The sequence below is a fragment of the Talpa europaea genome (assembly GCF_964194135.1).
Source record: "Talpa europaea genome assembly, chromosome: 12".
NCBI lineage: Eukaryota > Metazoa > Chordata > Mammalia > Eulipotyphla > Talpidae > Talpa > Talpa europaea.
The window spans coordinates 38,508,216-38,571,887 of NC_140079.1; the positions used below are offsets into that span (position 1 = coordinate 38,508,216).

Below are 63,672 nucleotides of genomic sequence, written 5' to 3' on the forward strand. Positions count from 1 at the left end.
GGGGTGAATGAGAACTCCTTCTGAGGTGACACAGATGTGGAACTAAAAAGAGCTGATAATTGTAAAACACTGTGAATGTACACAAGACCAATGAAAAAGTTAACTCATATATTTTACCTCAAAAAAAAGCACACGGCACATGTGTAAGTCTAAATATGAAGAAAACATGACAGAAATGGTGAAATAACAAGAAAGATGGACCACAACAATTTTGGCTGTGTGAGGAGTCTGGTAGCAATATGGTATCAAGATGTATGTAGCTCAATAATCTGCAAAACTAAGGCTAACAGTAAACAAAATAGATGAAGAATCAGGAAAAAAGGATAGGAAGGTATTGTGAAGAGAGCTATTGACAAGCAATCAAATTTTGGAATAAGCCAGACAGATGATTTTGAGAGAACAAAGAAAGTTTCTGAGGAAACTCAGAAATCAAATGGCCTCAGCCTTCTCAGGAAAAAAGCATGCCTTTAATAGTTTTCAAATGCCCTTTCCCAGGCTAGCACTGCTCTTCATAAAACCACATCTTGTTTGTGAACTCACGCTGCAGAACTCTTTTTGTTGGATGGAGCACTTCAGCTCCATCCAGTCCAGCACTGACATTGGGTTTGCATGATTCATACTCTGCTCCAGGGAAAAATACATCAAGAGAACCTTGCAAAACATGAAAAACATGTCCTTGAATCAAGAATCAATACTCCAGCCTGCAGGATTTCTGTAGACAATGAAGTCTAAATTTCTAAACAAGCATGCAAATTTTTAAATAAATGCAATAAAAATACAGAAAAGAAACAAAAATCCATCTACATCTCTTAGCTTCTCTGCGCTCTCAAGTAACTGGAGAGCTCTAGGAATCTCTGGGACCTACAAGCCACATACAATCTCATGCAGGTTTAAAGCCGTAAGTTAAAAATTTCAGGGCTTAAAAAATCCCTAAAGAAATTAAGTCACTTATTTACAGAGATCTTCCTTTTCATAGGGGAATCCCCCAGAGTATGTCCCATGAAGGTAGGGATTAAGTCTGTCTTCTACACATTATTCCCATCTGACAACAAAGATACTTAAAAATTCATTTTGTAAAGGGCTCAGTTAAGAAATGATGCGAACATGACCTAATACAATGAGATTCTGGTAGTTCGCCAACATCAGATCTCTGTAGAGATCTCTCTGTGTTTGATTCAATAAAGTCCGCTCCTCCTGGGTAAACTCGACAGCCACATCCTCAAGTGCATCCACTAAGTGCTAGACCATAAAACCTGCTGGCCTCAGCTGAATACCATCTTCTTTGATAGCCTCAGAAAGACTCATGAAGGAATGAGGAAGGCAGAGGAGATGGCAGAGGAGGACTCTTGGGCCCAGGCCTCTCTCCATCTAGGGATGCTGGTGATTGCATCCCATCACAGGGACTGGCCAGCACTGTCGTGTGACTGAACTTAACTTACCACTACTCTACTGTGAGCTCCTCTTGCTTTCTTCATTCTCTACTTATAGATTAAAGGTAGCACTGAACATGATACATTACTCTGTAAAATCTAACAGTAAATGAGTTATTTCCACAGTGACACACAAAAGCCTTGAGATTAGATATTTTCATTTCCTTCCTTAAGATATGTCATAACACTCAACAAAACACTAACTCAACAAACATGATTGAGGAGCAAAAAGAATATTAAGGTAAAAGAATCACATCTAGCACATATCCTGAGATGGTGTTCTGCAACCATCCCAGCTGGGTAGGTTAACCGTTGGCTCAGTAGCTTAAAAGAGAACCTTGGGGCCCTTAGCATCATCCCCAAGGTTTTTCATAGTACACAGGGAAAACAAGTGTAGGGGCAGGACAGGCCACAGTGCAGGTTTCCTATGACCCAAGCAGACGGGGTAAAGGAGGAAACAGTCCTGGAGCCCTCAGTGGCTTTTGCAGGCTTTTATTGGGATTTACCAGGTACACAGCAGGCAAGGCCTGCCAGCCTCCCAGCCCCCCAGCAAGTCTTCATTCTTTCTGGGCTCTCCGGCGTTCTCTGGTGTTCTCTCTGCTTCTGCTGGTGTCCCAGTGACGCAACCCTTAAAAGCCCAGTCTTAGACTAGGTGAATCCCATCTACCTATGCCCACACCCTATTTCAGGTGCCTGCCCTCAGACATGCATTCAGGACCACAGGGTTCCATTGTCTAACCTAATGGAGGGAGACAGAAAAGACTTATACCTTTTACGTTACCCTACAACAAGCAGCAGGAGACAGCAACTTGGGCCCCACTGCAAATCTCTATATACTCTGTCCTCTGGGTGTCCTCTCATAACCATTCTCTGCTGCCACAGTTCACCTATCTGCGTGACACCACCCTTATAGCTCAGCCTCCAGGCTCAGGTGTGCTCACTTATGCATGCCCACACAATACTCCAGGTGTCCCCCATCAGGCATGCATGCCCTGAGCCCACGCTCCCAAACACCTTCTGCATTCAAGGTCGCAGCAGCATAAAAGCCTGACCTATCTGACCTATCTTCATTTACCTGATAGCATGGATCCTGAAGAAATTCACTGGGACTCCTTCCCTAAGCAGAGGTATTTGTTTGTTGCCTTAAGAAGCCTGGGGACTTTACGAGGTGACAAGTTTACCTGGTAGAAGTAAGCTTGTCATTTTGAAGAAAGGTCAACTTTCCACTCGCCTAAGAATCCAGCAGTAACCCAGCCACTATCCTTGCCTCCTCGACTTTCCTTTCATGAAGACAAAAAGGATCCAAAGAAAGATGACCTCAGAGAAAACAGAATGGTATGAACTTTGAAATTGATCCAATTCTGACAATCACAAGCCTGTAAGCTGTTCCATACTTGGCATATAATACGCCAAAAGTACTATTTCTGTACTATTTCTTTTTCTTTTTTTTTAAAGGTTTATTTATATATACATCCAAGAGCTGAGGTACAGGCCAGATATGCAGTAGGTGAGAGGATTCACCAGATACAGAGTGGGGAGCAGAACAGGCAGATGTACTGAAATACACTGCTGAGGGGAGAAGCAGGCGAAACAGGAGAGGTCTGTTGCGCCATGTGAGTCACCTCCCTGGCCTGGTTGGGGATGGAACTTGTGCTGCAGTAGCTGTGGATAGCTTCATAGTAACCCCTTGAGCCACCAGGAAGGCCCCAAAACAAAGCACCTTGAATTGCCTAGAGCAAGAAAATTGTTTCTGGATTTTTTTTTTTTTTAAGCTGTAAGGTTTTCATTCATAAATCATTCTACTACTGAAAAAAAGCACTGGAATGTAACCACACCTCAGTATACTGTTCCAGTAAAAATTAATGTATTTTATCAGATAAAACAGATTTCAAACTCAAAAAGATAAAAAGAGACCACAATGGTCACTACATTATGATCAAGGGGACAATATTCAAGAACAAATAACACTCATTAACATATATTCACCAAACAAAGGAGCACCAAAATATATCAGACAACTATTGTCATGTCTGAAAACAGACATCAGAGAAAACACATACGTAGTGGGAGACTTCAACACACCACTATCAACAAGGGATAGATCAATGAGACAAAAAATAAGTAAAGACAATAAAGCTCTAAATAAGGACCTAGAATGCTTGGGCTTAACAGACATCTATAGAACACTAAACCCATTTGGGGGGTGGGGGGTGGGAGGGGAGGGATTGGGGTCAAAATGGGGGGGTTGCAATTGTATGGGGAATATAAAAATAAAATTTATTATTAAAAAAAACGGAGTACACATTTTTCTCAAGCGCACATGGATCATTCTCCAGGATTGATCACATACTAGGGCACAAGACAAACATCAACAGATACACCAAGACTGAAATCATACCAACCATCTTTTCTGTCCATGAAGGCATCAAACTAGAAATAAACCATAAAAAGAAGGCAAGGAACTCTTCTACCTCATGGAGACTGAAAACCACACTACTGGAAGACCACTGGACTAATGAGATCAAAGAAGAAATCAAAAAATTCTTTGAATTGAATGACAAGGAGGACACCAATTTCTTAAATGTATGGGATGCAGCAAAAGCAGTAATAAGAGGAAAATATATAGCAATAGAGGCTCACATCAAGAAACAAGAAAGAACTCAAAGAAACAACCTAATCTCAAAGCTCAAAGATCTAGAAAAAGAACAACAAAATACCCCAAAACAAGTAGAAGAAAAGAAATAATAAAAACCAAAGCAGAAATAAATGAAATTGAAACTAAAAAAACAATCCAAAAGATCAATGAAACCAAGAGCTAATTCTTCGAAAAAATCAATAAAATAACAAACCCCTAGCCAGGCTCACAGAGGAAAAAAGGGAGAAAGCACAAATAAACAGGATCATAAATGAAAGAGGAGAAATCTCAACGGACACAGCAGAAATCAAAAGAATAATCAGTAACTACCATGAACAGTTATATGGAAACAAGTTCAACAATCTAGAGGAGATGGACAAATTCCTACAACTCTACAATCACCCAAAGCTAGATAAAGAAGAAATAGAACACCTAAACAGACCAATTACAAGCAGCAAAATTGAAATGGTAATCAAAAACCTCCCCAAAACAAAAGCCCAGGACCTACCTGATGGATTTACAAATGAATTCTACCAAACATTCAGAGACGAATTAGTGCCTATCCTTCACAAACTCTTCCAAAAAATTGAGAAGGAAGGGACAATACCAAACACGGTCTATGAAGCCAACATTACACTAATACCAAAACCGAACAAGGACAACACAAAAAAGGAAAACTACAGGCCAATCTCCCTAATGAACACTGATACAAAAATCCTCAATAAAATTTTAGCTATCAGAATCCAACAATGTATCCATAAGATAATTCACCACGACCAAGTAGGATTCATGCCAGTGACACAAAAATGGTTCAACATCCGAAAATCAATCAACGTTATCCAACACATCAACAAAAAGAAATATAAAAACCATATGATAATATCAATAGATGCTGAGAAAGCTTTCGACAAAGTGCAACAACCATTCATGATAAAAGCCCTTGAAATTCTTGGGCTACAAGGAACATACCTCAACATCATAAAGGCCATATATGACAAGCCAACAGCCAGTATCATTCTCAATGGTGAAAAGCTGAAAGCAATTCCATTAAGATCTGGAACAAGACAAGGATGTCCACTCTCACCACTGCTTTTCAATATAATACTGGAAGTCCTAGCCAGAGCAATAAGACAAGAGAAAGACATCCAAGGAATCCAAATAGGAAAAGAAGAAGTCAAACTATCACTATTTGCAGATGATATGATAATATACGTAGAGAACCCCAAAAACTCCACAGAAAAACTAATTCAACTCATCAATCAATTCAGTAAAGTGGCAGGATACAAAATCAACACGCAAAAGTCAGTAGCCTTCCTATACACAAACAATAAATCTGAAGAAGAAGAAATCAAAAAAAATCCCTTTTATTATTGAAACAAAAAAAAAATCAAATATTTGGGAATAGATCTAACAAAAGAGGTAAAGGACCTATACAAAGAAAACTATAAAACACTGTTAAAAGAAATAGAAGAAGACACAAAGAAATGGAAAGACATCCCCTGCTCATGGATTGGAAGAATAAACATTATTAAAATGGCCATCCTACCAAAAGCAATATACAGATTCAATGCTATTCCAGTAAAAATTTCAATGTCATTCTTCAAAGAAATAGAACAATTATTGATGAAATTCATATGGAATCACCAAAAACCCCGAATAGCCAAAGCTCTCCTGAAAAAAAAAAAAAGAAGGGAATGGAGGCATCACACTCCCAGACTTCAAACTATTCAAACTATACTACACAGCCATAATCATCAAAACTGCATGTTATTGTGGCCTCCCCGGTGGTGCAGTGGTTGGGCGCTGGGTTGCGAAGCTGCCCACAGCCTCTGCAGCGCCGGTTGGATCCCCAGCTGCTCCCCAGCCACCGAAGGAGGGTCCCACAGGGCGCGCAGACCTCTCCTGCCCAACGCTGCTCCCCTCAGCAGTGTACCTCGGTCCTTCTGCCTGCTCTGCTCCCCGCTCTGGCTCTGGTGAATTCTCTCACCCTCCCGCACTTCTGACTGTACCCAGTGCTTGTATAAATAAATAAATAAATAAATAAATAAATAAATAAATAAATTTTTAAAAAAAAACTGCATGGTATTGGAACAAGAACAGACACACGGACCAATGGAATAGAATAGAAAATCCAGAAATAAACCCACAGATTTATGGTCAACTAATCTTTGACAAAGGAGCAAAGACTATGCATTGGAGCAAGGAAAGTTTGTTCAATAAATGGTGCTGGGAAAACTGGGTCGCTACATGCAAAAGAATGAAGCTTGACCACTACCTCACACCATACACAAAAATCAACTCAAAATGGATTAAAGAACTAGACATAAGACATAGAAGGAAATATAGGCGAAACACTCCATGATATGCACCTCAAAGACATCTTTACAGACACATCACCCAAAGCAGTGATAGTGAAGGCAAAGATAAACAGCTGGGACTACATCAAATTAAAGAGCTTCTGCACAGCAAAAGAGACAATAACAAAAACAAAGAAAAACCCCACCAACTGGGAGAACATTTTTGCACACAACACTAATGATAAAGGACTGATGACAAAAATCTGCAAAGACCTGATGAGACTCAACAACAGCAAAGAAAATAATCCAGTCAAAAAATAGTCAGAAGAGCTAAAAAGAAACTTCTCTGAAGAGGAAATGCAAATGGCCAACAGGCATATGAAAAAATGTTCAACATCACTTGTAATCAGGGAAATGCAAATCAAAACTACCATGAGATACCTTCTTACACCAGTGAGAATGGCACATATTAAAAAAACTAGCAACAACAAATGTTGGCGAGGGTGTGGAGAAAAAGGAACTCTTCTGCACTGTTGGTGGGAGTGCAAACTGGTCCAACCACTATGGAGAGCTGTGTGGAGATTTCTGGACCTACTAAACATAGAGCTTCCATATGATCCAGCAATTCCACTCCTAGGTATTTATCCAAAGGACACAGAAACATCAATTCCAAAGAGCACCTGCACCCCTATGTTTATAGCAGCACTATTTACGATAGCTAAGCTTTGAAAACAACCCAAATGCCCAAAAATAGATGACTGGATCAAGAAGATGTGGTACATATATACCATGGAATATTACTCAGCATTCAAAAAAGATAAACACATGCAATTTGCAGCAACATGGATGGCGCTGGAAGGGATCATGCTCAGCGAAATAAGCCAGAAAGAAAAAGAAAAATACCGGATGGTCTCACTCATAGCAGGAATCTAGAAAACTTAAATAAGGGACCAGGAAAATGAATAACTATAAGAAAGTGAAAATCAAAATCAACAAAAAACTATGAACCAGAGACACTCTATGGGGGGTAGGGGGCGGGGAGGGGAGGGATTGGGGTCAAAATAAGGGGGTTGCAATTGTATGGGGAATATAAAAATAAAATTTATTTTTAAAAAATTAATGTACTTTAATTAATTTAATTGATTGAGAAGCAAAATTAATGCATGTCATTGGAATATTACTCAGCATTCAAAAAAGATAAACACATGCAATTTGCAGCAACATGGATGGCGCTGGAAGGGATCATGCTCAGCGAAATAAGCCAAAAAGAAAAAGAAAAATACCGGATGGTCTCACTCATAGCAGGAATCTAGAAAACTTAAATAAGGGACCAGGAAAATGAATATAAGAAAGTGAAAATCAAAATCAACAAAAAACTATGAACCAGAGACACTTTTAGGGGGGCGGGGGCGGGGGCGGGAGGGGAGGGATTGGGGTCAGAATGGGGGGGCTGCAATTGTATGGGGAATATAACAATAAAATTTATAAAAAAAAAATTAATGCATGTCAGAACAATTAACAAATCCAAGCAATTCTGTTGCATCAATTAACACATTTATTATAGGCTGGCAATGTTCCAAATTGCAGACCTTCTTCTGGCCTTTCAATTCCTTCATCTTCTGATGGCAGACTTTGATGGCAGAAGTGGTATTGTAGGTCCAGGCACCACCAGCAACTGTTTTCATGCAGGAACCACAGTGCCAGATCCCCACGGCTTGCCTCTTCATTCTGGTTTTGCTACAAATGGAGCGAGTGTACTTGGCATCCTGGCTGATTTCAATTTTCTTCAACTTTTCAATTTTCTTCAACTGCTTCTGAGCTGCCTGGCTTTCTCTAACCATAGATTGTCTCCTTTCTCTCCATAAGGGGCCAATTTGCATCATTACATAGACCTAATTCTGGGGGAGACGTGGAGGGGAGACTGGAACCCAGAGGCAAAGAGAGAAGGTGCCGGGATGTCCTCGTGCCTGAGGACCACATTAGGTTGCACGGGATTCCCCATGCAGGTGATGAAGGAGAATGTCACAGTGTAAGTGGAAGTCCAGAGCTCGGGCCACCTGTCACCACCAAGTGCCAATAAAGTAGAGACAGGAACTGAATCTTTAAGGTGCACTTTAATCAGACAGCAAGCAACTGGAAGATAGGGGAATAACACCCTAAAGAAACCACCTTAAGGGCCTCCCTGGTGGCACAGGCAGTTGAAGGCAGTGCTGTGAAGCTGTCCGCAGCCTCTGCAGTGCTGATTCTATCCCAGCCGGTCCGGGAGATACCCATATGGCGTGGCAGACCTCTCCTGTTGGGCCCGCTGCTCTCCTCAGCAGTGAATTTCGGTCAGTCTGCCTGTTCTATTCCCTGCTCTATCTCTGGTGGATCCTCTCACCCTCCCACACATCTGGCTCAGGCTCTTGTATATATAAATGGATAAATCTTAAAAAAAAAAAGAAAGAAAGAAAGAAAAGAAACCACCTTAATGCCTCACTGGTGGCACAAGAGTTAAGTCTCAGCACTGTCAAGCTATTGGCAGCCACTGGTGCATGAGTTCAATCCCTAGCCAGAGAGCTGACTCACATGGCACACCTGACTTCTCCTGTCTTGCCTGCTGCTCCCCTCAGCAGTGTATTTCAGTAGATCCACACATTTCATTTCCAGCTGTCTTTTTATAATGAGTTGAACAAAAACAGTTGTACATCAGTAAGCTGGCCTTTACCACTGCCAGGAGCTTGTGATGTCCAGACCCCAGAGCTCCTTATCGCTTATCTGAACACCTGGCTTCAAGCACATCCAAGTGTGCTGAGTCTGGTCTTCTGATGGCACCAGCTGTCCACACTCCTCTGGTGTGTCCGTGGGCTGAAAAATTAACTCAGAGTAGACAGACCATCAACAATGCATGTGGGAAGATTTCTTTTTAAACAGTGCATAGTGTCCTACCACCCCTTCCTAGTCCCTATCAACCAGTCCATTTAGCTGGGACCTCCTCCAGTGCAGGAGTGGGAGGTGGCAGGGTAGGAGCACCTCCCCTGGCTGGTGGGGTGTTCAGGAGAGACCCTGGTGTGCCTGCAAAATGACCCAGCAACCATCTGGCTCTTTGTTTATAAACACACACATTAATGACAACAATGATAAATTTCCATGGAGGAATTTTCATGGGGAACTTAATTTTTGTAGCTCAGCCACTAAGCCTCTTTAATCTCTGGTTTTCTATACAGTGCAATTACAACAGTTGTAATTTTTCATTGTCCTCCCCTGCCCTCATTTTGATTTAATCTACATCAATTCATGGGCAGCAATTCCTTTCCTGTGAATACTTCATTTTCCCACAGCTGGCTCCCTGAAAGGGCTATTAGCTGGGGCAGCAGACAGATTCAGACATTCACATCTCCCAGACTCATTGAGACAGTCTCTGCCACCTTCGCTTCAGATCTTTGAGACCATCGATTCCTGCCTTCAATTCTCTGACTCACCACTTCGAATCATAGATTGCTGTTGCCTGAACTCTGGCACCACCACCTGACCACTCAATTGCCTGACCACTGCTCCTGCCACCAGCTCTGCTTCCACATCACCTGTTGATACCACTGGCCTGTGGCTATATATTGAAAGAGCTGCATATTGGTGCCTGGTCCTCCGGAAGATATATTAATATATACCGGTGTCTGATCCTCCAGCACCACCTCAAAGAGCTGTCCAATATTGTTTAATTCTCATCACTACATGCTGACCAGCACTGACTGGCACTGCTGGCCTCTAATGGTCAGATGCCTGGCTATCTCTTAGCAGCCCACGGCTTCTGATCCTCCAGCACAGCTGGTACCACCTCTTGTTTTTGTTGCCTCTGGCGCAGCCCACCCAGCCCATGGATAGGTGGGGCTGGCTGATGCAGCGCCTCCCATGATTACTTCCCGCTGCCTCCAAGAACTGGACAATGTAGACACCTTTGAGGTAGAATACACAGCCATTTGTGGCCTTAGGAATTCTTTCCTTTCTCCCAATTTCCTTATCGGTCTCACTCCTTGGTAAATAAACCCTGCTGTTGCACTCTGAGTCTGAGTCATGTCTTGCATTGTAAGCACATGGATGAGGAACCACATTTCCCCAGGTTTTGCATAGTTTCAGTTTCAAGCCCCCTGGAGTTCCAGCCTCCCCTAGGAATGTATTCCTAGCTTTTCGGTATGAACTTTTCTGACCAGCACCCCACAGAAAAATGGATAATCTTCTACGACCCTTTTTTCCATTCCCCATAGGTATGTTACTGAAGTCTGAAATAATTCCCTCTTCCCTCTTTCCACTGCGGGCTGAAAGAAAATTTCTACTGCATGTGAGTGATGTCTCCCCTCTAAGAAACTGCTAAGCTGGCAGTTGAAGAGGCTTAAAGTGAGAAAGAAAAAAAAAAAAAATGCTGCGAAAATGCCATGTAGCCAGGTCACACACTAAGGCCACCATCCCTCCCTTTGTCACGGTAGAAGGAACCACAGATAAACTGCACAGCCTAGGCTTCACATCTGCAGAAGCACTCTAGAAAGATATCTTTATAAACCTTGGTTCTTGTGCTATTCCCACAAACCGAGTAAGATCTGACTTTACAGAATGAGGTCACTTTTGATATTATTATATATAACATCCCCCCTTTTTCATTAACCAAGAATGTAACTGAATGTCTCCTTTATCTCTGCCATAGAATTTTGTATCTCCTTCTGTGCATACAGATCTGTACAAACTGTACCACTGAGACCAAACCATCTGAAGGGTGGGGCCAGCGCTCAGAGAAATCTGATGCTGCCTACTCAGTTTTAAGTCCTCAGTTTGTTCTGAATAATCTCATTAATAACTTTTGCTTTGAATTGCTTCAAAGCAGTGATTATTTCAGTCACCCCTGCCTGTGAAAACATTTTGTACAGCTTTCTAGAGCACCTTTCTAGTTGCTAATGGGATGCTGCCTGATTCATAAATCATTTAATGAGTCCTTTAATATATGATTCATGAATTAATGAGTTAAATTTAAAATTAACTCAGCTGGATTTTTGTTACTTAACAGCACTGTTGAGTTTATTTAAATCTTTCCATTTTAATCGGATGGTTTCACTTATAGCAGGAATATAGGGGAACCAAATAAGACAGTGTAAAAAAAATAACAGTACAAAACACAACAAAGCAAAAATAGACAACTATAAATCAGAGACATCCTGCAGGGGAGGAGGAGGGAGAGGGATCAGAGGGAGGGAGGGAGAAGCACAGGAGACTTAGGTGATGGTGCACAGGTGCATTGGTGAAGGAAACTCTATGGGGACTCAATCTGAGGGGGTGGGGGGAAGCAAATATTGTTTAAAAATTAACAATGATGTAAAAAAGAGGAAAAGAAATCTTTCCATTTTAATGTGGTAAATAGTAAAGGGTGTTTAGATTTTCTTTATGCATATACATGTATAGGTCCTTTATATATTATAATTTGTTGGCTTTAGTTCTACGTGCTTATCCTTTCATTATTTTTCCTAATGCACTCAACAAATATTCAAGTCATGCCTTCAGAGAACTTTTATTTCAACTGGGGAGGGGACACATGGTTAAAAAAAAAATGCTGTATGTCAATGTCACATCAGAATATTTTTAGTACTTTTTCACCTAATTGTTAAATCCTAATACTATACTTTAATTTTGCCTGTTTGTGAGTTTTATAGAATTTAAAACTTACAGAATTTTTTTATTTAATTTCTTTTATATAGCACTATGAGACTCATGCACATTATTGTATATACCTAAGTTTATTTGAGGTTATTAATGTATGGTATTCTTTTGTATGAATACACCAGTTTACCCATTTTAATGATGGTAGACTTTAAATTTTTCTAGCTTAGGACTATTTCAAATAATGCTTGTTGAATATTCTTACACAAATATCATGATGTCCATGTGCAAACCTTACCGTTGTATACATGTCAAAATGTGGAATTATAAGGTCATTGGCCATTCATATCTTCTAGCGTAATCTGCTTCTCAAATGGATTGCACTCATTTTCTATGCTGCATAACAAATATGGTAAAACTTAGTGGTTTACAACAACACACATTATCTTGGTTTTGATGGTTTAGCTGGCTTCCCTGGTTTAGGGTTTCACAAGGCTGCCATTTGGGTGTCATCCAAGGGTGGGTACTCATCAGAGACTCGACTTGGGGAGGGTCTGCTTCTAAAATTCATCAGGTTGTTGGCAGAATATCCTTTGGCTGTGCTATTCATGAGAGTTTGCTTTTACTTCTTCAACACCAGCAACAGATTCTAGCAAAACCCCAATAGCAAGTTTTATATAATGCAATATAATCACAGGAGTGACATGTATCACCCCTACCATATTCTATTACTTAAGAGGAATATGATTGTACAAATTAACACTCTCATGTGGTGTTCCTCTTTGGGAAAATTTAACTAAAACTGGAATTAGGAAAGCCTATAGAAGGAGCTCTCACACGTTATTACTCACCATCATTTTCACACACTTTGTCCCCAGTGCACATCAACGACAGGAAGTAGGCCACCTTATACTTTCAGAGATCTGTCCTGCCCAGAAGCAACAGCTTCACCAAGAAGTAGCAATAAGGAGCCACCAGCACCTTGACCCAGAAGCCTTCACAGAGGTGGGCAAAACCAGGACCTATACTTAAGGGATTCCTCCCTCAGTTGCCCTCCTGCAGACTTTCTGCCTTATGAGCAGGGAGGGGGCAGGGCTGCAGAGTGAAGGAGAGAAAGGAGGAGAATAAAGAAGCCAGAGGGACCAGCAGAATTCTAATATCAGTCCAGCCTGGAGATGAGACCAGAATAAATGGACAGGACCAGAGATGGGAACAGTGTCTGGAGAACTTGGCCAATGTGCCAACCAATGTTAGAAGGCAGGGATGGGAGGAGACCCCAGGTCCAGTAAGCAGGGCTAAAGCGAGTTGCAGGCTAGGTGGGCAGAGCCTGGCTTCCAATGATCAGTCCTCAGGATACCTGATAAAAACTTCATTGCTCCTTTTTGCTACTGTTAGGAAGCCCCATGCAACAGAACGCCAGGCTTGCAAACATATTTGCCAGCCCAGAGAGTAAATCAGCATTCAGTACCTTCTTTAGACTGTTAAAAGAGTTTTAAATTGTCTTCATCGCTATCTTTCAGGTAGGTTAACTCCTAGACACTACATATACCTGCATTTAATTTTTCACTTTTTTCCAGCTAATTATTACAGGGAACTTCTGTCAGATAAGGAATATGTTCTGACTTAAACCAAAACTGGAACCCCATGGCACGAGGCACCAAGGAAGACCAGGGGCAGTAGCCATCTCCGCAGCAGCTGCAGCAGTTTCCTGTTCTGCTGCCCCAAAGGCCAGTGAGGGCCACTAAAAATAACAGTAGCAGTGATGGTTTCCCATCCACCTGCTCCACTGCCTGCAGCTCCCTTCCCTTCTACATTGTTACACCCAGCCCCACTGAAGTGCTACCAGGTTCAGAGTGCCTCCAGTAGCACTCCTCAAAGTCTACCATCCCATGAACCTGCCCTGAGATCAGGCAATTTCAGTCTGTACAGGCATCAAGTTCCCTTCTATATTTGGTGCCTGGATTGTAGAATGGACCAATCAGATGCAAGCTATGAGCTGGTTAGTGCTAAATGGGCCAACCAGACACTTAGAATTGAAAAGGTCCAATCAGGCTTTTCTGGGGTACAGGGAGCAGAAAAAGGTGGATCCTGAAAGAGAATATAAGGCAGGGCAGAGATGAGCTTGAAAAGATTCTGTTCCTGGCCTCTGAAGAAGAAAGACACATTCAGTGGTTGACCTCCAAAAAATGAAGAGAAGTCAAAGACCTTTGCCACCACACTGCCTACAGTCCTGCCTCTGATGTTGCCTGAAAGGAGCACCAAAGGTCCTGGGCCTGGTGTCTCAAAGAATTGTTTGTTGTTGGTGTAGTCCAGCAACTCACAAAGAGTTGTGAGCACTGGTATCTTTGATACCATCTCCTGTTGACCAGTGGTGACCAGCACTACCAGCCAGTGCTGTCCAACTTGACAGGTGACTGGTACTCTGCTTACTTCTGAGCATTGTGGACACTATCTGGATTGAGATAGCTGGCCACTTGTTGCTTTAGAAACTCTTTGTTTCCCTAATTTGTGAAATAAACCCCATTGTTATTGTTCCCTGAGCCTGAGGTATCCTGCAATTGTGCCCAGATGAGAACCCATAGATAATGAAACTATCTTGACACTATCCTTCATCATGCTATAGCCCCAACCCCTGGGCTTAGCTTTGTTTCAAAACCACAGTTGTAATGTGGAGTGTCCAACAGTACACTTTCCCCTTATCAAGGATGGAAAGGTATAAAAATGTTAGCAACTTCTTGTAGTGGAGAGAAATATCAGGTGAGGCCAGAGGCATGGCGATGAAAGAATTCATCAGAGACAGAGGAGAACAGAAAAGTCAGATTTATTGGAATGCACTGCTAAGAGCAGCAGTGGGCAAGACTGGAGAGTTCTGTGCATGAAGGAGGATTTGAGGTTCTCTTTTGTACTGTTTTCACAGGCTTTCTAACTTGGGACTCCAGTTTGCACCAGTTATCTCCTGGGATGTCTATCTTGGGTGCTGACCTTTGACATAGAAACATGACCTGGCCACTGCTTCTGCATTCCTGGAGCTGGCCTTGTCCCCAAGGCAACCTTGTCAATTCCTTTATCCATTCAAAACTCCCAAATCTGCCTTCTAAGCAAGGATTGGGAGCTTAATTTTTTACCTTATAAATTGAACCCCTACACCTCTCTAAATGCCTGTGTTATGAAGCTTTTTACTTTACATGACAAATCAGGTAATGTATTGCCATCTGCTGGGGCTCAAGGGCATTACATGTCATCTTAAATAGCCGCTCATGAAGCCAAACCATAAAGCCTTCCTTCCATATAAATGTATATATATATGGAATATGTGTGTGTGTGTGTGTGTGTGTGTGTGTGTATATGTATTCCTGATGGGACTTGGATGTGTGATTCCAGAAGCAGAAACATCATGGATCAGGTAATACAGTTTGATAAACCCAGTCAGCAGTTTGTGAAGGACACATCTGGACAGTTTAAAAAATGCGCCAAAGCTGTTAGAAAAGAATTCGCAAAGATTACAAAGGCAACAGCAATAGGATTTGCTATACTATGACTCATTTGTAAAATTCATCCATATTCCTAATAATAATATCATTGTTGGTGACTGAGTACCTTTTCAGAAAAGTGTTTAAGTCTAGGGGGTTGGTGAACAAGTGGGGATTTGAGAACACATGGAGTAAAAAATTGCCTATATATTTTATGTTTTCCTTTCTTTTTATTTCTTCCAAATTAAAATAATTTCAAAATAGCAAAAAATGTCCTGTTCCATTATACCTTGTGCTATATAACATCTGCCCGATGGTTGGGAGTGGGGAAGTGACAGCTTGACATAGATGAGAAAACTGAGATGCAGAGTCATCTGGACACAATGTTTCCACTTCCTCACCAGCAATTTAGCTGAAGGAATTTAGGGAATTTCAGAGTTTCTGTGGGAAGAGTGAACAGCAAGTGCAAAGGTCCTGAGTCAGAAAAGTGTTTGACAACTCTTTAAAAAATGAAATCCATTTGAGTAATTTGAAGTTCTAACTGACTTTATCAGATGATTCATGAGTTAGGCAAAATCCCATTTAGAAAGTAAGAAGTCTCCAAAAATTCTTGTAGGCAGAAGGAGGGTGAGAGAGGGAAATCTAAAGATTGGATTATTTCAGTCAAGCTTACTTTCCTGTAGGGGAAGACAACCATTCTATCAGGCCGATTTTCTCACCAGAGTTAATTGGGGAAACTCCAGGCTGATTGGTTTAAAATCCCACTCTTGAGAAGCAGAAACTGCAATTGGGATGGGTTGTAAGTCTTGGTTTGGAGTTTAGGACAAGTGACTCTATTTTGGCCTATTGTCTCTCCTATTACTTCTTTCGCCAACAGCAGATGCCCAGGGCCTGAAATGGTTGAACTGAGTTGGGCTGGGAGGAAACTAACAGGAAGTGAAACAGAAGTAACGGATTATACTGTGTCACCTGGACAACTGTAAGAACTGGGGGTTTTTTGAGTGCAATGTGGAGACATTGAAGAGTTTGGAGCTACAGGAGTAAACTTATCTGATACATATATATTTGTTGTTGTTTGTAAGAGCTTTTTGTCTTTTGTGTGATTCCAGGGTGGTGAGGAGAATCAGGGAAGAGAATTCAAAGTTAAGATAATAATCCTGATTACAGATGGAGATGGCTGCATGAAGGTGGTGGGGCAGGGGGGAGGAAGAAGTGAGATGATAAAATTAAGGCAGAGCCAATGACTATATGCTGATAAATTTTCTGTTAAACAATATTTGCTTCCCCCCACCCCCTCAGATTGAGTCCCCATAGAATTTCCTTCCCCAAGGCACCCATGCACCATCACCACAGTCCCCTGTGCTCCTCCCTCCCGCCCTCCCTCTGCTCCCTCTCCCTCCTCCTCCCCTGCAGGATGTCTCTGATTTATAATTGTCTGTTTTTGCTTTGTTGTGTAGTTTTTGCTTTGTTTTTGCTTTAATGTGTAGTTTGGGGGTAAAGATTCAAGAGCGACTCCAAAGATTTTTGTTTGGTGCCGTCAAAAATAATTCTGAGATTGGTAAAGGGAGACTTTATTCACAAGGATTATTACAAAAAGGATAAAAAGGTCTGTTATAATGCAAACAGTCCGACCATAGGATGTATTGTACAAACATCTCAATGGTTGGGGGGAAAACTCTTGTAGGGATGAATAAGTGAAATTCAGGAATGTCTTTTTGTTTAAGGAGGTGTAGTATAAGTGCCTTTCAGAGACATCTGTCTCAAAAAAAAAATGTTGTGTCTCTGAGTCCTAGGGCAAGTTAGGGTTAATTAGGCAGCTTCAGGGACAGTGCAGGCAGGGACTTCCAGGGGAGTTAAAAAGGCAGCTGAGATAAGAGCAATAAAAGGAATAGGGGAAGCTCCAGAGATAAGGGCAACAAATTCCAAAGGGGGGTAATCAAACACCCCAGGACTAGGGATAGTGGATGTTCCTGGACAAATCTCTAAGATAAGGGCTGGGCCACAGAGACTGAATTCTGGGCACAGAGACATTAGGGCAGTGAGTGAGACCTCCGAGAACTAACCAATCACAGAGAGACTGGTAGGGCTTTAGAATAATTAGGGAAAGAAGGTCTATATTCCCTCAGGCCCAACTCCACTTCAGCTTCCTTGCCCCTCCCTGGCCTGGCCTCATTTTATTTCTGTTCCTTTTCTCTTCAATAAACTTTTTCTTTCTCTAAACAAATCTGCCTCTTTTCACTTGCTTGCCTGAGCGCATCAGCAAAGTTCCTGCTGTGGCTTCCTAAGACACCAACCCGTGGTGGGTAGTGGCTAAGATTCATTGCTGCCACAGCAGCCTGGCCATTCCTGGCTGGGAGACTAGGCCTGAAATGGTATCCTCTCTCCTGCCAAAGCAAACAAAAAATTTGAATTGCTGCATGACACAGTTATCGGCTAAAAAAACAGAGAGAAATCAGGCTACCCCATCCATGAAGGCCCCCTTTTGGAAAGTCCTGTGTAACCTATGTTTAAAAAATAAAATTCAGGGCCTCCCTGGTGGCACAGCGGTTGAGCGCTGGGCTGCGAAACTGCCCGCAGCCTCTCTAGCGCCAGTTCGATCCCTGGCCACCGGGCAAGGGTCCTACATGGCGCGCAGACCTCTCCTGCCGCCCGCTGCTCCCCTCAGCAGTGTACTTCATCAGTCTGCCTGTTCTGTTCCCTGCTCTGGCTCTGGTGAATTCTCTCACCCTCCTGTGCTTCTGACTGTACCCAGTGCTTGTACAAATAAATAAATCTTCAGAAAAATAAATAAATAAATATAAAATAAAATTCAAAAAAAAATAAATGAAATTCACAAATTTACAGAAAAAAATGGCTTCATGAAATGATTCATGAACCTGTCAGCATTATATATAGGTACTGCAAGGGATAACTCAAAATGGAGGTTATTTGTAGATACAGAAGTTGGGATAACGGCATTAGACTCCATTTTGAGCCTATTCTATTTTTTTTTTTTTTTTTTTTTAGTATCTATGAGACAGCATAGATAAAAGAAATTGCGGGCCTCCCCGGTGGCGCAGTGGTTGAGCGCTGGGTTGCGAAGCTGCCTGCAGCCTCTGCAGCGCCAGTTCGATCCCTGGCGAGGGTCCCACATGGCACGCAGACCTCTCCTGCCACCCGCTGCTCCCCTCAGCAGTGTATTTCATCACTCTGCCTGATCTGTTCCCCACTCTGGCTCTGGTGAATTCTCTCACCCTCCCGCGTTTCTGACTGTACCCAGTGCTTGTATGAATAAATAAATCAATCTTTAAAAAAAAAATAAAAGAAAAGAAAAGAAATTGCAAGCCAGGAGGATGAGTTCCCAAAGTCCTCTTTGAACAGATGGACTAAATTATGGACGAGCAAGTCCTGTCCAAGCAATTTGACCCACTACGCTGACCATGAGGCTCCATGATTCATGAAAAAACATAACATTCTGACTAATGATTATGTCAGTTTCCTGGAGGGAGAAAGCTGAGAGGCCACAAGTGCTGCTGGAATGCAACACATCTGCGCACAGCCCAGCCCAGAACAGGCTGTGAGGCTGCCCTTCCCCTCCCTGCCTTGTGGACTTACCCTTTAAATACCTCCTCCTAACTTTCTGTGGGGGCCACGTTATATTCTCCTTTCCCAAACTGGCTTCCTCCTGCATGTGTCTTTCTAATAAACCCTTGCCTGTTTCAGCTACACCTAATGCTTTCTGGTGAATTTTTTCCCTAGAGGTCAAAGTGTAACAGGGTGGTCCCCAGGAAAAGGGAGGTTCCAGGTTCCTTGTCTCATCCAGGGAAGGGTGGAGCTGGGCAGGAAGGAAAGGAAAAACTGGAGAGGAAACTGAAGGAGGAAAGAAGCAGGATGGAGAGCAAAAAGGAGACCTGGAGGAGGCACGGGGAGCAGAGAGACATGTGAAGAGGTTGCACTTGCTTCTTGGTCTTGAACTGATTGAAACGGATGTGGGTGAGAGACCCACGGGGAGGTTAACAATGGCAGCTTTTATCTTGATTTTGCTCCTTGTGTCCCAGACATGTGGGGCCACTTCTGCCTCTTTCCTATGGTGTAGGGTAAGGAAAAATATCAGGCTTTTCTGCCCTCCTGCCATCAGGATAGATGATGGATCCTTGTCCTGAATGCATGCCTGATGGCGGGCACCTGAAATAGGGTGTGGGCATAGGTAGATGTGAGTCACCTGGGCTAAGACTGGGCTTTTGAGGGTGGCGTCACGGGGACGCCAGCAGCAGCAGTAGAAGCAGCAGTAGAAGCAGCAGTAGAAGCCGAAGCCGAAGCCGAAGCTGAAAGAGAAGCCGAGAAGCAGCAGAACGAACTCCAGAGAGCTCAGATAGAGTGAAGACTTGCTGGGGGCTGGGAGGCCTGCCAGTCTCCCAGCCCCCCAGCCAGCACCCCTGCCTGCCATATGCCTGATGAACCCCAATAAAAAACCTGCAAAACCACTGAGGACTTTGACTCCTCCTTTACCCGGTCTGCATGGGAATCAGAAAACCTGCACTGTGCCCATGTCCTGCCTTTACATATGGGCCACCACCAGAAGATGTTTTAGACCTGTGGCAGGCTTTTGGGCCTTGCACTGGGCCAATCCTGTTCAGCTGGGCATTTAACCATGAGGGGATGGGTAATTTCCAATGCTTGATTTGGAAACTCTATTCTTTGTCTTTTCTGTATTGCACACTAACTGCATTAAAGTTCCTTTCTCTAAAAAAAGGACCCAATCTTTGGGGGTAGAAGCCCTGTAACACCTAGGTAAATTAATCACATGAATGATCTCACGTTTCCCATGTACTAATTCCTGCTCTTTTGTTTTAAATTTATCCCAGTTGTTGGCCTCCCTGGCAGACTGTGCCTGAGTCTCAGTGCCTGAGTTTGATCCCCAGCCAGGGAGCTGACCCACATGTCGCAGCAGACTTCTCCTGTCTTGTCCACTGCTCCCCTCAGTAGTGTATTTCAGTCAATCTGCCTGTTCTGTTCCTTACTCTGTCTCTGGTGAATTTCTCTCACTCCCTATACCTCTGGCCTACACCCCACCTTTTCTATGCAAAAAAAATAAAATAAAATAAAATAAATTTACCCCAAAAAAGAAAAGTGAGCCACCAAACCCTATACATTCCAATAATGACTGAGCACCCAGGTCCTCCCTGCCCACCCATGACCTCACTGCATGGCCCCAGATGTGCTCTGTATCCTCCAGGACAGAGTAGTAAATCTTGTATTTTAAAGTACCAAGGTGGTTGTTGCTGACTGAGGTGCATCTTGCAGTCGTAACAAGAACCAAAGTGCTGTCTGACCAAAACATTGACTCAGGTGAGGAAAATGTGGGTGGAAACTTGCCACAGTTTTGGTCCAGATAAGTGCCCCCAGACATTTCTAGATGATAACCATCATGAGGATAAAATGGAGCATGAAACAAGCATGCATCCCTCTCAGTCTGAGTCAGGGAAGAGACTAATCCTCTGGCTTCCAAGTGTGGGGCATTCCCACTGCAGTGACCATCTTTACCACTCTGCGAATACTCACTCACACCTTATCTGACAAGTGCATTTGGGGGAAGGAACTGAACTTCAGCCTTTTCCCCCTCTGTGTGAGGCTAGCCAGACCCCAGAGAAGGCGCTGTGGTCAACCTGGGCTGTGCAGCCAGCATCCAGGGGAGATCTGTGAGGAGGCCTGCTGTGTCATGCCTGAACAGGTTTGGCAAATTCAAGTGTGAAATATCAGAAAGTCCACTGGGGTTACAGGGCAAAGCCAAGTTTTGTGAGTTGTGAAACTGATATTTTTATGGCTGATATCTGTGACCAGTCTCATACTCAAATGGGAAGTTAAGAATGCCAGTGATTTTTCTCCATAGTCCCAATGGTGGACAAACTCCATATGCCAAACTTCTCACAGTGATTCCCACTTGGGAATCACTCTTTACAAATGAAACTCTTTACAAATGTTTTATTTTCAACACCAGGAAAAACTGTTAACAAAAAAATCATGTTTAAACAAATAGGCATGGGTAGGCTAGTGGGTAACAGATTATGCTAAAACTTGTAGAACCTGCTTTGAGTCAAACAGACTCCATTGCCTCTAACTGCCTTGTTGAGATTTCTAGTAAAAATCCTGGGGCCTCCCTGGTGGCGCAGAGGTTGAGCGCTGGGTTGCGAAGCTGCCCACGGCCTCTGCAGCGCCAGTTCGATCCCTGGCTGCTCCCCGGCCACTGCAGGAGGGTCCCACATGGCACGCAGACCTCCCCTGCCGCCCGCTGCTCCCCTCAGCAGTGTACTTCGGTCCTTCTGCCTGTTCTGCTCCCCGCTCTGGCTCTGGTGAATTCTCTCACCCTCCCGCGCTTCTGACTGTACCCAGTGCATGTATAAACAAACAAATAAATAAAACATGCCTCTATTAAAAAAAAAAAAGTAAAAATCCTGACTCGTTATTCAGTGACTCCAAAAAAAACAAGTGATCATCTGCTGATAGTGACAACAGACTCCCACACCGAAGCCTTCTAGCTGAAGACTTTTGCCCCAAACCAGAGACAAAGGGCTTAAGAACTGCAAGCGGTGAAACTAAGTCACACACACACAGAAAGTCAAATTCTGAACCACAAGATTATCTTTATGCAGTTGATTATACATAGCAGCCACCAAGGGATAGGCGCCAAAGAGACACCAGCTCCCCAGAAGGTGGGAGTGCTGGGGTTCCATTAGGGGAGAAGGAACATGAGGAGAGTGCAGGGCTTCACATGTCCAGGTCCAAGGAGGTGCGGGGCAGTCTAGGAGACATGAGTCAGGGTGTTTGACTGTCCCAGGTGCTCTCTCAGCAACCAGAGGTGTTTTTTTCTGATGCCACTACTGACCCCCGAGAAGCAGAGATTTTTTTATTAAGGATGCAACGTGACCAGCTTTCCAGGTTCCCAGAAATGTAGTTGAAGCAAGTTAATGGTTAATCACAAGAAGGGGTAGAGACAAAGGGTGGTTAGAGTATAATTCCACTTGTCCCCAATTGTTAGTCTAAGGGAGTTTTTATTGCAAAATGGAAGGGCTCTGGCTACAGAACCAATTCAAAAAGCTTTACCACAAATTACCTAACCCCAGACCATCTGCCTGCCTGATCCTTTAAAACTCCCCTTCATCCTGACCCTGATGAACCAGACCTTGGGACTGCCGCTTAGTTGTGGATCCAAATCATGAACCCTATGCTTGAATAAACACCTTCAGGGGGCACCTCCTGGTGGCGCAAGGGTTAAATCTCAGTGATATCAAACTATTGCCAGCCACTGTGGCAGGAGTTCAATCCCCAGCCAGGGAGCTAACTCACATGGCGCAGCAGACCTCTCCTGTCTCACCCGCTACTCCTCTCAGCAGTGTATTTCAGTGGATCCGCCTGTTCTGCTTCGCACTCTGTCTCTGGTAGATCCTCTCACACACACACACCCCTCCAGCCTAGACCCCAGTTCTTGTATGCATAAATAAAATAAATCGTTTCTAAAATAAAAAAAAAAAAAAACACCTTTTGGCGGCATTACAGCTATACAATGAATACTACTCAGGAATAAACTACTGAGTCCTGCAACAACCCAGATCATTCTTAAAATCATTATGCTGATTTGTATTTGAATTGGGAGAACTACAGTAAGTACATGCTGTATGGTTCCATTTACCAAAAAATTCTAAGCAAAGCAAATCTATAAGGACAGAAAGGAGATCAATGGTTGCCTGGAGTTAGGGGTGGAGAGAGTGAGCAGGCTATCAGGGGAAACTTTTGGGGGTGATGGAAATGTTCATTATCTTGATTATGTGATGTCACAAGTGTATGTCAAAACGCATCAAATTGTACACTTCTATTGTACACTTATATATGTGCCATCTGTTTATGTTAACTATACAGTACCTCAATAAAGGTGTAAAACAAAATTATATGTGTTGTCTTTGTCCTAAGAGAGAGCAATTATTGGGTGATTCTTCCAGACATTAAATGTGTACAAGGGAGCTTTGTGTAACAGTTATGATTGTGGAATAAGATTACTCAGGTTCAACAGTTGTGTGACTTTGGGCAACTTAACTTCCCTGTGCCTTTGTTTCCTCCTCTGTAGCTGCTGGTAGGAGTTACCCAGGAAGGACTATGCACAGAGTACAACAGGTAATAAACAGTCAACAAATGTCAGCCATTGTGATTATTTTTACTTTCGTGGAAGAGGTAGTAGTCATTTCTATTTTTTATATTTTATGATACTTTGACATCTTAGGTTTTGCAAACCTGGGGAAGGAGCAGCCTTCCCATGGTTAGCTAATTTCTAGTGACAATACACCACAGGAACTGCCAAATGCTACAAATCAGGGTTTTCCCACCACCACCCACTATCACTGCCTGTTTTAACACTTATGTGCATACCACTGCCTCTAGCTTCATGCCGCTGCTCCATCACCAAAAGGCAGGCAGGAGAAGGATGCTTTCTCCCCCAGAGATGTTCCAGGTGCGAATTCCACAGCCCTGTTCCAGAGCCCAGCACAGTATGATCCCTCCCTCATACTCCCAGGGGACCCCTGATCTCCAGACACCCTCAACCAGCAGACCTCACTACCTGCTGCAAGACTGTTTCAGTCCCCATAACCCAGTTCCCCAGGGGGCCTGGACTGGCGCTGCCAGGTTTAGGCACAGTGCAGAAGCAAAGCCCACCCATGGCTACTGAAGCATCACAGCTTTCATGGCCAGATGGAGAAGGAATTTCCACTCCACCCTCTAGTGAGAAAGGCATGGAAGAAACATACAAGGCCTTCTCCTTAGGGAGAGCTTGGAAGAAATCATGGGGACCCAGCTTAGCCCCTTTTCTCTCTCCTGGCTCTGCCCACCAGAGCAGGGAAGCTGGGCTGGTGCCGCTCCTATCTAACTCAGCTCAGAAAAACCTCATCTCTCCGGTTAGCACCCATGACCACCTTCAGTTTGCCACCTGCATCTTTTAAGTGGTTCAAAAGGCAGGAAAAGGAGTTGCTACTTTTTGAATCCTAAACCCTGAGCCACCTGTGAGGCCCCATCCAACCTCACCCCGTCGTCTCTCACTTCCTATTACTCACCCCTCATTCATTCAGCCATACAAACCATCTTCTCATGCCTAGGAACTGCCAAATTCATTTATGCTTCAGGTCTTTGGACCTTGCTGCCTTCCTCAGCTCTTCCCGAGGCTGGTTTCTCCTCACCTCAGGAACCCGCCAGGTCCACTCTACCCAACAAGTGTATCTTCATCTCATGACCTTGGCTTACTATCTCAGTCTCTCAAGTCATTTATCATCCTGCCTTCTCCTCAGGTCTTACCTGTGGCCCCAGCACCTACAAAACCAGGAGTCAAAAAACATTTGGTGAATGAATAAACCAATTATTTTTCTTTAATAGCAAAATAATATATATTGTAAAAAATGTGGAAAATACAGAGTGCAAAATACAGAGAATACAACTTGGAACCCTTAGTAACATTTTAATTGTCAAAGCACCATTACTGCTTGCCCTTCCACTCCATTTTTCACCCATGTGTGCAGGTGCCTCGATGGTGTGTAGGCAGGTGGGGTAATGCACAGACAGTCCTTCCAGGCCTCCTATGGGCTCTCAAGTCCCTCAGGTCCCCTTCTTCCTATCCTTGTCCTCCAACATCGGCCTGGTTTCTGAGAATGACCCTCCTTGGGACCCAAGGCTGGTAAAGATATGGCTTTGTAACATCACCATGAGGTAGGTTTGCTCTATCCCATTTCCAGATGCGAGGAGCAGGCCTCTGAGGCACATTGAAGTCAGAGGCTGCACAGCTGGTAAACAACAATTACAACCACCTGGAAGCCTCTAGGCCCTGGTTCCACCTGTGGCCTTTAGAGTTTCCAGCCTGATGACCTGCCTCCTACAAGGCACCGCTCAGAGGGTCTAGGGTTCATTAGTGAAAGTTGAGGTTGGTCCCCCAGACAAATGGTGCAGTCACATCCACCAGTCCATAGACTCTTTGAGGCAGGCTCTGACAATGACCACACAGTGGGGCAGCCCTTTACACAGGATCCTCTCAGCCTCTTGACCCTCCCACCCTAACCCCTGTAGCTCAAGGACCCTAAGCTTGGGCATGGCGAGGCAGGAAGAGACAATCTCAGAGGCAGAAGGCATTTCAGGGGTGATGAGGGGACCCAGCAGGCACAGACTCTCCAGGGCAGGCATTCCCTCTATGAGAGACAGGCCAGAAGCCGACAGGCCCCTCACAGTCAGCCGGATCTTCCGGATGTCTCGAAGGTGGCGACTAATAGCCAACAGGGTGCTGTCAGCTGAAAGGGTGCAGCCCAGCACCTCCAGCCTCTGCAGGTAGCTCAGCTCCTGCAGGCCTGCATCTAGCCCAGTCTCAGTCACACGATAGGTGCCACCCAGCACTAGTGAGCGCAGGGCACGGAAGCGCGTCAAGCCCTGCAGGTGCTCATCACGGAAGGCAGGCACACGATCCAACACAATGCACTCAAGCAGGGGTAGCACAGTGGGGTCTTGCTCCTTGAGGAGCCAGGCCATGGAGATCTCACAGCTGTGCAGCTCCAGGGTCCTCAGGGTGCAGGGTAAGCTGGTGATGGGCATCATGCTCAGATCAGCCACGTGCAGGCAGAGACGTTTCAGGTTAGGGCACTTCTGGCCCAGAGCCTTCATCAGGGCAGGGGACAGGTGTGGGGCCTGGGAGCCTGAGAACAGGTAGCCGCCCATCCGCAGGGAATGGAGCCGGGATGCCATGTACCGGCGAAGGAGGTGCCACATGACTTTAGGCTGCATCTGTAAGAGCCAGAGACGGGGAAGAACAGGTGAGAGGTAGGGAAGTTCTTCCAAGGGTCTGCCTGTCTGGAGACAGACAAGCCTCGGACAAGCTGGGGTTCAGGTGCTCCCCTGGAATTGTGCCATTCCCCCACCAGCCTCACTTGGCCAGACACCCGCACAGGAGGAAAAAAACAATTTAACCCCACCATCCTGACTTCCAAGTTTAAACAAAAGCAATGGAGGAAAGAGAAGATAATAATAGAGCTCAGTAACAGATCTCAGAGTGCAACAGAATGGATTCTCATTATAATTTGGAGTAAGAAAGCAGAGCAACCCACAAGTATTTTTATCTCTATCTTTTATCCCCACCCCTGACAGATATAAACAGCACAAAATGAAACTTAAAATGGCTAAAACTGCCTAGGGCAAATTAAATCTAGGTTGGGAAAAAAAAAAAATCTCACCCTTATAATAATAAAAGCTGCGAAGTGAACCCTGGAAAGTTAGACTTGGTAGAAAATAAACATAAATAATTGGGAGCTCAGTGTACTTCATTCATTGTATGCATATTTTATCTACTAAAAAAAAAAACAGAAAGGAAAAAAACTGCATAGCATAAAATTTGTCCACTATTCTTGACCAATACTGGCCAAGAAAAGGTAACTCACAAGGGCAGAAGCCATGGGTGAGAAAATTTTAAATGGACACAAAACGAATGGATAAATCAACTTTTACTTGCAAAATGACAAGTTTCATTTTGATGTAGAGTTGACCCTTGAACAACCTGGGTTGGAATTCCCTGGTCCACCTCTATGCCAATACCCCCTACCCCACCCCACCCAGGTTCCGCATTCACAGATTCAACTTCCCAAGGATATTAGTTGGTTGAATCTTCCCACGTGGAACCCACAGAGGAAGATGCTATAAGGGACTTGAGCATCCAGGGATTTTGGTATGAAAGGAGTTGAGAAGGGGTGAGGCAATCCTGAAACCAAAGAACCACTGTAATTAAGTTTTGGGAGCGTGAAAAGATTTTCAGCTGGTGGCGGGAGGGGACAGTGTCAGTGCCCCCAACCTCCACAAGAGTCAACGGTAATTCATAATATCAAATATTGGACAGGATATGGAGAACCAGATCTGGAGCCCTGTTGGCAGGAATTGGTCTGGTTACTTTGCAAAGCAATCTGGTGGTTTCTACTGAAATGTAAAATGTGGATACCCACTACCATTTGTTTTTTGAAAGTATAAATCTCTGTGCTTTTGCATGCAGAGAATATCTCTAGGAGGATACACAAGAAAATGGGAACATTTGCTGCCTCTAGAGGAGAGGACAGGTGACTTGGGTAACAGAAGAGGAAAGACCTTACTCTCACCTTTTGCATATTTTGAACATATTATTTTAATGAATTATTTATTATTTTTTAATGAATTATTTAGCTTGTTTAAATGCACTCACTGACCTAGACAATACCCCTTATTTTGTTAATTTGCCCTAGAGGAACACTGGTTTCTGATAACATTGTTTTAAGAGCAGAAACTAGAGGGGAAAACATAAATATCCACTGACATAATAACAGTCACATATGTTGAGGTGTCATTAATAAGGTTAAAAACTAAGCCTGGCAGGCAGGTTTGGGAGGCTTGAATAGAAGAGGGAATGGATAAGACTGCTATGGGAACAGGGCCATAAGATGGACCACCAGGACCAGAAAAACCAGCCCAGCTCTAGGAAGGCAGGGCCAGGACACATTCTGTGTCAAAGGCCATCACCCTACACCAGATACCCCAGGTGCAAACTGATGCTCCAAGTAAGAAAGCCCTCAAAAACAGAGTATGAAAGAGCCTCAAATCCTTCTTCCTGCGCAGGCCACTCCACCTGGCCCCTTGCTCCCTTACTAGTATTTCAATAAATCCACCTTTTTGATCTCCACTGTTTCTGGTGAATTCTTTCATCCCCATGCCTCTGGCCTCACCCCAATATTACACTACTGCAACATAGGTAGCAACTAAGAACAAAGTACATCTAAAGATGGGTAATTCCCCAAGATGGGGAGAAAAATGGCAAAATGATACTTGTAAGTACAACGAAAAAGAAAACAATACTATATATTTTATATGGGCACAATCATTCTGATAATAAAGGCAAACATTTATTGAGTACCTATTTGCAAGGTGCAATGTTGAGCATTGAACTAGAAAATCCATATACTACCTGGTCATGTGGCAGGTGCCCCCAGAAAAATATTTTGTTGTTGTAAGAGGTAGAGCTAAAATTCAACGCCGCCTGACTCCAAAAGCTAGTCTTGCTCTTATAGACATTGCTCTTCCCCCCACTACACCAAGTCAAGAGAGCCAATGCATAGAAGGTAGGCTGGAGGGAAATGAAGTCCTCACTTAACATCGGTGATAAATTCTTGGAAACTGCAAATTTAAGCAAAACAACATATAAGGAAAGCAGGGCCTCACATAATATCATTTAGTTCAGCATCAGTCAGGATTGTTTTCTTCTCACCAACGTCATAATAAAGGACATAGAAGGACAATTATCAAGGATGTGTTGTATTCCACATCGATAACAGTGACAACAGTGGTTACTCTGGGGACAGCTGAGGACACAAGGGGACAACTGTCTTAGCTTCATCTGTGGCAATATTTCAATTTTTGGTTTTTGCTAGTCTTTCTTCACTGTTTTCTTTTATTGAAGTAACATCCATTGCTTTATGACATGATACAAGTTTCAGATGAGCATCATTGGTTACTTCAATGTTTTTATAGGAATTATTCAGGACTTGTGTGGTTTTTTTGTCTGTTTGTTTGTTTGTTTGTTTGTTTGTTTTTGTGTGGGACCCTCGCCGTGGCTGGGGAACGAACCAGCGCTGCAGAGGCAGTGCTCAACCGCTGCGCCACCAGAGGAGGCCCACTTGTGTGATTTTTTTAATTAACTTTCAGTAATATATAAATTATACCTCAAAAAGCATTGTAAAACAAATGTTATAGTTAATCTCTATTATATGTGCTAAGGTGTTTAGGGATGAAGTGAACTCAAGTCTCCAACTTACTGTAAGATGTATTTAAAAAATAAAATGGGTTGATGGATGGATACCACTGGTGGGTATCCTGTTTTCTCTATACTATTCTTTCAACTTTTATCTGTTTGAAATTTTTCATAAAATAGTGGAAAAATAATAAGCCAGTACACTGAATCAGAACCTGCATATTAACAAGATCACCACATATGATTAAAGGATAGTAAGGTTTGAGACAATGTCTTATAACACTGATTGTAAAGTAAAAAGGTGATAATAACATAAACATTATTTAACAGGAAAACAAACAAACTGTGGCATATTCATTTAACAGTAGTTAAAAGGAATGAACCAGGGCCTCCCTGGTGGCGCAGCAGTTGTGCACTGGGCTGCAAAACTGTCCACCTCTGCAGCACCCGTTCAATCCCCGGCTTCCAGCTAGGGTCCCACATGGTGCACAGACCTCTCCTGCCGCCTGCTGTTCCCCTCAGCAGTGTACTTCGTCAGCCTGTCTGTTCTGTTCCCTGCTCTGGCTCTGGTGAATTCTCTCACTCTTCCACACTTCTGACTGTACCCACTGCTTGAATAAATTAATAAATCTTTAAAAATAAATAAATAAAAAGGAATGAACTAGACTTACACATGCCATTTAGAACAAATCTCTAAAAAAGCAAAGTTGTGTGAATAAAGCTAGTTGTAAGTAACATAAGTAAAAAAGCATTTAGTATCTAAACTGTACAAGTGCATTGTTTTAACTTTAGAAATACATTAACAATACTGTGTATTGCTTCTGGGCACACACATAGGAAGTAAATAAAAACATGAAAGGACGGCTAAAAATTCACATTATAATTCAGGTTACCACTGAAGAAGGTTTCAAAAAGTGTGACATATATGTGTGCGTGTGTGTGTGGTGTGTGCGCGCGCGCGCGTGTTTATGTATATATGTATAAACATTTATGTGTATTTCACACTACCTGCAGCCAAAAGCGTAAAGTTAAAAACAGGTTAAATATAGGCGGTGTGCACATGATTTTTTTCAGATATTATATACATTTCTGTATATTTGAAACAACTCTTAATAAAAAGAAGAAAAAAATGAATAAAATGCAAATGGAAGAAAGTGGAAATGGTTCGGTTATACTACTGGAAATTGACTCTGAAAGTGATTTCTCGAAGAAGACTCATCAATAATACCTAATGCAGTCATCAATTAGCATTTATCGTATGTCGACTGAACTCTAGACCCTTAACGATTCTCGGTTATTCCTACTGATGGGGAAACTGAAGCCCAGAGGTCGCCAAAGAATAGGAAAGAGTAGTGGCGGGGCCCGGGGCTCCCTGGCTGGAAATCCAGGGTGGAAGGCACGGTCCTCGCGATCCAGCAACCCTAAGCCTGTGCGGCCAACCCCGCGTACCGTGTAGAGTGTCAGGTCGACGTGTCGCCACAGCCAGCGGTCGTCCACCAGCCTCTTCCACCGGTGACAGACCCTAGAGGAGGGGACCCGCCATTAGAACGACCCCGGCCGCGCCCGCACCGGACCCGCATCTCCGAACGCCGCCCCCAGGCCCAACCGCCCCTCTCCGGGAGGCCGGGTCTCACCTGGAGATGCGGATCCGGTCCCGGACCGGCAGGTAGGCGAAGATCTCCAACAGGACCGAGTCCGGCAGGTCGACAAAGGTCGACATGATCCAGACGACACGTACTTCCGCTTCCGGCTAAAGGACGCGGGACTCGCCCTGGAGAGGCGCGGATGGGGCGCGGGGTGCCGGCGGGGCGCGGGGTGCCGGCGGGGCGCGGCCGTTGGCTCGGGTAGCCGGCGAAGAGATTCAGCCGTCTGGCTTCTCGCGGCCGCCTATTTAGCCCCGGGACAAGCCAACCCCGATCCCCACACGTCGAGGGAGGGCGGGGCTAGGCCACAACCCAACCCCCAAGGCGTGGCTTGGGCCGTGACAGCCCTGGGAGCGGGCGTTGGGGGCGGGGACTGTGCTCGGGGCCGGGCAAAACTCGCGGCCCGCTGGGCGTTGGGGTCCGAGCGAGTCTGGAAGGCGCGCCTGGGGCTGTGATGAAGCCGGAGGCTGCACTGACCAGAAGGAAGATCCAGTCTGAAGGCCTGCGGGGCGCGGGGATGAGCGCCGAAGACTGCGGGAGGACGCGCGCAGGCGTCCGGGTTCTGAGTTGAGGTAGTCGTGGAGTGATGTCTTCCTTTTTACTTAATGCTTTTTGATGCACATGCATGAGTAGAACTTTGTAGACGTGAAATAGTTTGTTCAGAAGTCATGTTGAAATTTTCGTTTTGATATCGTCAAATTGTTTCCGAAGTTGTCTGAATTGACATTCCCCCCTAATACAGAATTGCTTTTTAAAATAATTTATAGGGCCTCCTGGTGGCGCGAGAGGTTAAGCCACAGCACTATGGAATGTCCGCAGGCACTGCAGCACGAGTTCGATCCACGGCCAGGGAGCTACCCACATGGCGCAGCAGACATCTCCTGACTCCCCCGCTGCTCCCCTCAGCAGTGTATTTCAGGCAATCAGCCTGTTCTGTTTCCCAATCTGTCTCTGGTGAATCTTTCCACACCCTGCACCTCTGGCCTGTACCCCAGTTCTTGAATGCATTAATAAATCTTTAGGGCCTCCCTGATGGTGCAGCGGGTTGAGCGCAGTGCTGTGAAACTGTCCTCAGCCTCTGCAGTGCGGGTTGGATTCCCGGCCTGCCAGGGAGATACCCACATGGCGCAGCAGAACTCTCCTGCCTCGCCTGCTGCTCCCCTCAGCAGTGTCTTTAGTCCGTCTGCTTGTTCTGCAACCCACTCTGTCTCTGATGAATCCTCTCACCGTCCTGTGCCTCTGACCTATACCCCAGTTCTTGTATAAGTAAATCTTCTTTAAAAAAAATTTATGAGTACTGAAACTTTATTCACACATCCCTGTATTGATAAGGTTGTTTCCATGCTTGTTACTACAAATGTTGCAGCTAAGCATTCTTTAAAATACACAGGTAGGGCTTCCCTCATGGCGCAGGAGTAAAAGCGCTATCAAGTTATTGCCATCCAGTGCAACACTAGTTCGATCCCCAGGCAGGGAGAAACCCACATGACGCAGCAGACCCCTCCTGCCTCACCTGCTGCTCCCCTCAGCAGCGTATTTCAGTGCATCTGCCTGTCCTACTCCCCATTCTCTCTAGTGAATCCTCTCACCCCGCCCTGCATCTCTGGCCTGTACCCCAGTTCTTGTATACATATATAAATAAATCTTAAATAAATAAATAAAACACATGTAGTTTAAGTTAAAATAGCTAGGTCAATCACGTTATGTTTTCATTTCTATAGGATAACCAGAAGACAGTCTGATGTGTCAAAGGAAAGGTGAGGTTTAATTTTTAATAAGTTTTGCTAACTCACTCTCCTAAGAGCCATTAATGGAAATAGAGTGTTTTAATACATACACACAAGGAGGAATTGGAGATATTGAGAACTATCTTAAAAAAAAAGAATATCCACATTCACACTTACCCATAAATAAAAATTTAAACACTGGCTTTTACACCTATCACATTAAGAAGGCTGCATACTAGCCTTGGTGTAAGGAAACAGACCCTCTTAGCCACTGCAGCTGGGGCAGAATTGATGAAAACTCTTCAAAGATGATTTGGCAATATCAGATTACTGTTGCAGTAGTACTACTTACAGGTAGTATAACTACTAGGATTTTAAACTGTCAAAAAAAATGAAGTAGTAGAACAGGGGCAGACAGGGCAACAGGGCAGGAGGCCGGATGGTGGATGGAATGGCCACCCACCTGCTGGGGCTCTGAGATGAGAGCCACCAAAAACACCCAAAAGGCCAAAAACCAAAAGCAAGGATTATAGTAATACAACACCCACACAAGAGGGGCCTATGGGCTATAGCCAAACAAAGGACAGTGCCTGATAGAGGACAGATCAACTGTCTGTGGGTTCTCACCCAGCCCACAAAATTGCAAGAGAACTCAGGCTCCAGGAACAACAACCGTGGGGGTTTTTTTACAAATGGGAAACAAAGAACTTACTGTATCCACAAGTGGCAGCTACCTCACCCGGGTAGCATCAGTGGTGGTCACCACCAGTCACCAGGAGTACTGGACAGCACTGGTCAGTAGTGATGGCTACCACTGGTCACTCAGAGGTGGTATGAGAGACACCCAGTGTTAACAGCTCTTTATGAGTTAGTTGGGTTATGCCAACAACAAATAGCTCTTTCAGACACCAAGCCCGGAGCCTTTGGTGCTCCCTTCAGGCAATGTCAGAGACAGTCTCTGACAAAGTCTTCAGCTTCTCTTCCCTCCTCAGCTGCTGGATGCTTCCTTTCTTCTTTCTTCGGAGGCCAAAACGGAGTCTTCTCCTTTTTCCTTCAGATGCTGGAATCATCTGTCCTCTTTGGGGGCTGGCATCATCTCTCCTGTTGGAGGACTGGCATAGTCTCTCTCTCTGAGCCCTCCAACCCTGCCTTATATCCTCTTTCAGGGACAAGTCTGATTGGACCAATTTTCAATCCTGTGGCTGATTGGACCATTTAGCACCAACCAGCTCATAACTTGTACATGATTGGTCCATTCCACCATCCAGGAAGTTCACTGTTACATAAAAGGGCTCTCAGGAGCAACTGCCACAACCGCCTTGTGGTGGAGCAGCAGGGTGAGAGAAAACCACTGCTCCTGCCAGCTCCCACCACTAAGGCAGCTGGGTTCTGGTAACAATTTGTCCTTCTGTGCTGTTTGGTACTGAAACTATGCAAACTAGAGGAGGTCATGGTTTTTATGAGTCCTCTCAAGTATGCTTACAATTGCAAGACACCACTCAGGCTCAGGATGCAACAACAACAATGGGGCTTATTAACAAAGGGAGAAAGGGCCACAATGGCCACAAAGAGCCAGCTGTCTTACCTCAATGTCCACAGTATTCAGGAGTCCAAAACAAAGGCTGCTCATGCAAGATGGTGCTCTCTCCTCAACAAGACCCTAGAGGCTAGTAGCACACCAATAAGTGGTGGTCAAAGATTCAACTCATGGTGGCAGTTGGAGGTAGTCACAAGTGGCACCACTAAGGCAGCACCACAGCAATGCAGCAGAAATTCAGAAGCCAGGCTGGACAGTGCCAGATGCAACAGCACCAGGCAGTGATATCAGACATGCTAGAGGCAAGGGTGGCAGTCAGGGCAGTGTTGCAAGAGGATTAAAAGCATGGACAGCTCTTAAAGGTGACTGGGCACAGATAAGCAGTGCCCAATCACCTCTTTAGAGGCACAAAGCACAGGCCTGTGGTGCACAGGTCTTAGAGATGCTTGGCACAAGCCAATAGCAAACAGCTCTTTCAGAGGCAGTGCTAGAGAACCAGGCACCAGTACCCAACACTTTCAGAGGCACCAGGCATAGGCCAGCAGCACCCGTCAGCAGGTGATGGGAAAGAAGAGCCAGAGCAGCAGCCAGGCAGCAGTTCCAACCAGAGATCAGATGCAAAGTTCTCTCAATAAATGAGGTTCTGTTACAGGGCAGGGAGAGGGGCACCCCAGACCCCCGCAAACCTGCCTGCTCTAAATAGGTTCTGCCATCTGCCACATCAATACAAAATATATGAGACTTTAATGAAAAGGAACTTTAATACAATCAGTAAACAATAAAGGAAAGGCAAAGAATATAGTTTCTAAATCAAGCACCCAAAGCTACCTGTCCCCTCATGAGGAAAAGTCCACTCAAGCAGGACTGGCCCAGAGCCAGGCCCCAAAGCCTGCCACAAATCTAAAGCATCTACCAGTGGGGATCCACAGAAAAGGATTAGAAACAACAGGACTAGTCTGGAGGGAAAAGAGCAAAATCACAATCAAGACAAAACCCACCATTGTCACCTCCCCACGGATCTCTCACCCACATCTGTGTCAACCAGTCCACAACCAAAAGGCAAGTGCAATTTCTTCACATGTCTCTCTGCTCCATGTGCCTCCTCCAGGTCTCCTTCTGGCTCCATCCTGTTTTCTTCCTTCTCAATCTCTGCAGCTTCTTCTCTCCCTGCTCAACTCCACCCTCCTTTTGGGTGAGGCAGGAAACCTGGAACCTCCCCCTTTCCTGGGGACCACCCTGTTACTGTTTCAATGAATGAGTGTCCACTGAGAGTCTCCTGATCAATGAATGAGCTATCTACTGCCTGACTTATAACCCCTTCAGGGTGCCCACCTATCAAACTGGATTGGTCCATTTTTCTGAATGCTACCATTTCCAAGCCTTGACAGGTGCCAGCGTGAGCTCAAACCTGATTGGTCCTTTCATAAAACTTAAATGGCACCAGTTCAAGTTCAAATCTGATTGGTCCATTTACAAACTGTGGGGACTTTAAAATGAAACCCTGTCAGCCCATGAAATCCAAGCTGCACTGAGGCCAGGCAGTCTTATGCTGTTGGTGGGTGGGCCCTGCAGTAAAGCTAGGCGGGCACATTCCTTCCACTGCATCTGAATGGTGCCAGCCAGGTTTAAACTTGACCAATGTATCAGTCAGGGGTTTTCAAAAACCCAAACCCAACCAGACCATGAAAAACCACCCTGAGCCAGCTTTAGTCATCTTGAGCAGGGGCACAGCAGACCAGGGGTGGGGGACATACTCAGCTGTAATCCCAACCCGGGTGCCATGATGGGTTCATCTGACAGAACAATCTTCAGGATATTGTTTGTTTTAAACAAGCAAAAAGTGTAGAGAGCAATGTATATAGTTTGATCTCACTCTTGTGTGTGTGTGTCTGTGTGTGTGTGTCTGTGTGTGTGTAGTCAATGAAATTCATACACAATGCATTACTGGTTTCACTTTTAAGTCTGTAGAAAAACTAAGTTGTTCATTTTTGCCCTTTAACATAACTTAAAAGTATTGTACTACTTTGTGTGAAAATACAAAATCCCTATCAATATGTTAAAATATGAAAGATTGTGTGTATCATTTCTGCTTCCTTTGAGGCAGCAGAGTGTTTCCAGAAAATGCAAATTTTAGTGGTGGTTGCCCCTGAGAAGGGGGTTAGGGATCTGAAAAGTAAAAATTTTATGCTGCCGTATACTTTTTCTTGTAAGATTTTGCATACTTTTTTAAAGATTTATTTATTTATGCATACAAGACCTGGGGTGTAGGCCAGAGGTGTTGGTGGGAGGGTGAGAGGATTCACCAGAGACAGAGTGGGGAGCAGAACAGGCAGGTTGACTGAAATACACTGCTGAGGGGAGCAGTAGGAGAGACAGGAGAGGTCTGCTGTGCCATGTTGGTTGGCCTGGCCAGGGACCAAACTCGTGCTGCAGTGGCTGCAGATAGCTTCCTAATGCTGAGATTTAACCCCTTGCACTACCAGGAAGGCCCCCATATGTATACTTTTATACTGCTTGAAATTTTATAATGCATTACCCTTTTAAAAAACATAAATCAAAAACCCCATAAATCCCAAATATATATTAATAAATCAAACCCTATTGATATTTTCCCTCAAACAGGAGCACCCCCGCCAAAAAAAAAAAAAAAAAAAAAAAACTTCATGCTTTGGCAACTATCCTGTGATTGCTTAAGAAAAAAAAAATAACAATAACGAAGAATCACCAGAAGTCAAGTCAATTGTCAGGACCACAAGCCCTAATCTTTCTGCCACAGTGCTCTCTAATCCAGGTTCCCCCTGGGAAGCCCACACTGTCATGCAGGGGCAGTGTCTCTTATGTGCTCTCAGTGGCCTGGGCTTCCCACTTGGAGCACCTGTCACATTGTATTGTTTTGTTTACTTCTTTACTTTCCTCCTCTAACAGCCTGAGTAAGAGGGTGGCAGGTGAGACTGGCTAGTTGTTCTATCTCCCAAACCTGCTGATAAGCTCAAATGTTGCAGAGTATGATCAGGTCTGATGGCTGATCCTAACACCAGGCAAGTTTAAGGACCAGCATTGATGGGAGCCATATAGAAATGCCTGAGGTATGTGCAGTCTGTGGGCCAGCCCCAAGCTCTGGTGGCATCAGCCTACAAAATGTGCTGCAGCCATACCCAGGCAAGCCTGGCAGGGTCCAACAGTGGCAACACCCCAAACCCCATATTTCTGGTTCAGGGCCACTCAGGTGTGCATACAACCCCACTGAAGGCTGCCAGCATCTTGGCCTACTGCACCGCCATATACAGCTCAGCTGCAGGGTCCACCACTGATGTGAGATCACCACACCTCAGTGTAGGCCAGATCTGGACAGGTAGCTGAGTTTTCACGTATGAATACTGTGTCAGGATTGTAAACAGACCAATCAGGTTCAAGCTTCCAATGTACCAATCAGTTTCAAGCTCTCACCAGTACCACTCAAGGTTTCTGAGACCATTCAGTATTGTAAATAGACCAAGCTGATTTGAGTTCAACCAGAACCACTTAACCAGATTTAATTGTAAATGGAATGAGGCTTCAAAGGTGAGGACCCTGAAGAGGACATAAGCCAGGGCAGTAGCCAACTTAAGTCCATTCACCATTCACTAGACAGCTTTAGATCAGCTTCATCAGGACTCCTGGAAAGACCTTCACAGACAGATTCATCAGGAAGATTTGCAGGGACAGATAACTGCATAGACTTTTTGAGACCTTTGCAGAGAACTTTGCACCTAAGCTTCACTTCAAACTGCAGCCTGATCTCTGCACCTGCCTCTAATATCCCCTGCAGTGAGTGCCCAGTGTCTCTAAAAGAGCTGTTTGCTGTTGGCTTATGTCCAGCATCTCTAAGAACTGTAACACTGGTGCCTGTTCTCTGGCACCATTATCTGCTGACCAGTGCTGACCAGCACTGCTGACCTGTGTCTAGCCATCTCTGAGAGTTATCCACTACTTCTGATCCCCTAGCACAGCTTAGTACTATCCTATCTGGCATCCAGTGCTATCCAGCCTGGCTTTTGGACTTCTGCTTTTGGCTGCTCAGTGTCACCTCAGCAGTCCCACCTGTTATCACCTCCAGCTGCCACTGAGTTGGATCCTGGTGCAATGCTTACCAGTATGCCACCAGCTTAAGGGCCTCATCAAAAGAACAGCACCATCTTACATCGCCAGCCTTTGTTTTGGATTACTGGACACGGCAGATACTATCTGGCACAGGGAAGCTATTTGTGGCCTTGGAAACTCTTTCCTTTTACCCCATCTTCCTTTTGTTAATAAACCCGATTTTTGTTGTACCCTAAGCCTGAGTGGTGTCTTCCAATTGTGAGCTCAAGGGTGAGAACTTATAAGCAGTGATCAGTCCCCAGCCTTGGCACTGTTTTACTCCTAATCAACTCCCTCCATCAGAGGGTGAGTTCCCCTCTGATGAAACCTAAAGAAGGCAACTGCCTTTAAGTTCAATGCAACAAAGGTGTCCTTGCCATAGCTCACATACACGGGAACCCTAAAGCTATCTCCTGCCCTACTTGCATACAGGAATAGTGGGAAGGGATCCCCATATGCAAATTGCTTTCCTCTGTCAGAAATGCAGGAAAACAGGGGATGACAGTTGCCCAACTTGCTCCTTAGGTTGGAATCCAGAACTCTCCCTACTGGGAAGCACATCCCCCCCATCCCACCCCACCCCTACACACACATTCACAACACACACACACACACACACACACACAGGCAGGCAGGCAGACAGTTCTGACGGCAGATCCTCCTGCCACCCAAACAGGGAGATGGGGCCGCCCTGGGCCCTCAGTGGGCAGTCACGGAGTCTTTCATGTAGTTATGAGTTATAATAACCACTGTGTAGGGTAAGGTGTCCTATTTCTTAGGCCTCCTCCCCTCTCATCTAGATACAGGGGAGAAAGTCTGTGCAGCAGCAGTCTTGCCCTGTAACTTCCTACTGCCCCTCTCACCCGCTCAAGACAGTTTAGCCTGCCTGGGGCTTGCAGCTGTCTGTAGCTTCCCCACTGCTCTCCATGGAACCCAAGCCCCCAAGGACCCCAGACATTTTCTCCCCTTTCAGCCGCATACTTCACAACTTCCCAATCTCCTCCTATCCATAACTGAGCATTATGATCCTGTGTTTGAGGTATCTTTGAACCAAACATCGAGAAATTTCAATTTTTAGAAAAAACTAACGCTGCCCCCAATTACAATATATATTCATTGTAGATAATTTGGGAAAACATCAAAAAGCACTAGAGACAAATGAAACTCGACAATTCCACTATTGTAACCACCACCAACACCTTGTGTACTTTCACATAAAGATAAACTTCTTCCAAACCTCCTTGGACAGGTACGTACCCTCATCTTAACCTAGATCTTCCAACTTCCTCTCTTGTGCTGTCTGTTGCTCTAAGATCAATCCTTACTACAACACTAAGACGGGAATTGCTAATCCCTTTCTGTAAATGAGGAAAATGAGAATTTGAGAGGGGAAATATCCTGCTTGGGACCATACAGCTTATTATGGGAGTGAGACTGAGGTTTTGACTCATCTTTCTGGATCCTAAGAGTATGTCTCAATATGAATAAGCCGTTCCATTCAGATTCCCTGCCCTCTCAAGGGTACTCAGAGGGCCTGGCAGGGGTTAAAGTGATGGATAAAAGTTCTAACCAGGAAGGCCCTTGAGCTGAGTTTTTGTGGCAAGGCCTGCTGGGCCAGCTCCCAAAGGCAAGCAGGACCTGATAGGTTCACAGAGCATCCATCCTTTCCACAGGATGGTCTGTTATGTCGTTTCCCTAATCTCATATCCTCGTTTGGGATATGAGAAGGTGGATTGGTTAGGTCAGAAGTAGTGGCCCCTTTTCTGAGTAAATCCCTTTAAAAGTTCATCAAACTGGGAAAATGCTGCCTACTGAAAAGGCAACTCCCCTAGCAGAAGCTGTTATACAGAACGTTGGGAGGGGTACCCCCTGCTCCACCAGCCACGAGGACTCCAGACCAGCAGAGGGGCTGCTTTGGGCCTCAAAGACAAGGCTGAGATCTGGTACGAAGCGCTCCCTGCACTTCAGCGGGGTTTGCAGTTCAACCGGGTCCTCACTTCCTCGCAGGTGCAGCTAGTTGATGTGGACTCCATTCTAGTGAGTGCCGGCATCCAGGTCAGAATCTGCCTGTTCCTTTGCTTGTAGACTGTAGACTACACCCCAGGTTCCCGGGGAAGAGCAAAGGCGACATAGCCAGAAGGAAGGAGTGAAGAAAACTGCTCGAGGCCCAGCCCCGAGAGCAGGCAGGAGGGCCGGATGCGATGGCCGTAGGGCTCGACCCCTGTTTCCGTAGCCCCAAAGCTGCAGTAAGAGACATTGTCGGGCCCAAGTACCCCACCACCCGCCAAGTACCCTGGGCGCCTCTGGAGCCCTCATCAACTGGAGGCGTCGCCCCACACACAGAAGGGGTCACAACTAACGGCTTCCAACGGGCTGGCGCCCGGCCCACACCAATAACTCTCCCTCCAAGCCCCGGAGCGAGCCCCACACAGATCGGGACCAGCCCACCCAACCCGGCGCTCTGACCACAGGTGTCCCCGCCCTAGTCTCGGAACCTCAAAGCTGGTCTGGACCGGAAAGACATCGGCTGAAAGGTGGTGGGCACCGAGGAGCGGAGACGGGGAGGAGCTTCCGGCTGCGCACTTCCGTTTCTGGTTCTCGGCGTCAACTTTTGGTCCCTTCTCTGCGTTCGAGGAGGTTGTGGCGTAGGCTGCTTCGAGACTATTCGAGGTAAGGGGGACCGATGGACGGGGCCGGAGTTGGGGAGCGCTGATGGGACCCGGCCGTCAATGTCTGCGGGCTTACGAGTGGTGAGATCCGGCTTTCTGGCGACTGAAAGGTGGAGGAGGGGCAGCCGGGGGGTTTTGCTGTCCTGGGACTCGGGCTTGGAGGAGGAGGGGAAGGTGGTAAAAGTAAGACTCAATAACCGGGGGATTCCGGGCTTGGGAGACTCCTGAAGTCCTGATTCTAACTTCCCTCCCCCCACCTTCGGCCCCATGTAGGACCAGACAGAATGATCGAGGTTGTCTGTAACGACCGACTGGGGAAGAAGGTCCGCGTCAAGTGCAAGTATCCACTGGCAGCCGAGACACCATGGTCCTGGGGAGGGGATGCTTGCCCCCCCCCCCCCCAGGCAACTCAGTCTGTGTTAAAGGGTGATTTCAGTTAAACCCGGGAGAGGGGTGTGGTTAAGGTCCGGGCAGAGTGCATTTAGCTATGGAATGCCTTCCTCGTTCTGCCTCCCCCTTCCATTTTCCTTAACTCCTCTGTGCACAGCACGGATGACACCATCGGGGACCTTAAGAAGCTGATCGCAGCCCAAACTGGCACCCGTTGGAATAAGATTGTTTTGAAGAAATGGTGAGTATCTTGTTAAAACTCGTAGCTGGATAGGACTAAGCCCGAAGGTTATGGTTTCTGGCAAGCCATTTGCTGGCAGCCATTTGCTTAGACAGGGCTCTCTCAGCTTGCCTCCAAGTTGAAGAGCCTCTTGAGGCATTTCTCTGAAAGGTTTCTATCCCTTAGGTACACAATTTTCAAGGACCACGTGTCTCTGGGGGACTGTATCCTTTGTGTGACTTCCTGCGAGAAGGGTCTACATACCCAGTCCTTGTTCTCTCTCTGTTCAATTCTGACGTTTATCATAAACATAACTGTCTAACTTAAGTGGCCCATGGTAATCATTTAGAAAACAAGAACCATGTCATTTTGTTGGAAGGAGGGTGGTTGGTGAAATATTTTCTCACTGCTTAGAAGACATTTTGAGGTCAAAATACTTTTTGCTGAGCTCCGTCCGCCTGAGGTGGACAGGCGGTCAGGGTGGAGTGAGCCTCAGGCATGTCTGTTGTACAAAAGGTGCATGCACTTTTTCTATAGTTTGGATTCTCTCCAAATTGAAATTACCCAGTCCAGAATGATTTTCTTGGCCCTGGGCAAAGCCTGCAAGCCACCCTGACTCAGCTGCGAAGATGAGTGGATTGGAAGTGGGTCCTACAGTGAGATTTCCTTAATGCCTTTACTTCAGATGAAATCCATGATGGGATGAACCTGGAGCTTTATTACCAATAGAACAGAATCCTTCCCTTTTCCCTGCCCTGCCCATTTTTCCCTCCTGTCCTCACCCTTACTGGTGTGGATGCTTGTTTCTAAAAACTCATGTTAATAAAAACTCAGATACTGCTTCTTTGTTGTCATCTTTGAGTGAGGGTTATCTAATGGGGAGGGGGTTGGGGGTGATATCTGTTGTTCCATGTGCTCTCAGTTCTTAGAGCTCAAGATGGACTGGATCATTGAGGGAAAAATAAGCCAGCAGACAAACTGACTGGAATCCTGGCCCTGCTACCGACAGGTACCCTGGAAAGGGGAGGTTTCAGGTTCCCTTCCCCACCTTAAGGAAGAGTGGAGGAAGGGAAGAAGGAGCAGCAGAGAGATGAAGACCTGGAAGAGGCACACGGAGCCGGAGAGACATGTAGAAGAAGCTGCAATTGCTTCTCAGCCTTGAACTTGTACAAGAAACTTGGGGGATATGGAAGGAGACACTTGAAAGAGACAGAGATGTGGGTGAGAGGCCTGGGGGGAGATTGACAATGGCAGCATTTATCTTGACTTATATTTGGATTTTGCTTTTTTCCTGCCAAAATTGTCTGGCTCCTTCTGCCCCTTCCCTATGGTTCCCCACCAGAAGTTATCTTAGACTGATGGCTAGCTTTTGTGCCCCAGCTGCCCCCTTGTGGCCAACCCTGTTTGGGCATTTACCCACAAGAGGATGGGTAAATGGATGTTTCATGGGGAAACTTTTTTCTTTTCTCTATTGCTCACTAGTGAAAGTTCTTACTGAAGTTCTTATGCACTAGAGTATGTTTTGCCTTTATGCACCACATGGCAGAACTCTTAGAGCAGGCAGGTTTGGGGGTCCTGGGGTGCCCACTAGCACAACATTAAGATAAGAGTGAGTGGAACTGCATTTTTTTTTTCTGCTAGGCAAAAGACAACTAAATTTGATTGCTCATTAGCAGTAAGATTTGGGGAAATCAGCCTCCTGGTCCTAAATTTCCTCCTCAAAAGGGGCACCACCTTGCTGCCCCCCCCCCTTAATTGCAATGAGAGAATGCAATTAAAGCTGCAGGATGCCTGGCACAGTGTTATTTCTGTTTCCAGTCTTCTTCCAGTTGTGAGTAGACAAAACACAAGAGATCCTCCTCTGTTCTCCTAGCCACAGATCCTAGAGCCATATTCTGGAACTGTTCTCAAGAGCCTTAGCAGAACCTTGTTCCATCTCTTCTCTCCTGTATTAACCTGACTGATTATCCTTATCACATAAGCATGTTTAAGTCTAGTCCATTGCTCCCCTTCACTCTCAAGTACCACCCAGCCTTCCGCACAATACTACAGGAGGTGGACCTGCCTGCTGCCTGGGATGTTGCTGTCCATTGAGGATGGCTGGTTTCCATCAGTCATTTATCCTACCTGCCTCCTCATCTTCCTCCTAATAAGTTAGAAACATCTGTTTCCTAGTACCCTCACTTTCCCTATTCAGCTTCCCCCTTTTACCTGTCTGTTTAAAAACAAACCAACAAAATTTTCAATTACACAAGAGCCTTGACAAGGTAATTTCTTGTTAATTTCAAATTAGCAAAGACTAAAATCCCTCTCATCACCTGTCCTCCTGAGATCAAACCTTTCCCAGTGCATTTTTATAAATTTAATTTTTAAAAACTTAAATTTTATTTTTAAAAATGACTGCAATATGCTTATTTAAAAAGCCACATAGGTGGGCCTCCCCGGTGGCGCAGCGGTTGAGCGCTGGGTTGCGAAGCTGTCCGCAGCCTCTGCAGCGCCAGTTCGATCCCCGGCTGCTCCCCGGCCACCAGAGGAGGGTCCCACATGGCGCGCAGACCTCTCCTGCGGCCCGCTGCTCCCCTCAGCAGTGTACTTCGGTCCCTCTGCCTGCTCTGTTCCCCGCTCTGGCTCTGGTGAATTCTCTCACCCTCCCGTGCTTCTGACTGTATCCAGTGCTTGTATAAATAAATAAATAAATCTTTAAAAAAAAATAAAATAAAATAAAAAGCCACATAGGGCCTCCCTGGTGGTGCAAGGGGTTAAGTCGCAGCACTATGAAGCTATTCACAGCCACTAACAGCATGAATTCAATCCCCGGCCAGGGAGCTAACACACATGGCACAGCAGACCTCTGCTGTGCCCACTGCTCCTCTCAGCAGTGTATTTCAGTAGATCTGCCTGTTCTGCTCCCCACTCTGTCTTTGGGGAATCCTCTCACCCTCACCCTCCACACCTCTGGCCTGTACCCCAGTTCTTGTATGCATAAATAAATCAATCTTTAAAAAATTTTAAAAAATAAAAAGCCAGATATTTTTCTTAGAAATCAAAAATTTTTATACCACCTCTCCTAACCGTGATAGTCATTATATATTTGAATGAACCCAGAAATTCTCTAAATTACAACCTAAGTTTTTATATTAGAATATTGCACACTGTTTAATATAAATCATTCAGCAGTTTGCTTTTTTTTATGTTTTGCTTCTGGCATTTTCTCATAGAAAGTATCTGTCTCATTGTTTTAAATTGGTACTTGTATTGATTTTTATTTTGCTTTTTTACATAAAAAGGCAATGTAGAGGATTTTTGTGTTGATAAAATTAGCCTGTCTGAAACTGGTGGTAGATGCAGGATTCCACATGTCAACCAGAACGTAGAAAGAGAAAGAATGCAGGCTGTCAGATGAATCCGCCTGTATTATAAGTGAGTCGTATGACCATACTGAAGGAGGTGGAGGAGAAAGTTTCTTTGGAAGAGTAGTTTGAATAAGGCTAAAGACAAAAAGAAACACTATGGTCGTTAAATATTTTCCTTACGGTGATAAGGTTTTTTTTTTTTTTTTTTTTTTTTTTGTGTGTGTGTGTGTGTTGAACAAATGAGAACCAGGCTTCTCACTGCTAGAGAAAGAAATCACAAACAAGTAGGTGGGTGAGTGGAAGGGAGTGGTCAGAATGAACATTAGAGCTGGAGGGATCTGTAGGAACTTGTGGCTATTTACTATGTATTTACAGACACTAGGGCAATACAGATAGGTGGATACACACGCACACACACATTTCCTTGCTTTATCCACTTAGACCAGAAGCAGTGACTACCCCTGCCCTGTGTCCCAGATTTCGGTTTCTCAATATTCTCCAATAAAAGGAACCAGGGCTTCTTGGAGAAGTTACTGTTTCATAGAGCCAGAGCAGGAAAAATACAAGCTGCATCTGGTGCATCTTGTAGGTGCCAGAAAGTAGGAAGTGCTGAAGTAAAATGGATGGGAGCATGTTGAAAGGTTACAGAACCCAACCCACTGTGAAAGACTATCCATTGGCCAAATTTAGAACAACTTGAGCAGCAAATAACAAAGGTAGTATTATTAGACTGTAACCCAAAGAATAAAATATCCTTGAGCCCATGCACATATCAATAAATAATGATACGTAAATGGGGAGAAGAACAAGTTTTCATTAACGGATTCTGATTAATGTAGAAGTGGAAATAAATCACATACCATTGGGTTGCCATGGTAATAGCTGCTTTAGATAAAAAGAGGTGCTAACATTAGTGGTAGCAAGTTTAAGCAGAATAAGGATGTTTGTATGGTTTCCAAGTATCTCCCCAAAAATGTATAGGAAAAAAGTTAGAGACTGCTTTAACCAAATGATCAAAGGCATTATCACAAGTGTGGCAGACAGTCTCCACAGGGCCCCTAGTAATCCCCTGATCCTGGTGGTCACACCCTTGTGTGATCCCCTCTTGAGCATAGACTAGACCTAGCTTCTAACAAATAGAATATTTGTTAGTGAAATTTTTTTTGTGATTTGTTGATTATTTTTTAATATTTGTTGGTGAAAGTGATAGAATATCACTGCTGTGAGTAGGTTGCAAAGAAGATGGCTTCTGTCTTGCTTTTTTGCTTTTTCATTTGCTCATTGATGAATGTGAGCTGCCTAACAGAGAGGCCCCCAGCCAATAGCTAGCAAGGAATTGTGTGGGAAAAAAAGCCAAGTCATTGGCCCTCAGGCCCATCACCCTGTTAGCACTGAGTCCTTCCAGCAACCACACGAGCCAGGTTAGAAGTAGAACCTGCCCCAGTTAGACCTTCAGCCAACACCACAGCTGTTCTGCTGATGCCAGCTTAACTGTGCCTAGATTCCTAATCTATAGAAATTGTGAGATAATAGGGGCCTCCCTGGTGGTGCAGGAGTTAAAGACAGTGCTTTCAAGTTACTGCCAGCCACTACAGCAAGAGTTCAATCGCTGGCCAGAGAGCAACTCAAATGGCAGGGCAGACCTCTCCTGTCTTGCCCTCTGCTTCCCTCAGCAGTATATTTCAGTACATCTGCCTGTTCTGTTCCCTACTGTCCCTGGTGAATCCTCTCATCCCCACACCTCTGGCCTATACCCCAATTCTTGTATGCATGAATAAATAAATCTTTATTAAAAAAAGAAATTGTGAGATAATAAAAATTAACCCACTAAGCCTAGGGGTAAAATGTTAAGCAGCAGTGATGCACTGAAAAGAGCACATCATCTCTTTGGTGTCCTTCCCAATATCCATAACCTCAATATAATGAAAAATTATCAAACCCCATTGTGACAAAACAGAGAATGAGAGATGTTCTATTCTTCAAAAGTATCAAGATCATGAAAGACCCAGAAATAGTCATGTATTGGGCCTTCCTGGTGGCCTAGGGATTAAGTCTCAGCACTTTTCACAAGGACCTGAGTTCGATCCCCAGCCTGGGAACTAACCAACATATGGTAAAGCAGACCTCTCCTGTCTTGCCTGCTGCTCCCCTTAGCAGTGTATTTCAGTAGATCCACCTGTTCTGCTCCCCACTCTGTCTCTGGTGCATCCTCTCACCTGCCACATCTCTGAACTACATCCCAGTTCTTCTATGCAAAAAGGAAAAAAAAAAGAAATAGTCACATATTGGAGGAGAGAGACTAAGGGCACATAACTGTGGATCCTGGAACATAAGAACCTTGGGAAAATTGGAGAAAGTTTTTAAGTCTTGTTTAGTTAGTAGTATTGTGTTGAGTTTTGATAATTATTCTATAGAAGTTTCTTAGCTTTGGCACTGTTTACATTTTGGGCTGGATAATTCTTTGTGTGGAGACTGCATTGCAGGATATTTAGCAGTATCCTTGGCCTCTGCCCATCAGATGCAAGTGGCATCTCCCTCTCCCCATTTGTGACCAACCAAAAATGTGTTTAGACATTGCCAGATGCCTGGGAATGAAATCACTCCTGGTTGAGAACTTCTATTATTATATAAATTGTTATTATAAGGGTGAAGAGTTTGTAAAAACTCTATGCCACTTTTGCACCTCTGTCCTAAGTTTAAAATTATCTTTTAAAATGTTAATTCATGCTTGTAAACAATCAAAATGTTATATTAAAACTTAAATCCATCATTTCTTTCAACTGCTGCATGAATGGTATTCATTCACATTTTGGATAAATCTACTTCTCTGTGCTATAAACCTATGACTTATACAACTAAGGTAATTACACATACTGTAATGTTCATACTTTTCAGTAACTTGCCTTATGCCTTTTTTATGCTTTGATATGTTTCTGTAAGTGATGTCAATTTTTCCATTAATTTGGAGTTTTTGTTTTTGTTATGCTCTCCTACATACAATAGTTGCTACCCAGTAACACAACTTCTTTTTCATACAACAAACACATAACCTTGCTACAGACCAGGCACTGTCTAATGTGCTTTTATATAACTCATTTACTCTCTGCATCAAAGGGGTGTGTGTGTGTGTGTGTGCAATTATCATTTTGCAGATGGAAAAGCTGAAGTGCAGAGGTTAAATAATATTTTCAAGGTCATAGCAAGTGGGAAAGCCAACTTCATCTGTCCTGGTTGCTCTTCAGAGCATCCTGCCTCTATAATTTGTTATGGACATGTTTTCCCTGTGTTTCATGTCACTGTGCCTCATTCTTTTCAATGGTCACATGAAGGTCCATGCTATAGGTGAAGCGTAACTGAACACTTCCCTGCTTACATCTTCACTTCCTTAACTACCTCCAGCCCTGAGCCCACCCCTACCTCCTCAGTGTCCCACAGGCGCCACAGACTTAATTATAAACGGGCTTAGACTGAGCTCACGGTTCTACCGCCACCCCCCTCCCGTGTCCCCATGAATGGTAGTGCCAACACCCATCAGTCACCCAGGATGGAAGCAAGAGCCAGACTGAGAGGGATTCGTGAGGTAACTAGGTTTGAAAGTAACTGGAAGATGTTTGGGTCCATGACATAGGGACAGGGTTAGCCTTGCAAAGAAAGAAATTAAAAGGAGTGGGTTAGCTTTGGACATCTGGAGGAAACAGGTGGGAAGAGGGAGGATGAAAGCCAAATTTAGGTTGCTGCTTAGCAGCTCATCACCAAGGTAACTACGTTGCTAGGGTAACGACAAAGGCAGTACCTCGTCGGCTACCGTTAGCTCCACACCGCCCTTACACTTCCTCATAGCGGGGGTGGTTGCAGGTTACGGCTTAGGAAGGCTGGAATCGCTGCCGCAGTAGCCAATCTGCTAGGCTCTGCTACGAAGACCCCAAAGGTGGGGTAGGCTCTTCTTTGAAGCTTGCCAAAGGGCGTTGAGAAGGGCGGGTTCGTATCTCTTCCCCACCACTTAGGGACCGCGGAGAGGAAGGGGGTGGGGTCTGAGTGATGCGAAGGGGCGGGGCCCAGGTAAATCGTGAGAGGATCCGCCCACTCTCCTTTATGCCCAACGGGAAGCCAGAAAACCAGACCGGACAGTTAGGCTGCCCAATGAGTGTCGTCTCCTGGGGTCCCTGAGCTACGCACTTCCAGCCAATCGGCGGCGGCAGTGGGCGGGCACGGGCGGCATAGGCGGTGCGGCGGAGGCGGAGCGGGCGCTGCGGCAGGAGGGAAGATGGCGGACGAGGAGAAGCTGCCGCCCGGCTGGGAGAAGCGCATGAGCCGCAGCTCAGGTGCCGCGGGGGTCGGGGCTGGGGCGGGGCCCGAGCTAGTGCCTGGGGCGCGATGCCATCGTCCGATTCCTGTGGGGTTTGGCTTCTCCTTGTTTTCCCTGGGTAACGGCCTCGGTCTGCCCCGTGGGGGCTGTGCACGCCCCAGGAGCCCGGAAAGCGGAGGAAACTGAGGCAAGGGGCGGGGCAGGCCCTGTGGGCTGCCTGGTGGAGAGGGGGCCTGGGATCCCGCCACTCTCTCCCGGGTGATGGTCCTGGCCTTGCTGGCCCGGTAGACTCTTTTTGGCCTAATTCACCTAACGTCCCGGGTAAACGTCTCTGCACCCCACTGAGCCCTAGGGGCACCCTTGGTGTAGGATATCCCAACGCCATGCTTAAGGCGTGGCCCCAGAGTATCGCCTGGCCTAGGGTCCGCAGCCTTTTCCTGCTAACATGCCTACCATCCACACCTAATGCTAAGTCTTAGATATCTGCTGCTGGTATTCTACCCGAAGATGTCCCTTGTGCTTGGGACAGATTTATGGATCATCCACAATAATGGGGCACGTTGATCTCAGCACAAAACACTGTGCCAAGTGTTTCTAGTGTATTCTCTCTGGCCACAATTCTGGGAGGTAGGTAATTACTACTCCACCCCACCTTTGCAGATGAGGAAACAACAGAAAACTTAAGGAACTGGCCCAAGGTCATTCCTTGCAAGGGATGAGGACCTAACTCTGACTCCAGTCTCCACTAATTCTTGTCATTGCAAACTCTTCAGGAGCAGACCCAGCATGTTACCCCACTCTTGCCATAGCCCATAGTAATCACAGTTGGCAGTGGCAATTCCAGTTACCGAACAGCAGATACTCTGGTGAGCATTTTATAGACATTGATTATCCCCACTAGCCCCATTTGATGTCCTTATTCTCTCACCTCACCCATTCTTTGCAGATGAGAAAATTGACGTTGGGGGAGATAGAGCCCATTGCCCGAGTTTTAGAGGCAGTCAAGGCTCTGCTCTCACCCTGCCACAGCCCTGGCTCATGACTGGGGCCTACAGCCTAAACCTGGCATTCTGTCCAATTCTGGGCTCCCACACCTGCCATTTCTGCTCAACTTGACCCTGACTGTCTTCCTCAATGGTGACATCCATCCATACAAGGTGCTGGGCACATATAACCCAGGCACATTCAGTCCTTAGAATGATACCGTATCTCTGCTGGGTCCTACTTCAAGCTTCTTGTCTGCAGTCTTCACTCCTTCATGCTACTCATTCTCTGGGTAACTGCTGGCCCCTAGTTCTGCAGCCCAGTACATTGGGTAGGAGTTAAGAGCAGAACTCTAATGTTGAACACACAGGGGTACAGTTCCTGCCTCCATGTCTATGTCTGGAGCAGACTAGATACTCAGAAAACATTACCCATTACTACAGTTAACAAAGATGTGGAAAGCGAGACCTCAGTTTAGTCATCTGTAAAATGGAGATAATAATAGCTCTTATACTCCTACTCTGTGCCAAACACTATCCTAAGCACTTCACAGATAGGAACTCATTCAGTCTTTATCCTACAGGCAGGTACGGTTGCCTGCATTTTACAGATGAGAAACAAGGCTCAGGAGAGGTAGCTCATACAGTGAATGAGTGGCAGAGCCAGATTTCAGCCATAAGTCTGGCTGTGCCCAGTGCATGATGTGACCCACTCTCTGTTCCCCGGCATCCTCGCTTCAGCACCCTGGGTTGTTTTTCTCCAATTTGTCATGACTGAAATTATCATGTTGTCTCCTTTACTTGTCTGGTGCCTGTGTGCTCTACCTAGAATGTTAGCTCCTTAAAGACTGATGGCAGGTGATGGTGGACACGCGGGGGATTTGCTGCATGTGGCATCTCAGAGTCCGCTTCCCTATTCTGGCCTTAGGGTGGTGTCCTGTGAGCTGAATTCCTGTTTTCTGTCCCTTCAGGCCGGGTGTACTATTTCAATCACATCACCAATGCCAGCCAGTGGGAGCGACCAAGTGGCAATAGTAGCAGTGGTGGCAACAGCAGCAAAAATGGACAGGGGGAGCCTTCCAGGGTCCGCTGTTCACACCTGCTGGTCAAGCACAGCCAGTCACGGCGGCCCTCATCCTGGAGACAAGAGAAGATCACCCGGACCAAAGAGGAGGCTCTGGAGCTGATCAATGGTGAGCAAAGCTAGAGACAGGGTCAGGGTTAGGGTGGGGGGTGGGGGGGGAGTAGATGGAGGAACCCTCTGGTGGTGGAGAGAGCAGAGTAGGTTTTATAGAAATCACACCAGACCCTCCACCCCAGCTCACTGAACTGTCAGGGTGTAGTGTTGGCTTACCCTTGCTCATTGATGAAAGTGAACTACCTTATTGGAAGGCCTCCATCCAACAGTCAGCAAGGAACTGTGGTCCTCAGTCCAGTATCTCGTTAGCAACTGAATCCTGCCACTGACCACATAAGAAAGCATGATCCACGCAGTAAGGGCCTATGTATGACATGAGCCTGGCCCACATGCCACTCCCCTATTTTCTTTCCATTTGGTGTTTGAGGGTGTCCAGGGTAGAGTCGGAAGACCCAGCCTTAGGGACTGGCAGGCCTGGGTTCAGGTGGTAGCTATGCTCATGTCAGCTCCATGACCTTGGGAGACTTGCATCAACTCCGTTGAGACCCAGTTGTCATCTCTGTAAATGGGCATTATCATATACCTACCTCCTAGGGCCCTTGAGAAGAGATAGTGTGGTATACTGTGTGCCCTCAGGCATTGGGAGCTGTTGATTGTAACATTGTCAAACAGAGTCTTGGGTCACATAGTTGGTAGGTGGGACTGGAGGTTGGAAAGGTAGCAAGTACAAAGCCAGTGGAGTAGCAGGTTCATTCTGCCCCAAAGAAGGAGATTGTTCCTTGTGCTGTTGTTTTCCACAGTTTAGGGCAGCAGCAGGCAATCTTAAAAAGCCAGATCGTTTTGTAGGCCACATAGTCTCTGCTTTGTAACGTGAAAACAGGCACAGATAATGTGTAAACAATGGGCATGGCTGTGTACCAATAAAAGTTTCTTTAGAAAACCAGCACAATTTGGCTCGTGGGCTATAATTCATAGCTTCCTAGTGTAGAACCAGCCAGTGTGGTCACCACACCTACATGTGGCTATTTCCATTTAAATTAGTTAAAATCAATATTAAAGATTGATTCCACAGTCACCCTAACCACGCATTAAGGGTTCAGTAGCCACATGTGACTCAGGCAGCTCTCTTAGACTGTGCTAGCCTCGGACTCCCCTACCAGAGATGCCAGAGCCCTCACTTCCCAGCCTAGTACCTCACCTACACTCAGCCTAGTTTTTATCTGGTTCTGCCAGGTTCTGGCTGTGTGACCTCAAGCAAGTTACTTAACATCTCTGAGCCTCAGTCTTTTCACCTGGAAGGTTAGTAATATATTCATAGGACCCACCTTGGGGTAGTTTCAAGGACTCTAGCCTAATATAGGAAAGCTTGAATGACACACCTGGCCTAATAAATATTGTATAGTTGCTAGTGGTAAGTAACAAGATTGTTGTTACTAGCGCTGTTACTCATCAGTATTGGTTGTTATTTTACTATCACATCACTTGGTCCACTACTTGGTCTGTGGGATCTTATACACACCCACACCCTCATACTGGATCTGTCTCTCCCCACTGTGTTCTCACCTCCCGACACCAGGTCTGGCCTACATTTATACATACAGCATTGTTTCATGAACCAGTAGGAAGCAAGAAAGATTCCTGGCAGAGGAAATGGTGAATGTAAAGGCCTAGGGCTCTGCTGTGGCCAGGATTCAGGCAGGTGTGCAGGTCCTGGCCAGGCAAAGGAGGGCCTTGAGTGAGGTGAGGAGTTTTTGAGGTCTTTCCTGGATGCAGCAGGAAATGCATGACCACATGTGTCCAGAAGAGAGTCTCCATGGTGCTTGCCTTAGAGTCTTGTGGCTAGAGTGTGAAGGGCCTGGGAAGCTGAAGGCCTAGGTCCCATTGTTGAGCGGGCGGTGAGGGGGAGATCAGGCTATCCCAGAGGAAGAGGAGGAGGTAGGTGGGGAAAATGAGAATCAGGAGATACCTCTTGGGTCTAGGGTCCTCCTTGCTGGAGTGGTCCCATTCTGAGGCTTCCAGGTCCCACAAGAGTGGGCAAGAGATAAGAGACACTAAAAACTAAGTGGCAGAGGGTGCCACCACTGGTAGAGGAAACTTGGGGTGCAGTCTGGGGAGGAACTCACTCTGAGGGATCTAAGGAAGAGATATTGTAGAGGTAACCACAAGAGGGCCTGGGGTTCAGCAGAGCAGCCAGCCTTAGGAAACCCTGGGAACAAGAGCTGGCAGGTTGGCACATGCTGGGGAGCAGCAAGTGATGGGGCCTCTCCCTTCTCTAGGACAGAAAGATGAGTGGCTGGTGGGCTGACACTGCAGAGGGGGCCTGTGAGTGCTGAGGTCAGCTTGGGTCTTGGGAAGGGTGGGGGAAGGGCTGGGGGTGTTGGGGGAGAATAAGCAGCTGGGCCCTGGGGTCAGTCAGTGCAGACTGGAGGGCCTGGTGGCAACTGGGGGAATTGTGGCTAGAGGCAGTGTGATAGAACTTGGGAGCAAGTAAGAGTTGGGGGAACAGACTCCAGAAGGTTGAGGGGCCATAATCAGGACTAGGTGATAAATTGGATAGGCAGGGTCAACTAAGGTCAAAACCAGTGTGGCCCTCCCTGCAGTCCCACAGAGATGATTCCTGATGCCAGGTGTGTATCCTCCAGTGAGTGCCTTCATTCTCAGAGCCTTTCCATCAACTGGACACAGGATGGTCATGAAGATCAGGGGCCGGCCAGGAGCTGAATGCTCAGCAGAGCAGTGGGTTCAGTGTGTAGTGCTCACTGTCTTTATGGCGAAACATTAATTGCAGTCATTCAGGCATATGTGTGGCAGGCCAAGGTCAGCACAAGGTGTCTGCACACCATCAGTCCCTGCTGCTTCCCCACAGTCCATGTAAAGAGCCCCACTCTTGGGGGATGCAGCAGGCCTGGTGGGCTCAGCGTGCACACCGTCCCATGACCTTGGATCATGACCTTCCCCCCTTGAACACATTGTGCTGACACAGGGCTCCTCCGGAGTCAGGAGGAGGATGCTATTCAGAGGGCTCAGCAGCCTCATCTTCTCTTGCATGAGTGTGGAAGTCCTGCCAGTGGTGGTCTTGTTCCCCGTGATCAGGTCAGGACACGGGCTGCATGCTGCAACTGGCAGCCGGGCCTCAGTCTCATGAGCATACATTAGAGTGGTGCTCCCATTAACCAATGGGACAGGCTGCCTACAACAGGAACCATAGCATCCACCTTTACTGCTATGGCGCTTTTTTTCCCCAGTGTCAGCTCCTCTGTAGCTGCTGGGCTATGGCCAAGGTTGTCAGGGATCTGAGGACCAATGCGTGTCCTTGCCAGTGTCCTTGTCTGAGGAGGCCAGAACATGGAGAAGAGGAGCAGTCCCTCCCTCCCCCACCAGTACCCAAGACCTGAGGGCTCCAGGGAGGCCCCAGGTGTGAGGAATAGATCCCCACATGCACCCCTGTGTCTGGGGTCCAAGGGTCAGTGAACATATTTGGCCCAGTGTCCCACCCAAGGTTTGTGGCCTCCTGATAGCCTAGTGACTTGAGACTGGGTCTCCAATCTCTCTGGACTCCCTGGCCAGATCTTCAGTCTCCTCAACCTCAGATATAATCCTCTCACCCTTTTCCCTGACCAGGTCTCATCCCTAGTTTATCTCTAAACCTTCACGGGGTTGGAGATCACCTTATTCAGTACATTATAAATAATTTCAGTATATCATCAGTTTGAGCTGCAAGCGCAGAATACCCAGAGACTGGTGACTTAGACAACAGACATACATTTCTCATAGCTCTGGAGGCTGAAAGTCCAAGATCAAGATTCTCACCAGTTCACTTCTGCTAAGGGCTCCATCCCTGGCTTAGAGACGCTGCCTCCTCGCTGTGCTCACACAGCCTTTCCTTAGTGCCTGCACGCAGGGCTAAAGATGGCATGCCCGGTATCCTCCTCATAAGGCCGCTAAGCCTCTCAGATCAGGGCCCTACCCTATGGCCTTATTTAACCTGAACTGCTTCCATATAGGCCCTATTTCTAAACAGTCACATTGGGGATTATGGCTACAACATAGGAATTTGGGGGACACAAATATTCAGTCCTTATCACACAGACTGACAGGTAGTAACTTGCCCTGCACCAGGCACAGCTCCAAAAGTCACCTTTATTCTTCACGACAGCCCTTCAAGGTGCAAGTTGCTCATTAGCCCACTTCACAGGCAGGAGAGTAAGGCTCCAAGGGAAAAAGTTACCTGTTAGAATTGTAGCGTTCATGACTAATGAGCTGGGATCTGAAGATAGCAGTTGTGTCCAGAGACCCCCCCCCCCTTTGGCCTCAGGGGTAGGCTGGGGGCTATCGGCCAGCAGAGATGGAGGATCTCTGGGGTGCATCCAAATGTCAGGGCTCCTGAACTCCTGAAGCAGTTGGAAGGTCCTGTTCCAGAAGGGGGGTTCCTGGAGACTCCATGCCGAGGCTGCCTAGCTCTCACCTAGAGCCCGTCGGATGAGGGTTAGATGGACACTGTCTTGTTTGGGGGTGTTGATGGAGACAGCACCCCCCCCAAAGAGAGGCCCAAGAGAGGGGGGCCATCTGGGATGCACTATTTTCTATTCTCCACATTTTTTTCTGAGAGTCACAGAAAAAAGGCAGGAGATTCCAGGATTCCTGCCTGAAGAGCCCCAGTGGTGGATTCCTCACCCCTCTTCCCCATGACCTGTTTCTGTCTCATTTAGGCATGAATTCCTTAAACATTTCTGAATACTTTCTCTGTGCATAGCACCAACGCTGGGACACAGCAGTGAGTAAGGCCAGCCCAGCCCCTTTCCTCCCAGTGTGAGGCAGGTGACAGGCACAAACAGGACAGGGATGATGCAGGACAGCAGGCAAGCTTTTGGCAGGAAGAAACACTGAGCAACGGCCTCAAGGTAGGGGATGAGGCAGCAGAGCAGGACTGGGAGGGACATGATATAAGGGGGTATGAGACTGACCTGAAGGGCTGCACAGGGCTCTGAGGGTTCCTTTGCATCTTGGTCTGTGACCAGACTCTAGAAAGGGGTGTTCAGGAAGGACATGTCCTTTAAGAAATAATTTCAGGCTTCCAGAAGCCTTTCTGAGAGAGCCACCTGATTAGAGAAGTTTTGGGTGCTGTGAGCAAAATCCAGGCTCTTATTTGATTTTTAGACTGAGAGCAGTGTGCGTGCATGCATGTGTGTGCACCCATGCTCCCAGCTGCTGGGGCATGTAAGGCAATACCTGTACATGTCCTGGCCTGGTTCCCCAGGTGCTTGAGGCGTATGGACAGTTGTGAATCATGAAGTCAAGCAGGTACCATGGAGTGGTAAAGTGAAGGGGGGGGCACCATGCAGTCCCCCAGCTGGCATATTGAGGTACAGATAGAAGGCAGAGGACAACTCGCTAAGCTGCTTGGTTGAGACTGGAAGTAACCAAAAGTTCAGGGCCAGTAGGAGGGTAACCTAGTGAGTCCAGGCTCAAGTTGGAGTCACTGATGGATGCATCTGGCACAGGGACCTCCTAGCAGCCCCTGGAGGTATTCCCTCCCCATCAGGAGTCATGACCATATGCAGTCCAAAGAGGGTGAGGTGTCGGTGGCATCCCTAAGGTTGTCTGACCAGACAGATACAGTTTCGGTCTGAGAGAAACAGGCAGGGTTGATGGCAAGGGGTATTTGTCAAGGTCCCCCTGCCAGGCGCTCTGCTGCCTGTCACTGTGGCCTGCTGGCAAATGACTAGTGGTTCAGGCTCAGAGGCCGAAGGATGGTGAGGACAGAACAGGAATGACAGGAAGCAGGGTAGATGGAAACACGGGGCAGGCAGAGGCGAGACCTGAGATGGGAGTGGAGGATGAAACGGCCTTAGGAACAGTCGGGCAGATCAGACACCAGGACGTTGCATTGTGGTTGCTGCCGTGTTGTGCAGTGAGACAGGATGGTAGGCATGTTGTCACTGTCTGCCATTTCTACTACAGTCTGCAGCAGATGGTTTATGGCAGCCTCTCAGTAAGACAGGAGCTGATGGCCCTGATGAGATTTGTGCCAGCCCAGTGTGGGCAAAGGCCCTGGCCAGATGTGGCCTCAGTACACCAAGTAGAGGCAGACGGGCATAGGCAAGCAGGAGCGATGGGCTAGTGTCACAGAGGCTGTTCAGAAACCCAGCAGCAGATTTGTCAGAGTGACTCTCACATCCAGCCTGGGCTGATGATCCCTCAGTCAGCTGGAGGTATGGGCCAGTGTGTGACCTGGACAATCAGGGACAGTCCCCCAAAGAGAGCAGCTGTCAGGCTGAACAGCCTGGCTAGAGGGAGGAACTGTCTGGGGCCAAAAATCCTGGGTTCACCCGGGAACTGTGTGCAGGGAAGAGATGGACAGGATGCTTATTCATATGCTGGGGACTGGCTAGAGCAGGACAGGCTATTCAGGGGAGGCAAGGCTGGGTCTGGGTCTCAGGAAGCTGCTAGCTGCTCCCCAGCCAAGGAACCCTAGTTGGCTGGCATGTGTGTGTATACATATACACGCATGCACACGCGCCTTTTTTTTTTAAGAATCTTTTTTTTTTTAAAGATTTATTTATTTATATAAGCACTGGGTACAGTCAGAGGCGCAGGAGGGTGAGAGAACTCACCAGAGCCAGAGCAGAGAGCAGAACAGGCAGATTGACGAAGTACACTGCTGAGGGGAGCAGCGGGTGGCAGGAGAGATCTGCGCACCATGTGGGACCCTCGCCCGGTGGCCGGGGATCGAACCGGCGCTGCAGAGGCTGCAGGCAGCTTCACAACCCAGCGCTCAACCGCTGCGCCACTGGGGAGGCCCCACACACGCCTCTTGTGCCCTCTGTTCCCCAACACGAGTCATGCTAGGAGCCCTCAAAATCATCCTTTACCTCCCCTCCTGTCAAGGGGATCATCACCCTGGTGGGAGATTTGTCCCACACAGAGGGTAAATCCAGTGCACACCCAACCTTGTGGGATACCCAGGAGAAGAGTCCTGCTCCGTCCCCCTTGGGGCCTGCATCTTCCCCATTGAACTTCCCAGGACTTCTACCCACTTCCAGTAGACAGGACAACTGAGATCTACGTGCTGTGGACTCAGCCAACTCTTGTGGCAGAACTGGACTTGTTTCCTAGCCTGCCCACCATTCTCCTCAAAGCCTCTAGAAAATTTCCCCAACCACTGCCCTGGGTACTCTTGGGAAGTCCCAGGGTCCCTCTTCAAATGTCTGCCTGGTTGCCTGCTCTCTTACCCAACAGGAACTAGAGGTAGATTTTCTCTCAAAAGTAGGCGGAAGTGTGTAGGAAGAGGTCATGCTGTATTTGTGTGTATTAGGGAGGGAGAGCAACAAAAGGATCCCAGTGTAGGAGTGGGGTATGTGGCCCAACGTGGCTGCTCAGTATGTGTTGACAGATGGCAGGGTATGTGTATATATGTATGGCCCTTCTTCAAGGATGCGCGTGACTCCAGGCGTGACTGCCCATGTGTGCTGGGAGGAGGCATCTGCATGGGGGTTAGCGTGGGGGAGGCACGTTCCAGTGTGTGCACAGGGGAGGCAGGACTTGCACGGCTCCTTTCTGCTCTCCTGGGGCCAGCTCCCCCCCCCCCCAACCCCTACCTGTCTGCCCCTGATTGATGATGTGAAGGTCTCCCTGTTTCCTGTCCTTAGGCTACATCCAGAAGATCAAGTCGGGAGAAGAGGACTTTGAATCTCTGGCCTCACAGTTCAGCGACTGCAGCTCAGCCAAGGCCAGGGGCGACCTGGGTGCCTTCAGCAGAGGTGCGCGAGGAAAGGGCACCACCAAGCCCTGGAGGGGCCCTTCAGCCCACAGTGGGAAGCCCCTGGCAGGGTAGAGGGGAGGGACAGTCACGGGTGCACAAGCCTTTGGGGTCCACCAGGTGGCAGCACAGTCCCACCCTTGGGCCTCAGAGTCTGGCTTGGGTGGGGGATGTCAGTGCTGCAGAGCCTTCATGCTCCTGGTGTGGGAGACATGCTCCTGGTGTGGGAGACATGCTCCTGGTGTGGGAGTCGTTCTATGTGTCTCTGCAGTTTTCCCCATCAGGCACATGAAGGTGGCACTTCCTGTCATTTGCCTCTCCCCCTGTTAGGGGGTATAAGCTGATGCCTCTGAGAATCCAGGGTATGTCACCCAGAAACCCCATCCCTGTCCTCACAGTTTGGGGAGGAGGTGTCAAGTCAGCAGCCCTCTGGCTGGGGCAGTGAGAAGGGAGGAACAGAGGGGACTAGTTGGCCTTCTCATCCTGCCGCCCCCGCCCCCAATGTGTTTAGAGCATTAGTGAGGGGCCCAGGATGGGGCTACAGGTGTGGAAAAGCCAGCAAAAGGCTGTTGGTCATAGGTCCCCCCACCCAGGCAGGACAGATGATGTGGCAGGGTCTGAGAACTCAGCCCAGGGAGACAAGTTCATCACCAACATGTGTCTCTAAATGCACAGCAGTGGCAGCATCTCTGCTGCCATCCCTCATGCTGTCCTCAGGCTTCCAGGGCCTCCTAATGGCCCTGCCGCCCCCAGCTGGCTGAAGCACTGTGACAGGGCCATAAACCCTGTGACAGATGAGTGTGAATGGGAAGCGCAGGCAGGAGCCTCATGTGTGCGCCCTGCCTGTCTGGCCTGTAGCCAGGCCCTGACCTGCGCACACCACCCCTCACGCTTCACCAGGTCAGATGCAGAAGCCATTTGAAGATGCCTCCTTTGCGTTGCGGACGGGGGAGATGAGCGGGCCTGTGTTCACAGATTCCGGCATCCACATCATCCTGCGCACGGAGTGAGGGGTGTGGGCAGCCCGGGCCTGACCTGTGTGCCAGGTGGGGCAGGGCTGCTGGGCCCACTAGCACCGGTCTCCACTAGAGGGCCAGTGGGCGCTCCTCCCTGCTTATGTCACAGTATTTATTGTTTCCAAAATGGCGGGGAGGGGGCTTTTCATGATTGGAGCCTCTGAAGTCCCTGCTCCCTGACCACCCCCCTCCATTGGGATTGCCCCTGTAAGATTGTCCTCCCCCTTTAGGAACTGACTTCAGAAGGGCAGTGGGGGTAAAGAGGCTCTCAGCTCCAGGGGGTGGGGGTGACCTGTCCCAAAGAGAAGGCCTAGTCAGCTGAGAGGCCACCTCTGTCCCCACCCTACCCCCTGGGCCAGGGCTGGGGGTTGGGGATGGTGGGGGGACTGGAGGGCCTCAAGTTGTTTCTGGTTTTGCCATGTTCCTCTATTCAATTGCATAAAGCAGATGCCCAGCATGGTGCCAGGCTGCCTGCGGAGGGGCCCTCTGCACACAGGTACCAGGTGCATCCTTGCACCCTCAATTAAATCTGGAACCATCCCTCTGCTGTCCTGTGTCTCATTTGCTTGGCTGAAGCGAGGGGAGAGGGGACTGGGTCACCTTCTACCACCCCTGGTGTCCACATATCCAGCTCCATCTTCTTGAGAAACCGCTCCTCATCCTGGGCCCCACCCCTCAACCTCCTCCATCTCTCCCAGGCAGAGTGGGGAGCAGGGAGCATCCTAGCAGGAATTCACAGCAGCCAATGCCTAGGGAAGTCAAGTGCTGCTCAGCCAGCATTCCTCAAACTGGGGATCAGTAATGTTCTAGGATGCAAGGACCCTGCCTGATCCCATAGCACTGGATTCAAGTTGGGGTAGAGGTGGGAATCCTGCAAGAGCCAGACTAAAGCCCCTCAACCCTTGGTGCTCTCTGCAGTCCCCCTCCACACAGCGGCCATCTTCCCCTTAAAACAAATTACCTAACTTCCCTGTCACCACTAGCACTTCTGGCAGGTTGTACCTGGTTTCTGATGCCAGATTCAGGGCCCAATGCAGCAGCTGTTACCATGGCAACAGCAAGGGGAGGGTTTGTTGCTTATCCTCTGAGAGCAGGGCTCCTGCCCAGCCTGGAGGGTAGGGAAGCCTCCTGCTGGAACCTGATAGTAGGGGTTTGTCTTGAAGCAGAGAGGATCCCTGTGGTGGGCTTCCCCTCTTTGGGTGGGCTCTATAGGTGTAGCCCACCTATTTTCCATTACCTCCATAGCTGCCATGGACCTAGGCTGGGGTCTCAGTTCAGTTAGTGTGGAAGCGGAGGGAGGTTACAACCACTTGCATCTCTACTCCTCCCAGCCCCCCTCCTCTGCCACTTAATGAAATGAACTCAGATAGTGGTGGGCTGGTAAAGTTTGGAGACCTCAGCAAAATAAGACCCTGCCTGGTGATACCTCAAGGGAGACCCCCCAGGTCTGAGTCTCACGATCACCTGGGCTGACTCCTCTCTGGCCAGTGCTGCTGTCTGCCTGTGCCTGCCAGAGCATTTATCATTAGGAAGGTTTAATGAATTTCCTCTCAACTCTGGCGGGCTCTGGCTGGTTGGCTGCACCTCCAGGCAAAATCTTCCATTGCCCATGGGGGCCATAAGGCAGGCAGCAGCCCCACTATTTGCACCAACGGTTCTGTGGAATCAGAGGAGCGATTGCAACCCCCTGGTTGGCTGGGGGCTGGAAGGTCTGGGATTCTGCTCCATGGTGAAGAGGCTCTGGTGTCTGAGATGCGGGGAGGAAGGGGTGCATTTTCCAGTGTGAGGACAGCAGAGAAATGGTCTTTGTGGTCCTGCCTGTCACTTTGGGCACGTGTGGGTGGGTGTCGGTGTGTCTGCCCAAGTGTGTGTGTGGCTGTGTCCCTAGGTGTGTGTCTGTCCTAGGTGTCCCATTATCAGCCTGACTGCCTGCCTCTGTGCCCCCCGCCCCTTCCTTTGTCTTAACTCTGCAGCAGCCAAAACCCAAATAAGAAAGAATGTTACTGTTAGATAAACATGCCCCCAGAGCCCACTCAGCGTCAAAGTGATTCATTATTAAGTGGCTGTGGCTTCCCTCATCTGCTCCACAGTCCCACCCACCCTCTCCTACCCGGAATTGGGCTGTAAATCCTAGGCCTTCAGGAGGGTGACAGTGCAGTCAGCCATCCCTTTGGTCTAGCACCTCTTAGTCCAAACTCCTCTCCAGAGGGCTGGTTTAGGGGGCAGGGCTAGATGGTTACCTCAACTCAAGTAAGGCAGGTACTGCCACAGGATAGGCTGCAGAACTCCCATGTCACCTGGAACAAAAGCCACACAAAAGTGTAAGGAGTGCTGTGTGCGTGCATGCGTGCGTGCGTGCGTGCGTGTGTGTGTGTGTGTGTGTGTGTGTGTGTAAACGAAGGGGGGATGGGTGGTTATGATGCCAGGCATCGGCAGCCATCTGAGGACAGCAGCTGCTGTGCTCAGTGTGAGGAGCATGTGAGCCTCCATGTCTGCAGGTTTTGCCGAACTCCACAGCTCTCAGTCTTGAACCTTACTTTGGGAGAATGGGGTGTTAGAAACAGAGGACTGCACTTTGCTGCCATGCTTATGTCTCCAAAGTGTCTCAGCCTTTTTTTTAAAGCAGGTAAGAGGAGAGTGGCTCAGTGTGCTCATCCAGGCATCGATTCTTTTTCAGTGTCAAACTTGTTAATGTAAATGGAAATTAATTACTTTCCTTGATGATTTCTTTAAAAATTGGTTTTAAATGAGTGCATTAGGCAGTCACATTTATTATTCATTGGTTTTGTAGCATTATGGCCCTGGTATCCTGATTCCCCTGGAGATGGCAGCACTATGCGGAGATGATTTAATCAGGGAGGCCATTGGAGACGGGGGATCAGGGGGATTGGGAGGGGGTCCTCCCAGGGAGTAGGATTGCCACCGCTGTAGCCTCAGCACTATGGGGTCTGGCTCGGCCCGTGGGGTTCTTTGCACAATGTTCCTGCTCTGGATTCAGTGGGAACAAAGTGACTTTGTTCCCCACTTCCAGCCCCTCACTCTCCTTGCAGTCAGTCCCCCAGGCCAGTAGGGAGAAGGATTCTTCCCTTCGTGTGAACCCAGGCACCCTTTAATCTCCGGCAAGGCTTCTGAGGATTTAATCTCTGCTGCTTCCACCATCCCAGCTCCCTCTCTTACCCCTTCCTGCCTCTAAAACTTCCTGGCTTTGCCTTTCCTTCCCCTCCAGAAGCCCAGGCCCTTTGTTGAGGCCCTGCCCTAACCCCTTCCAGGGAAAATGGGCTCCAGGCATGGGGGTAGGGTGTGGGGGAGGCATGTGGGGGGTGTCAATTGCAGGCACCTGGTGCACTTCCAGGCTATTTCTAGCACTTAGGTATTAGGTAACTGAGAACAGGTGTGATTCCATTAAAATTTTAAAACTACAGAGCAAAAGAAGAAAAAGGAAATGTTCTACTCTGTCTTACTCTCACAGTCAGTTGTTAATAACCCATTTAAAAAGTTGCCAGACGGTCCAGGGATTCACCGTGATGCACCAGTGATCAATGAGTGAAAAACCAATCATGGAGGATATTCACTGGAAGCCAGTTTTTGTCACTGTGATAGAA

The 63,672-nt window shown here is 46.8% G+C and overlaps 3 protein-coding genes across 5 annotated transcripts; 2 read left to right on the top strand and 1 right to left on the bottom strand.

Annotated features, from left to right (window-relative positions):
• Nucleotides 1–25,411: 25,411 nt before the first annotated feature.
• On the bottom strand, nt 25,412–30,955 carry FBXL12 (F-box and leucine rich repeat protein 12; the record flags this gene model as incomplete). Of its 3 annotated transcripts, XM_084248854.1 has the most annotated exons (3): nt 25,412–26,233; nt 30,660–30,732; nt 30,845–30,930. In XM_084248854.1, the coding sequence occupies 3 exons, from the start codon at nt 30,928–30,930 to the stop codon at nt 25,412–25,414; spliced, it is 981 nt and encodes a 326-aa protein (XP_084104980.1). The 3 variants fall into 3 exon arrangements, with proteins under 3 accessions (XP_084104980.1, XP_084104982.1, XP_084104981.1); XM_084248856.1 differs by lacking the exon at nt 30,660–30,732 and having other exon boundaries at nt 30,845–30,955; XM_084248855.1 differs by lacking the exon at nt 30,660–30,732 and having other exon boundaries at nt 30,871–30,930.
• Nucleotides 30,956–41,189: 10,234 nt separating this feature from the next.
• UBL5 (ubiquitin like 5) lies at nt 41,190–42,325 on the top strand (the record flags this gene model as incomplete). The annotated part of the gene is made up of 4 exons (XM_084250323.1): nt 41,190–41,245; nt 41,453–41,536; nt 41,702–41,739; nt 42,201–42,325. 4 exons carry the CDS (start codon nt 41,190–41,192, stop codon nt 42,242–42,244), a joined length of 222 nt encoding a protein of 73 aa, XP_084106449.1. The 3' UTR covers nt 42,245–42,325.
• Nucleotides 42,326–49,132: 6,807 nt separating this feature from the next.
• Nucleotides 49,133–60,299, top strand: PIN1 (peptidylprolyl cis/trans isomerase, NIMA-interacting 1; the record flags this gene model as incomplete). The annotated part of the gene is made up of 4 exons (XM_084248701.1): nt 49,133–49,190; nt 51,129–51,350; nt 58,945–59,055; nt 59,955–60,299. The coding sequence occupies 4 exons, from the start codon at nt 49,133–49,135 to the stop codon at nt 60,062–60,064; spliced, it is 501 nt and encodes a 166-aa protein (XP_084104827.1). The 3' UTR covers nt 60,065–60,299.
• Nucleotides 60,300–63,672: the final 3,373 nt, after the last annotated feature.